Consider the following 53,349-nt stretch of genomic DNA (forward strand, 5'->3'; position numbering starts at 1 on the left):
CCCCGCGGACGCAGCCGGCGCGTCGTCTGGCCGAGCTCCCCGTCGGCCGCCGCCGCGCCACCCGCGCGTCTCCTCGCCGGCCATGGCCCGGCGCGCGCCCCACCCCCTCCTCGCAGCCTTGCTTTGCGTCTCGGGCCCCCTCCACCCGGCGCGATCCCCGCGTCGGAGGCAATAGGCAGCGCGCACTCGGAGTTTTCAGGGCCACGCGGGTCCGGGTCCCTGTCGGGGTCGGGGGCTGCTGCTTTGGAGGGCGCGGTTGGTGTGGCGTTGGGTCGGGTCGGGCACGTGCCGGGCGCCCGTGGTGGGCAGGGGGCCGGAGGGCAGGGGGAGGCGTCGGCAGGCAGCCCGAGAGCGGCCGGGCGCGGGGGCGGTGGCCGCCGTCCTCGTTAGTATAGTGGTGAGTATCCCCGCCTGTCACGCGGGAGACCGGGGTTCGATTCCCCGACGGGGAGGCAACACGCCCTCTTTTGGTGGCTGGCGCCGCTCTCTGTCCTGCCGCCTGGCTCCCAAGGGCCCTTCTTCTCCTCCCTCCGCCCTCCGCCCTCCGCCCTCCAGCGAGGCGCAGGGCGCCAGCGCGTGCCCAGCCTGCCCACCCTCGCCCCCCTCCAGCCGCCCAGCCCTTCCTCCTCGCCGGGCGCTCAGTCGCCAGGGCCGAGCGAGGGCCTCCTCTGGACCCCACAAGCGCCCGATGACATTGCGGCCCGCCCAAAGTGGCTGTCTCAGTGGGCTCCTTGCGTCGCGACGCACAGCTGCGCAGCTATCCACAGCGGCATAGGTGCACAGCTGCCGGGACGGGTGGGAGGCGGATGAGTGGCGTGCCCTGTCGGTGCGGGAAGTGGCCTGGCCCAGCGCCCGGTGGAGAAGGGCTTTGGCCAGCCGGGGGCTGGAAGACGCGTGCCCCGGGAGCGGGGCGGGGCGGGGCGGGGGCGGGGGCGGGCCGCGGCGTGGAGCGGAGGGCCCTGGAGCAGCAAGGCAGCGAGAGCGCCCCCCTGAGGCGGTCGGGCCGGCGGCCTAGGGCAGCTTCGTAGGGCTGGCGCGGGTGGGGCGCCGGGGGGCCTTGGTGGCGCCTGTGACGTCACAGAGCTGCCGGCCGGCGGGGCGTCGGGGCAGGGCTGCTCCAAGCGGCGGCGGCTGAGGAGGAGGAGGAGGAGGAGGAGGAGGAGGAGGAGGAGGAGGACGGGGAAGAGAAAGGGGAGTAGGAGGAGGAAGAGAAGGAGGAGGAGTCGAAGAGAAGGAGGAGCAGGAGGAGGAGGAGGAGGAGGAGGAGGAGGAGAAGGCGGCGGCGACGAGAGTGCGCTCGGGCGAGCCCGGTGCCGGCGTCTCGGGGCGGCCCGGGCTGTGCAGCGTTGGTGGTATAGTGGTGAGCATAGCTGCCTTCCAAGCAGTTGACCCGGGTTCGATTCCCGGCCAACGCAGCGGGCTGACCTTTTACCGAGCTCCACGGGCGGCCGGCCGGCCGGGGGCCTGTGAGGGAGAGCTGGGAGCAGGGAGCTAGCTGGCCCCAGCGGCTTTTCTCGTGTGTGCGAGAAGCAGGCGCGCAGTGTTCTGAGGGCGCTGCAAGCAGGAAGGACGGTAGGACACGTGGATTGCCAGGGGCGGCGCGTGGCTGGACTTGGAAAGGCCGGGTCTTGGCGCCAAGGTGGCGCCGAGCGGGTGCTATGGGTCCAGAAGGAGCAGTGGTAGAGCCTGACGCTCCCTGGTGGGTCTAGTGGTTAGGATTCGGCGCTCTCACCGCCGCGGCCCGGGTTCGATTCCCGGTCAGGGAAGCCTCTCTACCTCCCACCGTCCACATCCCACTTTTAGGCCACGCTTGCTCCGCGGCCTCGGCGCCCCGACAAGAGCCGCCCGGTGCCCTGCACCTCCAGCCCAAGCCCTGCCAGGCAACCTCCACCCTGCCTCCCCGGCCAAACCTTTTGGCCGCACTGGCGCGCGCCCACTCGAGGCCTTCGACGTCCCGTGTCTTCCTTTCCGGACGCTTGCCTCAGCCCCAAACACGAGTGGCCGGGGCCGCGCCTCTCCCCGCCGTGGCCGTGGCCACGAGCAAACGCCCCCGCCTGTGTTTGGACTCTCCATCAGCACTGCTTTTCCCCCACGGCGACAGCGGCGGCAGCGCCGACGGCGACGGCGGTGTCACAGGCGGTGCCTTCTAACAAAGCCGGATCCCCTGTGGAACGGAGCACCGGTGGGCAGACGGGTGCTTCGCACCACCGCAGCAGGTTTCCTGAACGCCCTTGCCGGTGCCGTGGGGGTGGCTGACAGTGTGGGATGAAGGTGTTTGTGGCCGTGGTCGGTGGCCACCCCACGCGGGTTAGGGAACGGAGCAGAACGACCCCATGGAGAGAGGGCGGCGGTGGGCCGCGTGCTGGGAGGTGCGAGGAAGGGCCTGGGGTGTCTGGGTGGAGCGCGGGCAGGAGCGGAGGTGTTGGGCTGGCGGGGACCTGGCCCGGGAGAGCGGCTGGCCCCTCAGGCAGGGGCTCAGCAGAAGCTTGGGGTGGTGGCAGCACCTGGCCCGGCACGTGTGTACGGGTGGGTCAGATCAGGGGGCGGGGTGGGCCTGGAGTAGGAGTGCGTCTGAGGAGCACTGGCGGAAGTGAGACTTCCGGGCAGGACATGTGACAGTCGGGCCTGGGATACAAGGGGAAGGTGGCGGGGAGAGGGGTCCGAGCCTGCAGGCTGGGGGGAAGGGCGGGGTGTGTGAGTGGGCTGTGGGGCGAGGAAGATGGTGGGAGAGGACCCCTTCGCGGTGGGGTGGCGGGTGAGGGCGCCAGACTGCTGTGCTGCGCGGCAAGGTGGTCAGGCTAACCAGTGGGTTGGGACTGGGGGCGGTGGGTAGGAGGCAGGCAAGAGAACAACAGAAACGGAGCGCGCCACAGGGGCTAGGCGGGGTCCGAATGGGGTGGGGGCATTCTACTGCCCCAGAGACATACATCGCCTCTCGTCGGGAGAAACCATCCGGTCTCAGGTGTGTGTGGCGGCGGGGGTGGGGGGAGGAGGGGTTGAGGTTGAAAGAGGCCAAAGGAGAGGTCCCCTATGATCCAGCAATCCCACTCCTGGGTACGTACCCGGAAATGACGAAACAAGAGTGCAAAAAGGCACAAGCACCTCCATGTTCACAGCGGCACTATTTGCAGTAGCCAAGACATGGAAAAATACCCAAGTGCCCATCAACGGGTGGCTAGTACAAGAAGAGGTGGTATATATGTACTATGGGATATTACACAGCCATTAATAAGAAAGAATGAAATATCGCCATTTGCCGCAACAAGAATGCTCCCAGGGAGTATTACACTTAGTGAAGTAGGTCCGACAGAGAAGCACAAAGATATGTGGAATCTAAAACGTACTACCAATGAATCTCTGTGCAAAACGGAAACAGACTCACAGACCTAGAAAACACAGTGATGGTTACCCGAGTTAAAAAGGAGGGGTGGAGGGATAAGTTAGGAGCTCGATGAACAGATACACAGTGGTTCATATAAAGGAGATAAGCAACAAGGATTTCCAGAATAACACAGGGAGTGATAGTCAATATCCTGCAATAACCTGTAATGGAAATCACTCTGAAACGATATTAGACATGGAAAACAGTATCCCCTTTGCTGTACACCTGAAACGAACTCAATATCGTTAATCAACTCTTCTTCTTCAACCACAAGTACTAGTACTTATAAGTAAGTAAGTAAATAAATAAATAAAAACAACGAACAAAATAAACAGGAGAAACATGAGCCATCAGATGATCCAGCAATCCCCGTCGTGGGTACACATCCGCCAAAGAGAAAAACTGTTGTTTGAAGAGATCCACGCACCCCCGTCTTTGTAGCAGCACTGTGTGCCGCAGCCAAGACATGGAAAAAACCCATGTGCCCATCAACGGTTGGCTGACAGAAAAAGATGCGGTGTAAATGTACTGTGGAATATTACTCAGCCATTTCCGAAAATGAAATATTGCCATTTGCCACAATAAGGATGGTCCTAGAGAATATTACACTTAGTGAAGTTAAGTCTGACAGAGAAGCACAAAGATACGTGGAATTAAAACATAATAGACAAGAATGTATGTGCCAAAGCGAAACAGACTCACAGACATAGAAAACACACTGGTGGTTCCCCGAGGAGAAAGGGAGGGGTGGAGACATAAAGTAGGAGCTGCGATGAACAGATACACCGTACTTCATATAAAAGACATACGCAACAAGGATTTCCAGAATAACACAGGGAATGATGTTCAATATCCTGTAGTAAACTGTGATGGAAAGCAACCTGAAACAATATTAGACATGGAAGACAGTATCCGCTTTGCTGTGCACCTGAAACTAACTCAATACTGTTAATCAACTTTTCTTCCAAAATTGCAGCTACTAGTTCTTATAAGTAAACGAATAAATAAATATTAAATGCATAAATAAAAACAACACACTAAATAAATAGGTGAAATATGAGCTCTCATATGATCCAGCAATCCCCATCGTGGGTACACATCGGCAAAGGAGAGAAACTGTCATTTGAAGAGATCCATGCACCCCCCCATGTTCACAGCAGCACTACGGGCCACAGCCAAGACATGGACAAAACCCAAGTGCCCATCAACCGATGGCTGGCACAGGAAGACGTGGTACGTACGTACTGTGGAATATTCCTCAGCCATACAAAAGAGTGAGATATTGCCATTTGCACCAGTAAGGATGGACCTAGAGTATATTACACTTCGCGACGTAAGTCAGGCAGAGGAGCACAAAGATATGTGGAATCTAAACCGTACTACAAACGAATGTATGTGCCAAAGAGAAACAGACCCACAGACATAGAAAACACACTGTTCGTTACCCAAGGGGAAAGTGTAGGGCAGGGAAAAATCCGGAGCTGCGATTAACAGAGAGGAAATACTGGACATAAAGCACAGAAGCAACAAGGATTTACTGTACAGCACAGGGAACTGTATTCATATGTCGTGATAACGTATAACGGAAAATAACCTGGAAAAGGACATATAACTGAATCACTTGGCTGTACACCTGAAAGTCACACAGTATTGTAAGTCAACCGTACTGCTGCGAAAAGGAGAAGACGACGAAGGGGAAAAAAAGGAGGGCAACGGGACAGAGGCAAGGGCAGGATCCTTGACAACGTAGGATTTGGAAAGGATCGGGGGAAAAAGCGGGGAGATAGGGGGTGGGATGGGGGTGTCTGTGGGAGTAGGGTGGAGGCTGAGGTGGTGGTGCCGGTGGTGCTGTCCCGAGGGCTGATGCTGTTGGTGGGAGCAGAGGTTCAGGGGAGGGGCTGGTGTTTGTCGTGCTGATGGTGGTGGTGGCAGTAGTGGTGGAGGAGCGGGCCGGTGTTGGAAACGTATTTCTGTCGAGGGTCAGAACATGAATCTAGAGTGCAGTCTGCGATGATGGTGTGGACTTCTTTTGAACTCCTCGTGCAAGTGAACGCTTTGGGGACTGTCCAGGAAAGTGGGATGTATCACTCCCAGAGGTGGCAACTTCCTTGCTCCTGGTTGTGCAAACATAGTATAACTCTCGAAGTGCGGGCAGAGTGAGGCAGAGAGCTTGGAAACGTGGCGAAAGGTGAAGAGGTTGGGCTGTGCGGGTGCCAGTGTGGGGTGTTCCTCACAGTGAAAAGCGTGACACAAGCGGGGTCGGGGTAAGGACGAGAACAAGGACAAGGAAGGGGTCTGGGCGTAAGAGTGGCTGAGCCCGCAAGGTGTCAGGTCCCGGAGGCCTGGCTCCCGGGTGTGTGTGGGGTGGGGGCGTCTGCGTGGGAAGGACAGGGGCCGGAAGGTGCGGTGGTGAGCGAGCTGTTGCACGACCGGTGCCTTGAGTGTGGCAGCGGGGAAGCCCAGCTCCGCTGTGGGGCTGCGGGAACCAAAAGGGGACGCTGCGGCTGCATGGGCCGGGAATCGAACCCGGGCCTCCCGCGTGGCAGGCGAGAATTCTACCACTGAACCACCCATGCACCGGTGGCCGCCGGCCCCCGGCGCTGCCCCAGCGGCGCTCGCCGCCAACCGCCGGACCCTGGTCACTGCTCGCCCCGTGGGCATGTGCTCCATTTGAGCAGGAGGCCGACGGGCCACCTGAATGAGAGGCTCCGGGCACGCTGGCGACCCCAGGGCGCGAGGCGGTCGGAAGCACCGAGGGACGGAGGGACGCAGGCGTGCTCGGCCCGTCCTGCGCTTTCTCTGCCGTCCACGGCCGCCGCGAGACTGTCGGTGTCGCCAGAGGAAGCCAGGAGCCCAAGCGGCCTGGCCCGCGCCCGAATCCCAGTCAGGGCAGGCGAGGCGTGGCCGCTGCGGCCGAGCGCCGACGTTCCTCTCAGCAGCCGCCCGGCCCCGACGCACAGTCCCTCTGGCGGCTGGCTTTCTTGCTGGTGCGGGGCGTGCGAGGGCGGGCGGGGGCAGGGGTCGGAGCTCGGGGCTGTGCAGGGACCGCGAGCGTGGGAGATGGACGCCGGGCACCGCCGCCGCCGCCGCCGCCGCCGTCGCCGAGCGGCGCTCAGGCCACAAGACCAAAGGTGTCTGAGCCTCGCTTCTGCGCTCTGGCCCACCCCTCTCCCGCGGGGTCCCGCTCTGCTGCGTTGGTTGTGAGGAGAAGCACTGTGGCAGACTGGCTGCTGGCTCGCGGACAGCCCGGTGAGGGAGGGAGCGCGCCAGGGTGTGGTTGGGTCCGGCCGGAGCAGCGGCTTCCCCGAGGGACTTGCGCTGTGGCGCCGAGGTGGGTGGCCCGGGCTGGGGGCCGGACGTCTGTGGTGGGTGACAGGGCATCCAGGGCTTCGGCTCACTACTCACTGGAGCACCGTTCCCGGGAGCGACTCCTGCGCCAGGCCCCGTGCAGGGAGGGCCCCCTGTTGGCTGGCCAGCAGGAGGCTGGGCTGCACGCGGCCCAGCAGGCAGGCAGGCAGGCAGGCAGGCAGGCAGGCAGGGAGGCAGGCAGGCAGGCAGGCAGGCAGGCAGGCAGGCAGGCAGGCAGGCAGGTGTGGTCCGGCCAAGGTCCCAAGGCGAAAAAGCACCGAGGGCACGCACCACAGGCCGGCAAGACGGTGTGGCTGTGGAGGGAATGGAATGGGCAGGCGGGCCGTTGGGGCTGGCGGGAAGGACAGGATGTTGGAAAGAGGGAGAGCTGCTGGTGGCGGAAGTGGAAGAAAGGCTGTGAGAGCGAGTCCGCTGTTCACCAGGCCGAAGTCGGAGGGCGGGCCAGGCGTGGAGGGCTTTCCACACGCGGCCGTTCTGCGTGTGGCGGTGGGGGCGGGGTGGAGCGTGGGAGTGGGAGTGGGAGGGAGGGACGAAGGCAGGCAGGCAGGCAGGCAGGAAAAGCACCAGCAGCAGCAGCCGCAAGCAGGTGAGGGAAGATGGGCTGCGAAGGACTGAAGGTTTTTCTGGTGTGGGTGCAGGTAGGAGGGGGCTTAGGAGCTGGCGGGGAGGGCGTTTGTCCGGAAAGCCAGTCGCCGGAGGGTTCCTAGTGCGCCGTTTCTGCCAGGCCCGCGGCCGTGGCTGAGAAGGTCCCGCGTCTGAGAGGCGTGGATGTCCGGGCCGGAGTTCGGAGAGGCCGCAAGAGTGCAAGGCGCGAACGGACTGGAAGGCAGTAAAGCGCTGCCGTAGGGCCGGGTGCGTTTGTCGGGCGGGCCAAAAGGCTGGCTTGTCAGGAGTGGGATTCGAACCCACGCCTCCAGGGGAGACTGCGACCTGAACGCAGCGCCTTAGACCGCTCGGCCATCCTGACGGCGGGCCTGGGCGTGCGCGTGGCCGCTCGGCTGGCTGGGACCCGAGGCGACGCGAACCCCGGTGCCCTTGGCGGGACGCGGTGCTCCGCGCCAGGCGCGCGGCCGTCTGGGTGAGCGACGGAGCGGGCGCGCGGCGGCCGACGGGGAGCACGGCCAGACGACGCGCCTGGCTGCGCCGCGGTGGCGCCCTCGCCCAGCCCTGGCCCCGGACGCAGCCGGGCCGCGTCGGGCCAGCCCCCTGCCGCCGGCCCCCACCCGCGCGTCTCCTCGCCGGCCATGGCCCGGCGCGCGCCCACCCCCTCCTCGCAGCCTTGCTTTGCGTCTCGGGCCCCCTCCACCCGGCGCGATCCCCGCGTCGGAGGCAATAGGCAGCGCGCACTCGGAGTTTTCAGGGCCACGCGGGTCCGGGTCCCTGTCGGGGTCGGGGGCTGCTGCTTTGGAGGGCGCGGTTGGTGTGGCGTTGGGTCGGGTCGGGCACGTGCCGGGCGCCCGTGGTGGGCAGGGGGCCGGAGGGCAGGGGGAGGCGTCGGCAGGCAGCCCGAGAGCGGCCGGGCGCGGGGGCGGTGGCCGCCGTCCTCGTTAGTATAGTGGTGAGTATCCCCGCCTGTCACGCGGGAGACCGGGGTTCGATTCCCCGACGGGGAGGCAACACGCCCTCTTTTGGTGGCTGGCGCCGCTCTCTGTCCTGCCGCCTGGCTCCCAAGGGCCCTTCTTCTCCTCCCTCCGCCCTCCGCCCTCCGCCCTCCAGCGAGGCGCAGGGCGCCAGCGCGTGCCCAGCCTGCCCACCCTCGCCCCCCTCCAGCCGCCCAGCCCTTCCTCCTCGCCGGGCGCTCAGTCGCCAGGGCCGAGCGAGGGCCTCCTCTGGACCCCACAAGCGCCCGATGACATTGCGGCCCGCCCAAAGTGGCTGTCTCAGTGGGCTCCTTGCGTCGCGACGCACAGCTGCGCAGCTATCCACAGCGGCATAGGTGCACAGCTGCCGGGACGGGTGGGAGGCGGATGAGTGGCGTGCCCTGTCGGTGCGGGAAGTGGCCTGGCCCAGCGCCCGGTGGAGAAGGGCTTTGGCCAGCCGGGGGCTGGAAGACGCGTGCCCCGGGAGCGGGGCGGGGCGGGGCGGGGGCGGGGGCGGGCCGCGGCGTGGAGCGGAGGGCCCTGGAGCAGCAAGGCAGCGAGAGCGCCCCCCTGAGGCGGTCGGGCCGGCGGCCTAGGGCAGCTTCGTAGGGCTGGCGCGGGTGGGGCGCCGGGGGGCCTTGGTGGCGCCTGTGACGTCACAGAGCTGCCGGCCGGCGGGGCGTCGGGGCAGGGCTGCTCCAAGCGGCGGCGGCTGAGGAGGAGGAGGAGGAGGAGGAGGAGGAGGAGGAGGACGGGGAAGAGAAAGGGGAGTAGGAGGAGGAAGAGAAGGAGGAGGAGTCGAAGAGAAGGAGGAGCAGGAGGAGGAGGAGGAGGAGGAGGAGGAGGAGAAGGCGGCGGCGACGAGAGTGCGCTCGGGCGAGCCCGGTGCCGGCGTCTCGGGGCGGCCCGGGCTGTGCAGCGTTGGTGGTATAGTGGTGAGCATAGCTGCCTTCCAAGCAGTTGACCCGGGTTCGATTCCCGGCCAACGCAGCGGGCTGACCTTTTACCGAGCTCCACGGGCGGCCGGCCGGCCGGGGGCCTGTGAGGGAGAGCTGGGAGCAGGGAGCTAGCTGGCCCCAGCGGCTTTTCTCGTGTGTGCGAGAAGCAGGCGCGCAGTGTTCTGAGGGCGCTGCAAGCAGGAAGGACGGTAGGACACGTGGATTGCCAGGGGCGGCGCGTGGCTGGACTTGGAAAGGCCGGGTCTTGGCGCCAAGGTGGCGCCGAGCGGGTGCTATGGGTCCAGAAGGAGCAGTGGTAGAGCCTGACGCTCCCTGGTGGTCTAGTGGTTAGGATTCGGCGCTCTCACCGCCGCGGCCCGGGTTCGATTCCCGGTCAGGGAAGCCTCTCTACCTCCCACCGTCCACATCCCACTTTTAGGCCACGCTTGCTCCGCGGCCTCGGCGCCCCGACAAGAGCCGCCCGGTGCCCTGCACCTCCAGCCCAAGCCCTGCCAGGCAACCTCCACCCTGCCTCCCCGGCCAAACCTTTTGGCCGCACTGGCGCGCGCCCACTCGAGGCCTTCGACGTCCCGTGTCTTCCTTTCCGGACGCTTGCCTCAGCCCCAAACACGAGTGGCCGGGGCCGCGCCTCTCCCCGCCGTGGCCGTGGCCACGAGCAAACGCCCCCGCCTGTGTTTGGACTCTCCATCAGCACTGCTTTTCCCCCACGGCGACAGCGGCGGCAGCGCCGACGGCGACGGCGGTGTCACAGGCGGTGCCTTCTAACAAAGCCGGATCCCCTGTGGAACGGAGCACCGGTGGGCAGACGGGTGCTTCGCACCACCGCAGCAGGTTTCCTGAACGCCCTTGCCGGTGCCGTGGGGGTGGCTGACAGTGTGGGATGAAGGTGTTTGTGGCCGTGGTCGGTGGCCACCCCACGCGGGTTAGGGAACGGAGCAGAACGACCCCATGGAGAGAGGGCGGCGGTGGGCCGCGTGCTGGGAGGTGCGAGGAAGGGCCTGGGGTGTCTGGGTGGAGCGCGGGCAGGAGCGGGAGGTGTTGGGCTGGCGGGGACCTGGCCCGGGAGAGCGGCTGGCCCCTCAGGCAGGGGCTCAGCAGAAGCTTGGGGTGGTGGCAGCACCTGGCCCGGCACGTGTGTACGGGTGGGTCAGATCAGGGGGCGGGGTGGGCCTGGAGTAGGAGTGCGTCTGAGGAGCACTGGCGGAAGTGAGACTTCCGGGCAGGACATGTGACAGTCGGGCCTGGGATACAAGGGGAAGGTGGCGGGGAGAGGGGTCCGAGCCTGCAGGCTGGGGGGAAGGGCGGGGTGTGTGAGTGGGCTGTGGGGCGAGGAAGATGGTGGGAGAGGACCCCTTCGCGGTGGGGTGGCGGGTGAGGGCGCCAGACTGCTGTGCTGCGCGGCAAGGTGGTCAGGCTAACCAGTGGGTTGGGACTGGGGGCGGTGGGTAGGAGGCAGGCAAGAGAACAACAGAAACGGAGCGCGCCACAGGGGCTAGGCGGGGTCCGAATGGGGTGGGGGCATTCTACTGCCCCAGAGACATACATCGCCTCTCGTCGGGAGAAACCATCCGGTCTCAGGTGTGTGTGGCGGCGGGGGTGGGGGGAGGAGGGGTTGAGGTTGAAAGAGGCCAAAGGAGAGGTCCCCTATGATCCAGCAATCCCACTCCTGGGTACGTACCCGGAAATGACGAAACAAGAGTGCAAAAAGGCACAAGCACCTCCATGTTCACAGCGGCACTATTTGCAGTAGCCAAGACATGGAAAAATACCCAAGTGCCCATCAACGGGTGGCTAGTACAAGAAGAGGTGGTATATATGTACTATGGGATATTACACAGCCATTAATAAGAAAGAATGAAATATCGCCATTTGCCGCAACAAGAATGCTCCCAGGGAGTATTACACTTAGTGAAGTAGGTCCGACAGAGAAGCACAAAGATATGTGGAATCTAAAACGTACTACCAATGAATCTCTGTGCAAAACGGAAACAGACTCACAGACCTAGAAAACACAGTGATGGTTACCCGAGTTAAAAAGGAGGGGTGGAGGGATAAATTAGGAGCTCGATGAACAGATACACAGTGGTTCATATAAAGGAGATAAGCAACAAGGATTTCCAGAATAACACAGGGAGTGATAGTCAATATCCTGCAATAACCTGTAATGGAAATCACTCTGAAACGATATTAGACATGGAAAACAGTATCCCCTTTGCTGTACACCTGAAACGAACTCAATATCGTTAATCAACTCTTCTTCTTCAACCACAAGTACTAGTACTTATAAGTAAGTAAGTAAATAAATAAATAAAAACAACGAACAAAATAAACAGGAGAAACATGAGCCATCAGATGATCCAGCAATCCCCGTCGTGGGTACACATCCGCCAAAGAGAAAAACTGTTGTTTGAAGAGATCCACGCACCCCCGTCTTTGTAGCAGCACTGTGTGCCGCAGCCAAGACATGGAAAAAACCCATGTGCCCATCAACGGTTGGCTGACAGAAAAAGATGCGGTGTAAATGTACTGTGGAATATTACTCAGCCATTTCCGAAAATGAAATATTGCCATTTGCCACAATAAGGATGGTCCTAGAGAATATTACACTTAGTGAAGTTAAGTCTGACAGAGAAGCACAAAGATACGTGGAATCTAAAACATAATAGACAAGAATGTATGTGCCAAAGCGAAACAGACTCACAGACATAGAAAACACACTGGTGGTTCCCCGAGGAGAAAGGGAGGGGTGGAGACATAAAGTAGGAGCTGCGATGAACAGATACACCGTACTTCATATAAAAGACATACGCAACAAGGATTTCCAGAATAACACAGGGAATGATGTTCAATATCCTGTAGTAAACTGTGATGGAAAGCAACCTGAAACAATATTAGACATGGAAGACAGTATCCGCTTTGCTGTGCACCTGAAACTAACTCAATACTGTTAATCAACTTTTCTTCCAAAATTGCAGCTACTAGTTCTTATAAGTAAACGAATAAATAAATATTAAATGCATAAATAAAAACAACACACTAAATAAATAGGTGAAATATGAGCTCTCATATGATCCAGCAATCCCCATCGTGGGTACACATCGGCAAAGGAGAGAAACTGTCATTTGAAGAGATCCATGCACCCCCCCATGTTCACAGCAGCACTACGGGCCACAGCCAAGACATGGACAAAACCCAAGTGCCCATCAACCGATGGCTGGCACAGGAAGACGTGGTACGTACGTACTGTGGAATATTCCTCAGCCATACAAAAGAGTGAGATATTGCCATTTGCACCAGTAAGGATGGACCTAGAGTATATTACACTTCGCGACGTAAGTCAGGCAGAGGAGCACAAAGATATGTGGAATCTAAACCGTACTACAAACGAATGTATGTGCCAAAGAGAAACAGACCCACAGACATAGAAAACACACTGTTCGTTACCCAAGGGGAAAGTGTAGGGCAGGGAAAAATCCGGAGCTGCGATTAACAGAGAGGAAATACTGGACATAAAGCACAGAAGCAACAAGGATTTACTGTACAGCACAGGGAACTGTATTCATATGTCGTGATAACGTATAACGGAAAATAACCTGGAAAAGGACATATAACTGAATCACTTGGCTGTACACCTGAAAGTCACACAGTATTGTAAGTCAACCGTACTGCTGCGAAAAGGAGAAGACGACGAAGGGGAAAAAAAGGAGGGCAACGGGACAGAGGCAAGGGCAGGATCCTTGACAACGTAGGATTTGGAAAGGATCGGGGGAAAAAGCGGGGAGATAGGGGGTGGGATGGGGGTGTCTGTGGGAGTAGGGTGGAGGCTGAGGTGGTGGTGCCGGTGGTGCTGTCCCGAGGGCTGATGCTGTTGGTGGGAGCAGAGGTTCAGGGGAGGGGCTGGTGTTTGTCGTGCTGATGGTGGTGGTGGCAGTAGTGGTGGAGGAGCGGGCCGGTGTTGGAAACGTATTTCTGTCGAGGGTCAGAACATGAATCTAGAGTGCAGTCTGCGATGATGGTGTGGACTTCTTTTGAACTCCTCGTGCAAGTGAACGCTTTGGGGACTGTCCAGGAAAGTGGGATGTATCACTCCCAGAGGTGGCAACTTCCTTGCTCCTGGTTGTGCAAACATAGTATAACTCTCGAAGTGCGGGCAGAGTGAGGCAGAGAGCTTGGAAACGTGGCGAAAGGTGAAGAGGTTGGGCTGTGCGGGTGCCAGTGTGGGGTGTTCCTCACAGTGAAAAGCGTGACACAAGCGGGGTCGGGGTAAGGACGAGAACAAGGACAAGGAAGGGGTCTGGGCGTAAGAGTGGCTGAGCCCGCAAGGTGTCAGGTCCCGGAGGCCTGGCTCCCGGGTGTGTGTGGGGTGGGGGCGTCTGCGTGGGAAGGACAGGGGCCGGAAGGTGCGGTGGTGAGCGAGCTGTTGCACGACCGGTGCCTTGAGTGTGGCAGCGGGGAAGCCCAGCTCCGCTGTGGGGCTGCGGGAACCAAAAGGGGACGCTGCGGCTGCATGGGCCGGGAATCGAACCCGGGCCTCCCGCGTGGCAGGCGAGAATTCTACCACTGAACCACCCATGCACCGGTGGCCGCCGGCCCCCGGCGCTGCCCCAGCGGCGCTCGCCGCCAACCGCCGGACCCTGGTCACTGCTCGCCCCGTGGGCATGTGCTCCATTTGAGCAGGAGGCCGACGGGCCACCTGAATGAGAGGCTCCGGGCACGCTGGCGACCCCAGGGCGCGAGGCGGTCGGAAGCACCGAGGGACGGAGGGACGCAGGCGTGCTCGGCCCGTCCTGCGCTTTCTCTGCCGTCCACGGCCGCCGCGAGACTGTCGGTGTCGCCAGAGGAAGCCAGGAGCCCAAGCGGCCTGGCCCGCGCCCGAATCCCAGTCAGGGCAGGCGAGGCGTGGCCGCTGCGGCCGAGCGCCGACGTTCCTCTCAGCAGCCGCCCGGCCCCGACGCACAGTCCCTCTGGCGGCTGGCTTTCTTGCTGGTGCGGGGCGTGCGAGGGCGGGCGGGGGCAGGGGTCGGAGCTCGGGGCTGTGCAGGGACCGCGAGCGTGGGAGATGGACGCCGGGCACCGCCGCCGCCGCCGCCGCCGCCGTCGCCGAGCGGCGCTCAGGCCACAAGACCAAAGGTGTCTGAGCCTCGCTTCTGCGCTCTGGCCCACCCCTCTCCCGCGGGGTCCCGCTCTGCTGCGTTGGTTGTGAGGAGAAGCACTGTGGCAGACTGGCTGCTGGCTCGCGGACAGCCCGGTGAGGGAGGGAGCGCGCCAGGGTGTGGTTGGGTCCGGCCGGAGCAGCGGCTTCCCCGAGGGACTTGCGCTGTGGCGCCGAGGTGGGTGGCCCGGGCTGGGGGCCGGACGTCTGTGGTGGGTGACAGGGCATCCAGGGCTTCCGCTCACTACTCACTGGAGCACCGTTCCCGGGAGCGACTCCTGCGCCAGGCCCCGTGCAGGGAGGGCCCCCTGTTGGCTGGCCAGCAGGAGGCTGGGCTGCACGCGGCCCAGCAGGCAGGCAGGCAGGCAGGCAGGCAGGCAGGCAGGCAGGCAGGCAGGCAGGCAGGCAGGCAGGCAGGCAGGCAGGCAGGTGTGGTCCGGCCAAGGTCCCAAGGCGAAAAAGCACCGAGGGCACGCACCACAGGCCAGCAAGACGGTGTGGCTGTGGAGGGAATGGAATGGGCAGGCGGGCCGTTGGGGCTGGCGGGAAGGACAGGATGTTGGAAAGAGGGAGAGCTGCTGGTGGCGGAAGTGGAAGAAAGGCTGTGAGAGCGAGTCCGCTGTTCACCAGGCCGAAGTCGGAGGGCGGGCCAGGCGTGGAGGGCTTTCCACACGCGGCCGTTCTGCGTGTGGCGGTGGGGGCGGGGTGGAGCGTGGGAGTGGGAGTGGGAGGGAGGGACGAAGGCAGGCAGGCAGGCAGGCAGGAAAAGCACCAGCAGCAGCAGCCGCAAGCAGGTGAGGGAAGATGGGCTGCGAAGGACTGAAGGTTTTTCTGGTGTGGGTGCAGGTAGGAGGGGGCTTAGGAGCTGGCGGGGAGGGCGTTTGTCCGGAAAGCCAGTCGCCGGAGGGTTCCTAGTGCGCCGTTTCTGCCAGGCCCGCGGCCGTGGCTGAGAAGGTCCCGCGTCTGAGAGGCGTGGATGTCCGGGCCGGAGTTCGGAGAGGCCGCAAGAGTGCAAGGCGCGAACGGACTGGAAGGCAGTAAAGCGCTGCCGTAGGGCCGGGTGCGTTTGTCGGGCGGGCCAAAAGGCTGGCTTGTCAGGAGTGGGATTCGAACCCACGCCTCCAGGGGAGACTGCGACCTGAACGCAGCGCCTTAGACCGCTCGGCCATCCTGACGGCGGGCCTGGGCGTGCGCGTGGCCGCTCGGCTGGCTGGGACCCGAGGCGACGCGAACCCCGGTGCCCTTGGCGGGACGCGGTGCTCCGCGCCAGGCGCGCGGCCGTCTGGGTGAGCGACGGAGCGGGCGCGCGGCGGCCGACGGGGAGCACGGCCAGACGACGCGCCTGGCTGCGCCGCGGTGGCGCCCTCGCCCAGCCCTGGCCCCGGACGCAGCCGGGCCGCGTCGGGCCAGCCCCCTGCCGCCGGCCCCCACCCGCGCGTCTCCTCGCCGGCCATGGCCCGGCGCGCGCCCACCCCCTCCTCGCAGCCTTGCTTTGCGTCTCGGGCCCCCTCCACCCGGCGCGATCCCCGCGTCGGAGGCAATAGGCAGCGCGCACTCGGAGTTTTCAGGGCCACGCGGGTCCGGGTCCCTGTCGGGGTCGGGGGCTGCTGCTTTGGAGGGCGCGGTTGGTGTGGCGTTGGGTCGGGTCGGGCACGTGCCGGGCGCCCGTGGTGGGCAGGGGGCCGGAGGGCAGGGGGAGGCGTCGGCAGGCAGCCCGAGAGCGGCCGGGCGCGGGGGCGGTGGCCGCCGTCCTCGTTAGTATAGTGGTGAGTATCCCCGCCTGTCACGCGGGAGACCGGGGTTCGATTCCCCGACGGGGAGGCAACACGCCCTCTTTTGGTGGCTGGCGCCGCTCTCTGTCCTGCCGCCTGGCTCCCAAGGGCCCTTCTTCTCCTCCCTCCGCCCTCCGCCCTCCGCCCTCCAGCGAGGCGCAGGGCGCCAGCGCGTGCCCAGCCTGCCCACCCTCGCCCCCCTCCAGCCGCCCAGCCCTTCCTCCTCGCCGGGCGCTCAGTCGCCAGGGCCGAGCGAGGGCCTCCTCTGGACCCCACAAGCGCCCGATGACATTGCGGCCCGCCCAAAGTGGCTGTCTCAGTGGGCTCCTTGCGTCGCGACGCACAGCTGCGCAGCTATCCACAGCGGCATAGGTGCACAGCTGCCGGGACGGGTGGGAGGCGGATGAGTGGCGTGCCCTGTCGGTGCGGGAAGTGGCCTGGCCCAGCGCCCGGTGGAGAAGGGCTTTGGCCAGCCGGGGGCTGGAAGACGCGTGCCCCGGGAGCGGGGCGGGGCGGGGCGGGGGCGGGGGCGGGCCGCGGCGTGGAGCGGAGGGCCCTGGAGCAGCAAGGCAGCGAGAGCGCCCCCCTGAGGCGGTCGGGCCGGCGGCCTAGGGCAGCTTCGTAGGGCTGGCGCGGGTGGGGCGCCGGGGGGCCTTGGTGGCGCCTGTGACGTCACAGAGCTGCCGGCCGGCGGGGCGTCGGGGCAGGGCTGCTCCAAGCGGCGGCGGCTGAGGAGGAGGAGGAGGAGGAGGAGGAGGAGGAGGAGGAGGAGGAGGAGGAGGACGGGGAAGAGAAAGGGGAGTAGGAGGAGGAAGAGAAGGAGGAGGAGTCGAAGAGAAGGAGGAGCAGGAGGAGGAGGAGGAGGAGGAGGAGGAGGAGAAGGCGGCGGCGACGAGAGTGCGCTCGGGCGAGCCCGGTGCCGGCGTCTCGGGGCGGCCCGGGCTGTGCAGCGTTGGTGGTATAGTGGTGAGCATAGCTGCCTTCCAAGCAGTTGACCCGGGTTCGATTCCCGGCCAACGCAGCGGGCTGACCTTTTACCGAGCTCCACGGGCGGCCGGCCGGCCGGGGGCCTGTGAGGGAGAGCTGGGAGCAGGGAGCTAGCTGGCCCCAGCGGCTTTTCTCGTGTGTGCGAGAAGCAGGCGCGCAGTGTTCTGAGGGCGCTGCAAGCAGGAAGGACGGTAGGACACGTGGATTGCCAGGGGCGGCGCGTGGCTGGACTTGGAAAGGCCGGGTCTTGGCGCCAAGGTGGCGCCGAGCGGGTGCTATGGGTCCAGAAGGAGCAGTGGTAGAGCCTGACGCTCCCTGGTGGTCTAGTGGTTAGGATTCGGCGCTCTCACCGCCGCGGCCCGGGTTCGATTCCCGGTCAGGGAAGCCTCTCTACCTCCCACCGTCCACATCCCACTTTTAGGCCACGCTTGCTCCGCGGCCTCGGCGCCCCGACAAGAGCCGCCCGGTGCCCTGCACCTCCAGCCCAAGCCCTGCCAGGCAACCTCCACCCTGCCTCCCCGGCCAAACCTTTTGGCCGCACTGGCGCGCGCCCACTCGAGGCCTTCGACGTCCCGTGTCTTCCTTTCCGGACGCTTGCCTCAGCCCCAAACACGAGTGGCCGGGGCCGCGCCTCTCCCCGCCGTGGCCGTGGCCACGAGCAAACGCCCCCGCCTGTGTTTGGACTCTCCATCAGCACTGCTTTTCCCCCACGGCGACAGCGGCGGCAGCGCCGACGGCGACGGCGGTGTCACAGGCGGTGCCTTCTAACAAAGCCGGATCCCCTGTGGAACGGAGCACCGGTGGGCAGACGGGTGCTTCGCACCACCGCAGCAGGTTTCCTGAACGCCCTTGCCGGTGCCGTGGGGGTGGCTGACAGTGTGGGATGAAGGTGTTTGTGGCCGTGGTCGGTGGCCACCCCACGCGGGTTAGGGAACGGAGCAGAACGACCCCATGGAGAGAGGGCGGCGGTGGGCCGCGTGCTGGGAGGTGCGAGGAAGGGCCTGGGGTGTCTGGGTGGAGCGCGGGCAGGAGCGGGAGGTGTTGGGCTGGCGGGGACCTGGCCCGGGAGAGCGGCTGGCCCCTCAGGCAGGGGCTCAGCAGAAGCTTGGGGTGGTGGCAGCACCTGGCCCGGCACGTGTGTACGGGTGGGTCAGATCAGGGGGCGGGGTGGGCCTGGAGTAGGAGTGCGTCTGAGGAGCACTGGCGGAAGTGAGACTTCCGGGCAGGACATGTGACAGTCGGGCCTGGGATACAAGGGGAAGGTGGCGGGGAGAGGGGTCCGAGCCTGCAGGCTGGGGGGAAGGGCGGGGTGTGTGAGTGGGCTGTGGGGCGAGGAAGATGGTGGGAGAGGACCCCTTCGCGGTGGGGTGGCGGGTGAGGGCGCCAGACTGCTGTGCTGCGCGGCAAGGTGGTCAGGCTAACCAGTGGGTTGGGACTGGGGGCGGTGGGTAGGAGGCAGGCAAGAGAACAACAGAAACGGAGCGCGCCACAGGGGCTAGGCGGGGTCCGAATGGGGTGGGGGCATTCTACTGCCCCAGAGACATACATCGCCTCTCGTCGGGAGAAACCATCCGGTCTCAGGTGTGTGTGGCGGCGGGGGTGGGGGGAGGAGGGGTTGAGGTTGAAAGAGGCCAAAGGAGAGGTCCCCTATGATCCAGCAATCCCACTCCTGGGTACGTACCCGGAAATGACGAAACAAGAGTGCAAAAAGGCACAAGCACCTCCATGTTCACAGCGGCACTATTTGCAGTAGCCAAGACATGGAAAAATACCCAAGTGCCCATCAACGGGTGGCTAGTACAAGAAGAGGTGGTATATATGTACTATGGGATATTACACAGCCATTAATAAGAAAGAATGAAATATCGCCATTTGCCGCAACAAGAATGCTCCCAGGGAGTATTACACTTAGTGAAGTAGGTCCGACAGAGAAGCACAAAGATATGTGGAATCTAAAACGTACTACCAATGAATCTCTGTGCAAAACGGAAACAGACTCACAGACCTAGAAAACACAGTGATGGTTACCCGAGTTAAAAAGGAGGGGTGGAGGGATAAATTAGGAGCTCGATGAACAGATACACAGTGGTTCATATAAAGGAGATAAGCAACAAGGATTTCCAGAATAACACAGGGAGTGATAGTCAATATCCTGCAATAACCTGTAATGGAAATCACTCTGAAACGATATTAGACATGGAAAACAGTATCCCCTTTGCTGTACACCTGAAACGAACTCAATATCGTTAATCAACTCTTCTTCTTCAACCACAAGTACTAGTACTTATAAGTAAGTAAGTAAATAAATAAATAAAAACAACGAACAAAATAAACAGGAGAAACATGAGCCATCAGATGATCCAGCAATCCCCGTCGTGGGTACACATCCGCCAAAGAGAAAAACTGTTGTTTGAAGAGATCCACGCACCCCCGTCTTTGTAGCAGCACTGTGTGCCGCAGCCAAGACATGGAAAAAACCCATGTGCCCATCAACGGTTGGCTGACAGAAAAAGATGCGGTATAAATGTACTGTGGAATATTACTCAGCCATTTCCGAAAATGAAATATTGCCATTTGCCACAATAAGGATGGTCCTAGAGAATATTACACTTAGTGAAGTTAAGTCTGACAGAGAAGCACAAAGATACGTGGAATCTAAAACATAATAGACAAGAATGTATGTGCCAAAGCGAAACAGACTCACAGACATAGAAAACACACTGGTGGTTCCCCGAGGAGAAAGGGAAGGGTGGAGACATAAAGTAGGAGCTGCGATGAACAGATACACCGTACTTCATATAAAAGACATACGCAACAAGGATTTCCAGAATAACACAGGGAATGATGTTCAATATCCTGTAGTAAACTGTGATGGAAAGCAACCTGAAACAATATTAGACATGGAAGACAGTATCCGCTTTGCTGTGCACCTGAAACTAACTCAATACTGTTAATCAACTTTTCTTCCAAAATTGCAGCTACTAGTTCTTATAAGTAAACGAATAAATAAATATTAAATGCATAAATAAAAACAACACACTAAATAAATAGGTGAAATATGAGCTCTCATATGATCCAGCAATCCCCATCGTGGGTACACATCGGCAAAGGAGAGAAACTGTCATTTGAAGAGATCCATGCACCCCCCCATGTTCACAGCAGCACTACGGGCCACAGCCAAGACATGGACAAAACCCAAGTGCCCATCAACCGATGGCTGGCACAGGAAGACGTGGTACGTACGTACTGTGGAATATTCCTCAGCCATACAAAAGAGTGAGATATTGCCATTTGCACCAGTAAGGATGGACCTAGAGTATATTACACTTCGCGACGTAAGTCAGGCAGAGGAGCACAAAGATATGTGGAATCTAAACCGTACTACAAACGAATGTATGTGCCAAAGAGAAACAGACCCACAGACATAGAAAACACACTGTTCGTTACCCAAGGGGAAAGTGTAGGGCAGGGAAAAATCCGGAGCTGCGATTAACAGAGAGGAAATACTGGACATAAAGCACAGAAGCAACAAGGATTTACTGTACAGCACAGGGAACTGTATTCATATGTCGTGATAACGTATAACGGAAAATAACCTGGAAAAGGACATATAACTGAATCACTTGGCTGTACACCTGAAAGTCACACAGTATTGTAAGTCAACCGTACTGCTGCGAAAAGGAGAAGACGACGAAGGGGAAAAAAAGGAGGGCAACGGGACAGAGGCAAGGGCAGGATCCTTGACAACGTAGGATTTGGAAAGGATCGGGGGAAAAAGCGGGGAGATAGGGGGTGGGATGGGGGTGTCTGTGGGAGTAGGGTGGAGGCTGAGGTGGTGGTGCCGGTGGTGCTGTCCCGAGGGCTGATGCTGTTGGTGGGAGCAGAGGTTCAGGGGAGGGGCTGGTGTTTGTCGTGCTGATGGTGGTGGTGGCAGTAGTGGTGGAGGAGCGGGCCGGTGTTGGAAACGTATTTCTGTCGAGGGTCAGAACATGAATCTAGAGTGCAGTCTGCGATGATGGTGTGGACTTCTTTTGAACTCCTCGTGCAAGTGAACGCTTTGGGGACTGTCCAGGAAAGTGGGATGTATCACTCCCAGAGGTGGCAACTTCCTTGCTCCTGGTTGTGCAAACATAGTATAACTCTCGAAGTGCGGGCAGAGTGAGGCAGAGAGCTTGGAAACGTGGCGAAAGGTGAAGAGGTTGGGCTGTGCGGGTGCCAGTGTGGGGTGTTCCTCACAGTGAAAAGCGTGACACAAGCGGGGTCGGGGTAAGGACGAGAACAAGGACAAGGAAGGGGTCTGGGCGTAAGAGTGGCTGAGCCCGCAAGGTGTCAGGTCCCGGAGGCCTGGCTCCCGGGTGTGTGTGGGGTGGGGGCGTCTGCGTGGGAAGGACAGGGGCCGGAAGGTGCGGTGGTGAGCGAGCTGTTGCACGACCGGTGCCTTGAGTGTGGCAGCGGGGAAGCCCAGCTCCGCTGTGGGGCTGCGGGAACCAAAAGGGGACGCTGCGGCTGCATGGGCCGGGAATCGAACCCGGGCCTCCCGCGTGGCAGGCGAGAATTCTACCACTGAACCACCCATGCACCGGTGGCCGCCGGCCCCCGGCGCTGCCCCAGCGGCGCTCGCCGCCAACCGCCGGACCCTGGTCACTGCTCGCCCCGTGGGCATGTGCTCCATTTGAGCAGGAGGCCGACGGGCCACCTGAATGAGAGGCTCCGGGCACGCTGGCGACCCCAGGGCGCGAGGCGGTCGGAAGCACCGAGGGACGGAGGGACGCAGGCGTGCTCGGCCCGTCCTGCGCTTTCTCTGCCGTCCACGGCCGCCGCGAGACTGTCGGTGTCGCCAGAGGAAGCCAGGAGCCCAAGCGGCCTGGCCCGCGCCCGAATCCCAGTCAGGGCAGGCGAGGCGTGGCCGCTGCGGCCGAGCGCCGACGTTCCTCTCAGCAGCCGCCCAGCCCCGACGCACAGTCCCTCTGGCGGCTGGCTTTCTTGCTGGTGCGGGGCGTGCGAGGGCGGGCGGGGGCAGGGGTCGGAGCTCGGGGCTGTGCAGGGACCGCGAGCGTGGGAGATGGACGCCGGGCACCGCCGCCGCCGCCGCCGCCGCCGTCGCCGAGCGGCGCTCAGGCCACAAGACCAAAGGTGTCTGAGCCTCGCTTCTGCGCTCTGGCCCACCCCTCTCCCGCGGGGTCCCGCTCTGCTGCGTTGGTTGTGAGGAGAAGCACTGTGGCAGACTGGCTGCTGGCTCGCGGACAGCCCGGTGAGGGAGGGAGCGCGCCAGGGTGTGGTTGGGTCCGGCCGGAGCAGCGGCTTCCCCGAGGGACTTGCGCTGTGGCGCCGAGGTGGGTGGCCCGGGCTGGGGGCCGGACGTCTGTGGTGGGTGACAGGGCATCCAGGGCTTCCGCTCACTACTCACTGGAGCACCGTTCCCGGGAGCGACTCCTGCGCCAGGCCCCGTGCAGGGAGGGCCCCCTGTTGGCTGGCCAGCAGGAGGCTGGGCTGCACGCGGCCCAGCAGGCAGGCAGGCAGGCAGGCAGGCAGGCAGGCAGGCAGGCAGGCAGGCAGGCAGGCAGGTGTGGTCCGGCCAAGGTCCCAAGGCGAAAAAGCACCGAGGGCACGCACCACAGGCCGGCAAGACGGTGTGGCTGTGGAGGGAATGGAATGGGCAGGCGGGCCGTTGGGGCTGGCGGGAAGGACAGGATGTTGGAAAGAGGGAGAGCTGCTGGTGGCGGAAGTGGAAGAAAGGCTGTGAGAGCGAGTCCGCTGTTCACCAGGCCGAAGTCGGAGGGCGGGCCAGGCGTGGAGGGCTTTCCACACGCGGCCGTTCTGCGTGTGGCGGTGGGGGCGGGGTGGAGCGTGGGAGTGGGAGTGGGAGGGAGGGACGAAGGCAGGCAGGCAGGCAGGCAGGAAAAGCACCAGCAGCAGCAGCCGCAAGCAGGTGAGGGAAGATGGGCTGCGAAGGACTGAAGGTTTTTCTGGTGTGGGTGCAGGTAGGAGGGGGCTTAGGAGCTGGCGGGGAGGGCGTTTGTCCGGAAAGCCAGTCGCCGGAGGGTTCCTAGTGCGCCGTTTCTGCCAGGCCCGCGGCCGTGGCTGAGAAGGTCCCGCGTCTGAGAGGCGTGGATGTCCGGGCCGGAGTTCGGAGAGGCCGCAAGAGTGCAAGGCGCGAACGGACTGGAAGGCAGTAAAGCGCTGCCGTAGGGCCGGGTGCGTTTGTCGGGCGGGCCAAAAGGCTGGCTTGTCAGGAGTGGGATTCGAACCCACGCCTCCAGGGGAGACTGCGACCTGAACGCAGCGCCTTAGACCGCTCGGCCATCCTGACGGCGGGCCTGGGCGTGCGCGTGGCCGCTCGGCTGGCTGGGACCCGACGCGACGCGAACCCCGGTGCCCTTGGCGGGACGCGGTGCTCCGCGCCAGGCGCGCGGCCGTCTGGGTGAGCGACGGAGCGGGCGCGCGGCGGCCGACGGGGAGCACGGCCAGACGACGCGCCTGGCTGCGCCGCGGTGGCGCCCTCGCCCAGCCCTGGCCCCGGACGCAGCCGGGCCGCGTCGGGCCAGCCCCCTGCCGCCGGCCCCCACCCGCGCGTCTCCTCGCCGGCCATGGCCCGGCGCGCGCCCACCCCCTCCTCGCAGCCTTGCTTTGCGTCTCGGGCCCCCTCCACCCGGCGCGATCCCCGCGTCGGAGGCAATAGGCAGCGCGCACTCGGAGTTTTCAGGGCCACGCGGGTCCGGGTCCCTGTCGGGGTCGGGGGCTGCTGCTTTGGAGGGCGCGGTTGGTGTGGCGTTGGGTCGGGTCGGGCACGTGCCGGGCGCCCGTGGTGGGCAGGGGGCCGGAGGGCAGGGGGAGGCGTCGGCAGGCAGCCCGAGAGCGGCCGGGCGCGGGGGCGGTGGCCGCCGTCCTCGTTAGTATAGTGGTGAGTATCCCCGCCTGTCACGCGGGAGACCGGGGTTCGATTCCCCGACGGGGAGGCAACACGCCCTCTTTTGGTGGCTGGCGCCGCTCTCTGTCCTGCCGCCTGGCTCCCAAGGGCCCTTCTTCTCCTCCCTCCGCCCTCCGCCCTCCGCCCTCCAGCGAGGCGCAGGGCGCCAGCGCGTGCCCAGCCTGCCCACCCTCGCCCCCCTCCAGCCGCCCAGCCCTTCCTCCTCGCCGGGCGCTCAGTCGCCAGGGCCGAGCGAGGGCCTCCTCTGGACCCCACAAGCGCCCGATGACATTGCGGCCCGCCCAAAGTGGCTGTCTCAGTGGGCTCCTTGCGTCGCGACGCACAGCTGCGCAGCTATCCACAGCGGCATAGGTGCACAGCTGCCGGGACGGGTGGGAGGCGGATGAGTGGCGTGCCCTGTCGGTGCGGGAAGTGGCCTGGCCCAGCGCCCGGTGGAGAAGGGCTTTGGCCAGCCGGGGGCTGGAAGACGCGTGCCCCGGGAGCGGGGCGGGGCGGGGCGGGGGCGGGGGCGGGCCGCGGCGTGGAGCGGAGGGCCCTGGAGCAGCAAGGCAGCGAGAGCGCCCCCCTGAGGCGGTCGGGCCGGCGGCCTAGGGCAGCTTCGTAGGGCTGGCGCGGGTGGGGCGCCGGGGGGCCTTGGTGGCGCCTGTGACGTCACAGAGCTGCCGGCCGGCGGGGCGTCGGGGCAGGGCTGCTCCAAGCGGCGGCGGCTGAGGAGGAGGAGGAGGAGGAGGAGGAGGAGGACGGGGAAGAGAAAGGGGAGTAGGAGGAGGAAGAGAAGGAGGAGGAGTCGAAGAGAAGGAGGAGCAGGAGGAGGAGGAGGAGGAGGAGGAGAAGGCGGCGGCGACGAGAGTGCGCTCGGGCGAGCCCGGTGCCGGCGTCTCGGGGCGGCCCGGGCTGTGCAGCGTTGGTGGTATAGTGGTGAGCATAGCTGCCTTCCAAGCAGTTGACCCGGGTTCGATTCCCGGCCAACGCAGCGGGCTGACCTTTTACCGAGCTCCACGGGCGGCCGGCCGGCCGGGGGCCTGTGAGGGAGAGCTGGGAGCAGGGAGCTAGCTGGCCCCAGCGGCTTTTCTCGTGTGTGCGAGAAGCAGGCGCGCAGTGTTCTGAGGGCGCTGCAAGCAGGAAGGACGGTAGGACACGTGGATTGCCAGGGGCGGCGCGTGGCTGGACTTGGAAAGGCCGGGTCTTGGCGCCAAGGTGGCGCCGAGCGGGTGCTATGGGTCCAGCAGGAGCAGTGGTAGAGCCTGACGCTCCCTGGTGGTCTAGTGGTTAGGATTCGGCGCTCTCACCGCCGCGGCCCGGGTTCGATTCCCGGTCAGGGAAGCCTCTCTACCTCCCACCGTCCACATCCCACTTTTAGGCCACGCTTGCTCCGCGGCCTCGGCGCCCCGACAAGAGCCGCCCGGTGCCCTGCACCTCCAGCCCAAGCCCTGCCAGGCAACCTCCACCCTGCCTCCCCGGCCAAACCTTTTGGCCGCACTGGCGCGCGCCCACTCGAGGCCTTCGACGTCCCGTGTCTTCCTTTCCGGACGCTTGCCTCAGCCCCAAACACGAGTGGCCGGGGCCGCGCCTCTCCCCGCCGTGGCCGTGGCCACGAGCAAACGCCCCCGCCTGTGTTTGGACTCTCCATCAGCACTGCTTTTCCCCCACGGCGACAGCGGCGGCAGCGCCGACGGCGACGGCGGTGTCACAGGCGGTGCCTTCTAACAAAGCCGGATCCCCTGTGGAACGGAGCACCGGTGGGCAGACGGGTGCTTCGCACCACCGCAGCAGGTTTCCTGAACGCCCTTGCCGGTGCCGTGGGGGTGGCTGACAGTGTGGGATGAAGGTGTTTGTGGCCGTGGTCGGTGGCCACCCCACGCGGGTTAGGGAACGGAGCAGAACGACCCCATGGAGAGAGGGCGGCGGTGGGCCGCGTGCTGGGAGGTGCGAGGAAGGGCCTGGGGTGTCTGGGTGGAGCGCGGGCAGGAGCGGGAGGTGTTGGGCTGGCGGGGACCTGGCCCGGGAGAGCGGCTGGCCCCTCAGGCAGGGGCTCAGCAGAAGCTTGGGGTGGTGGCAGCACCTGGCCCGGCACGTGTGTACGGGTGGGTCAGATCAGGGGGCGGGGTGGGCCTGGAGTAGGAGTGCGTCTGAGGAGCACTGGCGGAAGTGAGACTTCCGGGCAGGACATGTGACAGTCGGGCCTGGGATACAAGGGGAAGGTGGCGGGGAGAGGGGCCCGAGCCTGCAGGCTGGGGGGAAGGGCGGGGTGTGTGAGTGGGCTGTGGGGCGAGGAAGATGGTGGGAGAGGACCCCTTCGCGGTGGGGTGGCGGGTGAGGGCGCCAGACTGCTGTGCTGCGCGGCAAGGTGGTCAGGCTAACCAGTGGGTTGGGACTGGGGGCGGTGGGTAGGAGGCAGGCAAGAGAACAACAGAAACGGAGCGCGCCACAGGGGCTAGGCGGGGTCCGAATGGGGTGGGGGCATTCTACTGCCCCAGAGACATACATCGCCTCTCGTCGGGAGAAACCATCCGGTCTCAGGTGTGTGTGGCGGCGGGGGTGGGGGGAGGAGGGGTTGAGGTTGAAAGAGGCCAAAGGAGAGGTCCCCTATGATCCAGCAATCCCACTCCTGGGTACGTACCCGGAAATGACGAAACAAGAGTGCAAAAAGGCACAAGCACCTCCATGTTCACAGCGGCACTATTTGCAGTAGCCAAGACATGGAAAAATACCCAAGTGCCCATCAACGGGTGGCTAGTACAAGAAGAGGTGGTATATATGTACTATGGGATATTACACAGCCATTAATAAGAAAGAATGAAATATCGCCATTTGCCGCAACAAGAATGCTCCCAGGGAGTATTACACTTAGTGAAGTAGGTCCGACAGAGAAGCACAAAGATATGTGGAATCTAAAACGTACTACCAATGAATCTCTGTGCAAAACGGAAACAGACTCACAGACCTAGAAAACACAGTGATGGTTACCCGAGTTAAAAAGGAGGGGTGGAGGGATAAATTAGGAGCTCGATGAACAGATACACAGTGGTTCATATAAAGGAGATAAGCAACAAGGATTTCCAGAATAACACAGGGAGTGATAGTCAATATCCTGCAATAACCTGTAATGGAAATCACTCTGAAACGATATTAGACATGGAAAACAGTATCCCCTTTGCTGTACACCTGAAACGAACTCAATATCGTTAATCAACTCTTCTTATTCAACCACAAGTACTAGTACTTATAAGTAAGTAAGTAAATAAATAAATAAAAACAACGAACAAAATAAACAGGAGAAACATGAGCCATCAGATGATCCAGCAATCCCCGTCGTGGGTACACATCCGCCAAAGAGAAAAACTGTTGTTTGAAGAGATCCACGCACCCCCGTCTTTGTAGCAGCACTGTGTGCCGCAGCCAAGACATGGAAAAAACCCATGTGCCCATCAACGGTTGGCTGACAGAAAAAGATGCGGTGTAAATGTACTGTGGAATATTACTCAGCCATTTCCGAAAATGAAATATTGCCATTTGCCACAATAAGGATGGTCCTAGAGAATATTACACTTAGTGAAGTTAAGTCTGACAGAGAAGCACAAAGATACGTGGAATCTAAAACATAATAGACAAGAATGTATGTGCCAAAGCGAAACAGACTCACAGACATAGAAAACACACTGGTGGTTCCCCGAGGAGAAAGGGAGGGGTGGAGACATAAAGTAGGAGCTGCGATGAACAGATACACCGTACTTCATATAAAAGACATACGCAACAAGGATTTCCAGAATAACACAGGGAATGATGTTCAATATCCTGTAGTAAACTGTGATGGAAAGCAACCTGAAACAATATTAGACATGGAAGACAGTATCCGCTTTGCTGTGCACCTGAAACTAACTCAATACTGTTAATCAACTTTTCTTCCAAAATTGCAGCTACTAGTTCTTATAAGTAAACGAATAAATAAATATTAAATGCATAAATAAAAACAACACACTAAATAAATAGGTGAAATATGAGCTCTCATATGATCCAGCAATCCCCATCGTGGGTACACATCGGCAAAGGAGAGAAACTGTCATTTGAAGAGATCCATGCACCCCCCCATGTTCACAGCAGCACTACGGGCCACAGCCAAGACATGGACAAAACCCAAGTGCCCATCAACCGATGGCTGGCACAGGAAGACGTGGTACGTACGTACTGTGGAATATTCCTCAGCCATACAAAAGAGTGAGATATTGCCATTTGCACCAGTAAGGATGGACCTAGAGTATATTACACTTCGCGACGTAAGTCAGGCAGAGGAGCACAAAGATATGTGGAATCTAAACCGTACTACAAACGAATGTATGTGCCAAAGAGAAACAGACCCACAGACATAGAAAACACACTGTTCGTTACCCAAGGGGAAAGTGTAGGGCAGGGAAAAATCCGGAGCTGCGATTAACAGAGAGGAAATACTGGACATAAAGCACAGAAGCAACAAGGATTTACTGTACAGCACAGGGAACTGTATTCATATGTCGTGATAACGTATAACGGAAAATAACCTGGAAAAGGACATATAACTGAATCACTTGGCTGTACACCTGAAAGTCACACAGTATTGTAAGTCAACCGTACTGCTGCGAAAAGGAGAAGACGACGAAGGGGAAAAAAAGGAGGGCAACGGGACAGAGGCAAGGGCAGGATCCTTGACAACGTAGGATTTGGAAAGGATCGGGGGAAAAAGCGGGGAGATAGGGGGTGGGATGGGGGTGTCTGTGGGAGTAGGGTGGAGGCTGAGGTGGTGGTGCCGGTGGTGCTGTCCCGAGGGCTGATGCTGTTGGTGGGAGCAGAGGTTCAGGGGAGGGGCTGGTGTTTGTCGTGCTGATGGTGGTGGTGGCAGTAGTGGTGGAGGAGCGGGCCGGTGTTGGAAACGTATTTCTGTCGAGGGTCAGAACATGAATCTAGAGTGCAGTCTGCGATGATGGTGTGGACTTCTTTTGAACTCCTCGTGCAAGTGAACGCTTTGGGGACTGTCCAGGAAAGTGGGATGTATCACTCCCAGAGGTGGCAACTTCCTTGCTCCTGGTTGTGCAAACATAGTATAACTCTCGAAGTGCGGGCAGAGTGAGGCAGAGAGCTTGGAAACGTGGCGAAAGGTGAAGAGGTTGGGCTGTGCGGGTGCCAGTGTGGGGTGTTCCTCACAGTGAAAAGCGTGACACAAGCGGGGTCGGGGTAAGGACGAGAACAAGGACAAGGAAGGGGTCTGGGCGTAAGAGTGGCTGAGCCCGCAAGGTGTCAGGTCCCGGAGGCCTGGCTCCCGGGTGTGTGTGGGGTGGGGGCGTCTGCGTGGGAAGGACAGGGGCCGGAAGGTGCGGTGGTGAGCGAGCTGTTGCACGACCGGTGCCTTGAGTGTGGCAGCGGGGAAGCCCAGCTCCGCTGTGGGGCTGCGGGAACCAAAAGGGGACGCTGCGGCTGCATGGGCCGGGAATCGAACCCGGGCCTCCCGCGTGGCAGGCGAGAATTCTACCACTGAACCACCCATGCACCGGTGGCCGCCGGCCCCCGGCGCTGCCCCAGCGGCGCTCGCCGCCAACCGCCGGACCCTGGTCACTGCTCGCCCCGTGGGCATGTGCTCCATTTGAGCAGGAGGCCGACGGGCCACCTGAATGAGAGGCTCCGGGCACGCTGGCGACCCCAGGGCGCGAGGCGGTCGGAAGCACCGAGGGACGGAGGGACGCAGGCGTGCTCGGCCCGTCCTGCGCTTTCTCTGCCGTCCACGGCCGCCGCGAGACTGTCGGTGTCGCCAGAGGAAGCCAGGAGCCCAAGCGGCCTGGCCCGCGCCCGAATCCCAGTCAGGGCAGGCGAGGCGTGGCCGCTGCGGCCGAGCGCCGACGTTCCTCTCAGCAGCCGCCCGGCCCCGACGCACAGTCCCTCTGGCGGCTGGCTTTCTTGCTGGTGCGGGGCGTGCGAGGGCGGGCGGGGGCAGGGGTCGGAGCTCGGGGCTGTGCAGGGACCGCGAGCGTGGGAGATGGACGCCGGGCACCGCCGCCGCCGCCGCCGCCGCCGCCGTCGCCGAGCGGCGCTCAGGCCACAAGACCAAAGGTGTCTGAGCCTCGCTTCTGCGCTCTGGCCCACCCCTCTCCCGCGGGGTCCCGCTCTGCTGCGTTGGTTGTGAGGAGAAGCACTGTGGCAGACTGGCTGCTGGCTCGCGGACAGCCCGGTGAGGGAGGGAGCGCGCCAGGGTGTGGTTGGGTCCGGCCGGAGCAGCGGCTTCCCCGAGGGACTTGCGCTGTGGCGCCGAGGTGGGTGGCCCGGGCTGGGGGCCGGACGTCTGTGGTGGGTGACAGGGCATCCAGGGCTTCCGCTCACTACTCACTGGAGCACCGTTCCCGGGAGCGACTCCTGCGCCAGGCCCCGTGCAGGGAGGGCCCCCTGTTGGCTGGCCAGCAGGAGGCTGGGCTGCACGCGGCCCAGCAGGCAGGCAGGCAGGCAGGCAGGCAGGCAGGCAGGTGTGGTCCGGCCAAGGTCCCAAGGCGAAAAAGCACCGAGGGCACGCACCACAGGCCGGCAAGACGGTGTGGCTGTGGAGGGAATGGAATGGGCAGGCGGGCCGTTGGGGCTGGCGGGAAGGACAGGATGTTGGAAAGAGGGAGAGCTGCTGGTGGCGGAAGTGGAAGAAAGGCTGTGAGAGCGAGTCCGCTGTTCACCAGGCCGAAGTCGGAGGGCGGGCCAGGCGTGGAGGGCTTTCCACACGCGGCCGTTCTGCGTGTGGCGGTGGGGGCGGGGTGGAGCGTGGGAGTGGGAGTGGGAGGGAGGGACGAAGGCAGGCAGGCAGGCAGGCAGGAAAAGCACCAGCAGCAGCAGCCGCAAGCAGGTGAGGGAAGATGGGCTGCGAAGGACTGAAGGTTTTTCTGGTGTGGGTGCAGGTAGGAGGGGGCTTAGGAGCTGGCGGGGAGGGCGTTTGTCCGGAAAGCCAGTCGCCGGAGGGTTCCTAGTGCGCCGTTTCTGCCAGGCCCGCGGCCGTGGCTGAGAAGGTCCCGCGTCTGAGAGGCGTGGATGTCCGGGCCGGAGTTCGGAGAGGCCGCAAGAGTGCAAGGCGCGAACGGACTGGAAGGCAGTAAAGCGCTGCCGTAGGGCCGGGTGCGTTTGTCGGGCGGGCCAAAAGGCTGGCTTGTCAGGAGTGGGATTCGAACCCACGCCTCCAGGGGAGACTGCGACCTGAACGCAGCGCCTTAGACCGCTCGGCCATCCTGACGGCGGGCCTGGGCGTGCGCGTGGCCGCTCGGCTGGCTGGGACCCGAGGCGACGCGAACCCCGGTGCCCTTGGCGGGACGCGGTGCTCCGCGCCAGGCGCGCGGCCGTCTGGGTGAGCGACGGAGCGGGCGCGCGGCGGCCGACGGGGAGCACGGCCAGACGACGCGCCTGGCTGCGCCGCGGTGGCGCCCTCGCCCAGCCCTGGCCCCGGACGCAGCCGGGCCGCGTCGGGCCAGCCCCCTGCCGCCGGCCCCCACCCGCGCGTCTCCTCGCCGGCCATGGCCCGGCGCGCGCCCACCCCCTCCTCGCAGCCTTGCTTTGCGTCTCGGGCCCCCTCCACCCGGCGCGATCCCCGCGTCGGAGGCAATAGGCAGCGCGCACTCGGAGTTTTCAGGGCCACGCGGGTCCGGGTCCCTGTCGGGGTCGGGGGCTGCTGCTTTGGAGGGCGCGGTTGGTGTGGCGTTGGGTCGGGTCGGGCACGTGCCGGGCGCCCGTGGTGGGCAGGGGGCCGGAGGGCAGGGGGAGGCGTCGGCAGGCAGCCCGAGAGCGGCCGGGCGCGGGGGCGGTGGCCGCCGTCCTCGTTAGTATAGTGGTGAGTATCCCCGCCTGTCACGCGGGAGACCGGGGTTCGATTCCCCGACGGGGAGGCAACACGCCCTCTTTTGGTGGCTGGCGCCGCTCTCTGTCCTGCCGCCTGGCTCCCAAGGGCCCTTCTTCTCCTCCCTCCGCCCTCCGCCCTCCGCCCTCCAGCGAGGCGCAGGGCGCCAGCGCGTGCCCAGCCTGCCCACCCTCGCCCCCCTCCAGCCGCCCAGCCCTTCCTCCTCGCCGGGCGCTCAGTCGCCAGGGCCGAGCGAGGGCCTCCTCTGGACCCCACAAGCGCCCGATGACATTGCGGCCCGCCCAAAGTGGCTGTCTCAGTGGGCTCCTTGCGTCGCGACGCACAGCTGCGCAGCTATCCACAGCGGCATAGGTGCACAGCTGCCGGGACGGGTGGGAGGCGGATGAGTGGCGTGCCCTGTCGGTGCGGGAAGTGGCCTGGCCCAGCGCCCGGTGGAGAAGGGCTTTGGCCAGCCGGGGGCTGGAAGACGCGTGCCCCGGGAGCGGGGCGGGGCGGGGCGGGGGCGGGGGCGGGCCGCGGCGTGGAGCGGAGGGCCCTGGAGCAGCAAGGCAGCGAGAGCGCCCCCCTGAGGCGGTCGGGCCGGCGGCCTAGGGCAGCTTCGTAGGGCTGGCGCGGGTGGGGCGCCGGGGGGCCTTGGTGGCGCCTGTGACGTCACAGAGCTGCCGGCCGGCGGGGCGTCGGGGCAGGGCTGCTCCAAGCGGCGGCGGCTGAGGAGGAGGAGGAGGAGGAGGAGGAGGAGGAGGAGGAGGACGGGGAAGAGAAAGGGGAGTAGGAGGAGGAAGAGAAGGAGGAGGAGTCGAAGAGAAGGAGGAGCAGGAGGAGGAGGAGGAGGAGGAGGAGGAGGAGAAGGCGGCGGCGACGAGAGTGCGCTCGGGCGAGCCCGGTGCCGGCGTCTCGGGGCGGCCCGGGCTGTGCAGCGTTGGTGGTATAGTGGTGAGCATAGCTGCCTTCCAAGCAGTTGACCCGGGTTCGATTCCCGGCCAACGCAGCGGGCTGACCTTTTACCGAGCTCCACGGGCGGCCGGCCGGCCGGGGGCCTGTGAGGGAGAGCTGGGAGCAGGGAGCTAGCTGGCCCCAGCGGCTTTTCTCGTGTGTGCGAGAAGCAGGCGCGCAGTGTTCTGAGGGCGCTGCAAGCAGGAAGGACGGTAGGACACGTGGATTGCCAGGGGCGGCGCGTGGCTGGACTTGGAAAGGCCGGGTCTTGGCGCCAAGGTGGCGCCGAGCGGGTGCTATGGGTCCAGAAGGAGCAGTGGTAGAGCCTGACGCTCCCTGGTGGTCTAGTGGTTAGGATTCGGCGCTCTCACCGCCGCGGCCCGGGTTCGATTCCCGGTCAGGGAAGCCTCTCTACCTCCCACCGTCCACATCCCACTTTTAGGCCACGCTTGCTCCGCGGCCTCGGCGCCCCGACAAGAGCCGCCCGGTGCCCTGCACCTCCAGCCCAAGCCCTGCCAGGCAACCTCCACCCTGCCTCCCCGGCCAAACCTTTTGGCCGCACTGGCGCGCGCCCACTCGAGGCCTTCGACGTCCCGTGTCTTCCTTTCCGGACGCTTGCCTCAGCCCCAAACACGAGTGGCCGGGGCCGCGCCTCTCCCCGCCGTGGCCGTGGCCACGAGCAAACGCCCCCGCCTGTGTTTGGACTCTCCATCAGCACTGCTTTTCCCCCACGGCGACAGCGGCGGCAGCGCCGACGGCGACGGCGGTGTCACAGGCGGTGCCTTCTAACAAAGCCGGATCCCCTGTGGAACGGAGCACCGGTGGGCAGACGGGTGCTTCGCACCACCGCAGCAGGTTTCCTGAACGCCCTTGCCGGTGCCGTGGGGGTGGCTGACAGTGTGGGATGAAGGTGTTTGTGGCCGTGGTCGGTGGCCACCCCACGCGGGTTAGGGAACGGAGCAGAACGACCCCATGGAGAGAGGGCGGCGGTGGGCCGCGTGCTGGGAGGTGCGAGGAAGGGCCTGGGGTGTCTGGGTGGAGCGCGGGCAGGAGCGGGAGGTGTTGGGCTGGCGGGGACCTGGCCCGGGAGAGCGGCTGGCCCCTCAGGCAGGGGCTCAGCAGAAGCTTGGGGTGGTGGCAGCACCTGGCCCGGCACGTGTGTACGGGTGGGTCAGATCAGGGGGCGGGGTGGGCCTGGAGTAGGAGTGCGTCTGAGGAGCACTGGCGGAAGTGAGACTTCCGGGCAGGACATGTGACAGTCGGGCCTGGGATACAAGGGGAAGGTGGCGGGGAGAGGGGCCCGAGCCTGCAGGCTGGGGGGAAGGGCGGGGTGTGTGAGTGGGCTGTGGGGCGAGGAAGATGGTGGGAGAGGACCCCTTCGCGGTGGGGTGGCGGGTGAGGGCGCCAGACTGCTGTGCTGCGCGGCAAGGTGGTCAGGCTAACCAGTGGGTTGGGACTGGGGGCGGTGGGTAGGAGGCAGGCAAGAGAACAACAGAAACGGAGCGCGCCACAGGGGCTAGGCGGGGTCCGAATGGGGTGGGGGCATTCTACTGCCCCAGAGACATACATCGCCTCTCGTCGGGAGAAACCATCCGGTCTCAGGTGTGTGTGGCGGCGGGGGTGGGGGGAGGAGGGGTTGAGGTTGAAAGAGGCCAAAGGAGAGGTCCCCTATGATCCAGCAATCCCACTCCTGGGTACGTACCCGGAAATGACGAAACAAGAGTGCAAAAAGGCACAAGCACCTCCATGTTCACAGCGGCACTATTTGCAGTAGCCAAGACATGGAAAAATACCCAAGTGCCCATCAACGGGTGGCTAGTACAAGAAGAGGTGGTATATATGTACTATGGGATATTACACAGCCATTAATAAGAAAGAATGAAATATCGCCATTTGCCGCAACAAGAATGCTCCCAGGGAGTATTACACTTAGTGAAGTAGGTCCGACAGAGAAGCACAAAGATATGTGGAATCTAAAACGTACTACCAATGAATCTCTGTGCAAAACGGAAACAGACTCACAGACCTAGAAAACACAGTGATGGTTACCCGAGTTAAAAAGGAGGGGTGGAGGGATAAATTAGGAGCTCGATGAACAGATACACAGTGGTTCATATAAAGGAGATAAGCAACAAGGATTTCCAGAATAACACAGGGAGTGATAGTCAATATCCTGCAATAACCTGTAATGGAAATCACTCTGAAACGATATTAGACATGGAAAACAGTATCCCCTTTGCTGTACACCTGAAACGAACTCAATATCGTTAATCAACTCTTCTTCTTCAACCACAAGTACTAGTACTTATAAGTAAGTAAGTAAATAAATAAATAAAAACAACGAACAAAATAAACAGGAGAAACATGAGCCATCAGATGATCCAGCAATCCCCGTCGTGGGTACACATCCGCCAAAGAGAAAAACTGTTGTTTGAAGAGATCCACGCACCCCCGTCTTTGTAGCAGCACTGTGTGCCGCAGCCAAGACATGGAAAAAACCCATGTGCCCATCAACGGTTGGCTGACAGAAAAAGATGCGGTGTAAATGTACTGTGGAATATTACTCAGCCATTTCCGAAAATGAAATATTGCCATTTGCCACAATAAGGATGGTCCTAGAGAATATTACACTTAGTGAAGTTAAGTCTGACAGAGAAGCACAAAGATACGTGGAATCTAAAACATAATAGACAAGAATGTATGTGCCAAAGCGAAACAGACTCACAGACATAGAAAACACACTGGTGGTTCCCCGAGGAGAAAGGGAGGGGCGGAGACATAAAGTAGGAGCTGCGATGAACAGATACACCGTACTTCATATAAAAGACATACGCAACAAGGATTTCCAGAATAACACAGGGAATGATGTTCAATATCCTGTAGTAAACTGTGATGGAAAGCAACCTGAAACAATATTAGACATGGAAGACAGTATCCGCTTTGCTGTGCACCTGAAACTAACTCAATACTGTTAATCAACTTTTCTTCCAAAATTGCAGCTACTAGTTCTTATAAGTAAACGAATAAATAAATATTAAATGCATAAATAAAAACAACACACTAAATAAATAGGTGAAATATGAGCTCTCATATGATCCAGCAATCCCCATCGTGGGTACACATCGGCAAAGGAGAGAAACTGTCATTTGAAGAGATCCATGCACCCCCCCACGTTCACAGCAGCACTACGGGCCACAGCCAAGACATGGACAAAACCCAAGTGCCCATCAACCGATGGCTGGCACAGGAAGACGTGGTACGTACGTACTGTGGAATATTCCTCAGCCATACAAAAGAGTGAGATATTGCCATTTGCACCAGTAAGGATGGACCTAGAGTATATTACACTTCGCGACGTAAGTCAGGCAGAGGAGCACAAAGATATGTGGAATCTAAACCGTACTACAAACGAATGTATGTGCCAAAGAGAAACAGACCCACAGACATAGAAAACACACTGTTCGTTACCCAAGGGGAAAGTGTAGGGCAGGGAAAAATCCGGAGCTGCGATTAACAGAGAGGAAATACTGGACATAAAGCACAGAAGCAACAAGGATTTACTGTACAGCACAGGGAACTGTATTCATATGTCGTGATAACGTATAACGGAAAATAACCTGGAAAAGGACATATAACTGAATCACTTGGCTGTACACCTGAAAGTCACACAGTATTGTAAGTCAACCGTACTGCTGCGAAAAGGAGAAGACGACGAAGGGGAAAAAAAGGAGGGCAACGGGACAGAGGCAAGGGCAGGATCCTTGACAACGTAGGATTTGGAAAGGATCGGGGGAAAAAGCGGGGAGATGGGGGTGGGATGGGGGTGTCTGTGGGAGTAGGGTGGAGGCTGAGGTGGTGGTGCCGGTGGTGCTGTCCCGAGGGCTGATGCTGTTGGTGGGAGCAGAGGTTCAGGGGAGGGGCTGGTGTTTGTCGTGCTGATGGTGGTGGTGGCAGTAGTGGTGGAGGAGCGGGCCGGTGTTGGAAACGTATTTCTGTCGAGGGTCAGAACATGAATCTAGAGTGCAGTCTGCGATGATGGTGTGGACTTCTTTTGAACTCCTCGTGCAAGTGAACGCTTTGGGGACTGTCCAGGAAAGTGGGATGTATCACTCCCAGAGGTGGCAACTTCCTTGCTCCTGGTTGTGCAAACATAGTATAACTCTCGAAGTGCGGGCAGAGTGAGGCAGAGAGCTTGGAAACGTGGCGAAAGGTGAAGAGGTTGGGCTGTGCGGGTGCCAGTGTGGGGTGTTCCTCACAGTGAAAAGCGTGACACAAGCGGGGTCGGGGTAAGGACGAGAACAAGGACAAGGAAGGGGTCTGGGCGTAAGAGTGGCTGAGCCCGCAAGGTGTCAGGTCCCGGAGGCCTGGCTCCCGGGTGTGTGTGGGGTGGGGGCGTCTGCGTGGGAAGGACAGGGGCCGGAAGGTGCGGTGGTGAGCGAGCTGTTGCACGACCGGTGCCTTGAGTGTGGCAGCGGGGAAGCCCAGCTCCGCTGTGGGGCTGCGGGAACCAAAAGGGGACGCTGCGGCTGCATGGGCCGGGAATCGAACCCGGGCCTCCCGCGTGGCAGGCGAGAATTCTACCACTGAACCACCCATGCACCGGTGGCCGCCGGCCCCCGGCGCTGCCCCAGCGGCGCTCGCCGCCAACCGCCGGACCCTGGTCACTGCTCGCCCCGTGGGCATGTGCTCCATTTGAGCAGGAGGCCGACGGGCCACCTGAATGAGAGGCTCCGGGCACGCTGGCGACCCCAGGGCGCGAGGCGGTCGGAAGCACCGAGGGACGGAGGGACGCAGGCGTGCTCGGCCCGTCCTGCGCTTTCTCTGCCGTCCACGGCCGCCGCGAGACTGTCGGTGTCGCCAGAGGAAGCCAGGAGCCCAAGCGGCCTGGCCCGCGCCCGAATCCCAGTCAGGGCAGGCGAGGCGTGGCCGCTGCGGCCGAGCGCCGACGTTCCTCTCAGCAGCCGCCCGGCCCCGACGCACAGTCCCTCTGGCGGCTGGCTTTCTTGCTGGTGCGGGGCGTGCGAGGGCGGGCGGGGGCAGGGGTCGGAGCTCGGGGCTGTGCAGGGACCGCGAGCGTGGGAGATGGACGCCGGGCACCGCCGCCGCCGCCGCCGCCGTCGCCGAGCGGCGCTCAGGCCACAAGACCAAAGGTGTCTGAGCCTCGCTTCTGCGCTCTGGCCCACCCCTCTCCCGCGGGGTCCCGCTCTGCTGCGTTGGTTGTGAGGAGAAGCACTGTGGCAGACTGGCTGCTGGCTCGCGGACAGCCCGGTGAGGGAGGGAGCGCGCCAGGGTGTGGTTGGGTCCGGCCGGAGCAGCGGCTTCCCCGAGGGACTTGCGCTGTGGCGCCGAGGTGGGTGGCCCGGGCTGGGGGCCGGACGTCTGTGGTGGGTGACAGGGCATCCAGGGCTTCCGCTCACTACTCACTGGAGCACCGTTCCCGGGAGCGACTCCTGCGCCAGGCCCCGTGCAGGGAGGGCCCCCTGTTGGCTGGCCAGCAGGAGGCTGGGCTGCACGCGGCCCAGCAGGCAGGCAGGCAGGCAGGCAGGCAGGCAGGCAGGCAGGTGTGGTCCGGCCAAGGTCCCAAGGCGAAAAAGCACCGAGGGCACGCACCACAGGCCGGCAAGACGGTGTGGCTGTGGAGGGAATGGAATGGGCAGGCGGGCCGTTGGGGCTGGCGGGAAGGACAGGATGTTGGAAAGAGGGAGAGCTGCTGGTGGCGGAAGTGGAAGAAAGGCTGTGAGAGCGAGTCCGCTGTTCACCAGGCCGAAGTCGGAGGGCGGGCCAGGCGTGGAGGGCTTTCCACACGCGGCCGTTCTGCGTGTGGCGGTGGGGGCGGGGTGGAGCGTGGGAGTGGGAGTGGGAGGGAGGGACGAAGGCAGGCAGGCAGGCAGGCAGGAAAAGCACCAGCAGCAGCAGCCGCAAGCAGGTGAGGGAAGATGGGCTGCGAAGGACTGAAGGTTTTTCTGGTGTGGGTGCAGGTAGGAGGGGGCTTAGGAGCTGGCGGGGAGGGCGTTTGTCCGGAAAGCCAGTCGCCGGAGGGTTCCTAGTGCGCCGTTTCTGCCAGGCCCGCGGCCGTGGCTGAGAAGGTCCCGCGTCTGAGAGGCGTGGATGTCCGGGCCGGAGTTCGGAGAGGCCGCAAGAGTGCAAGGCGCGAACGGACTGGAAGGCAGTAAAGCGCTGCCGTAGGGCCGGGTGCGTTTGTCGGGCGGGCCAAAAGGCTGGCTTGTCAGGAGTGGGATTCGAACCCACGCCTCCAGGGGAGACTGCGACCTGAACGCAGCGCCTTAGACCGCTCGGCCATCCTGACGGCGGGCCTGGGCGTGCGCGTGGCCGCTCGGCTGGCTGGGACCCGAGGCGACGCGAACCCCGGTGCCCTTGGCGGGACGCGGTGCTCCGCGCCAGGCGCGCGGCCGTCTGGGTGAGCGACGGAGCGGGCGCGCGGCGGCCGACGGGGAGCACGGCCAGACGACGCGCCTGGCTGCGCCGCGGTGGCGCCCTCGCCCAGCCCTGGCCCCGGACGCAGCCGGGCCGCGTCGGGCCAGCCCCCTGCCGCCGGCCCCCACCCGCGCGTCTCCTCGCCGGCCATGGCCCGGCGCGCGCCCACCCCCTCCTCGCAGCCTTGCTTTGCGTCTCGGGCCCCCTCCACCCGGCGCGATCCCCGCGTCGGAGGCAATAGGCAGCGCGCACTCGGAGTTTTCAGGGCCACGCGGGTCCGGGTCCCTGTCGGGGTCGGGGGCTGCTGCTTTGGAGGGCGCGGTTGGTGTGGCGTTGGGTCGGGTCGGGCACGTGCCGGGCGCCCGTGGTGGGCAGGGGGCCGGAGGGCAGGGGGAGGCGTCGGCAGGCAGCCCGAGAGCGGCCGGGCGCGGGGGCGGTGGCCGCCGTCCTCGTTAGTATAGTGGTGAGTATCCCCGCCTGTCACGCGGGAGACCGGGGTTCGATTCCCCGACGGGGAGGCAACACGCCCTCTTTTGGTGGCTGGCGCCGCTCTCTGTCCTGCCGCCTGGCTCCCAAGGGCCCTTCTTCTCCTCCCTCCGCCCTCCGCCCTCCGCCCTCCAGCGAGGCGCAGGGCGCCAGCGCGTGCCCAGCCTGCCCACCCTCGCCCCCCTCCAGCCGCCCAGCCCTTCCTCCTCGCCGGGCGCTCAGTCGCCAGGGCCGAGCGAGGGCCTCCTCTGGACCCCACAAGCGCCCGATGACATTGCGGCCCGCCCAAAGTGGCTGTCTCAGTGGGCTCCTTGCGTCGCGACGCACAGCTGCGCAGCTATCCACAGCGGCATAGGTGCACAGCTGCCGGGACGGGTGGGAGGCGGATGAGTGGCGTGCCCTGTCGGTGCGGGAAGTGGCCTGGCCCAGCGCCCGGTGGAGAAGGGCTTTGGCCAGCCGGGGGCTGGAAGACGCGTGCCCCGGGAGCGGGGCGGGGCGGGGCGGGGGCGGGGGCGGGCCGCGGCGTGGAGCGGAGGGCCCTGGAGCAGCAAGGCAGCGAGAGCGCCCCCCTGAGGCGGTCGGGCCGGCGGCCTAGGGCAGCTTCGTAGGGCTGGCGCGGGTGGGGCGCCGGGGGGCCTTGGTGGCGCCTGTGACGTCACAGAGCTGCCGGCCGGCGGGGCGTCGGGGCAGGGCTGCTCCAAGCGGCGGCGGCTGAGGAGGAGGAGGAGGAGGAGGAGGAGGAGGACGGGGAAGAGAAAGGGGAGTAGGAGGAGGAAGAGAAGGAGGAGGAGTCGAAGAGAAGGAGGAGCAGGAGGAGGAGGAGGAGGAGGAGGAGAAGGCGGCGGCGACGAGAGTGCGCTCGGGCGAGCCCGGTGCCGGCGTCTCGGGGCGGCCCGGGCTGTGCAGCGTTGGTGGTATAGTGGTGAGCATAGCTGCCTTCCAAGCAGTTGACCCGGGTTCGATTCCCGGCCAACGCAGCGGGCTGACCTTTTACCGAGCTCCACGGGCGGCCGGCCGGCCGGGGGCCTGTGAGGGAGAGCTGGGAGCAGGGAGCTAGCTGGCCCCAGCGGCTTTTCTCGTGTGTGCGAGAAGCAGGCGCGCAGTGTTCTGAGGGCGCTGCAAGCAGGAAGGACGGTAGGACACGTGGATTGCCAGGGGCGGCGCGTGGCTGGACTTGGAAAGGCCGGGTCTTGGCGCCAAGGTGGCGCCGAGCGGGTGCTATGGGTCCAGCAGGAGCAGTGGTAGAGCCTGACGCTCCCTGGTGGTCTAGTGGTTAGGATTCGGCGCTCTCACCGCCGCGGCCCGGGTTCGATTCCCGGTCAGGGAAGCCTCTCTACCTCCCACCGTCCACATCCCACTTTTAGGCCACGCTTGCTCCGCGGCCTCGGCGCCCCGACAAGAGCCGCCCGGTGCCCTGCACCTCCAGCCCAAGCCCTGCCAGGCAACCTCCACCCTGCCTCCCCGGCCAAACCTTTTGGCCGCACTGGCGCGCGCCCACTCGAGGCCTTCGACGTCCCGTGTCTTCCTTTCCGGACGCTTGCCTCAGCCCCAAACACGAGTGGCCGGGGCCGCGCCTCTCCCCGCCGTGGCCGTGGCCACGAGCAAACGCCCCCGCCTGTGTTTGGACTCTCCATCAGCACTGCTTTTCCCCCACGGCGACAGCGGCGGCAGCGCCGACGGCGACGGCGGTGTCACAGGCGGTGCCTTCTAACAAAGCCGGATCCCCTGTGGAACGGAGCACCGGTGGGCAGACGGGTGCTTCGCACCACCGCAGCAGGTTTCCTGAACGCCCTTGCCGGTGCCGTGGGGGTGGCTGACAGTGTGGGATGAAGGTGTTTGTGGCCGTGGTCGGTGGCCACCCCACGCGGGTTAGGGAACGGAGCAGAACGACCCCATGGAGAGAGGGCGGCGGTGGGCCGCGTGCTGGGAGGTGCGAGGAAGGGCCTGGGGTGTCTGGGTGGAGCGCGGGCAGGAGCGGGAGGTGTTGGGCTGGCGGGGACCTGGCCCGGGAGAGCGGCTGGCCCCTCAGGCAGGGGCTCAGCAGAAGCTTGGGGTGGTGGCAGCACCTGGCCCGGCACGTGTGTACGGGTGGGTCAGATCAGGGGGCGGGGTGGGCCTGGAGTAGGAGTGCGTCTGAGGAGCACTGGCGGAAGTGAGACTTCCGGGCAGGACATGTGACAGTCGGGCCGGGGATACAAGGGGAAGGTGGCGGGGAGAGGGGCCCGAGCCTGCAGGCTGGGGGGAAGGGCGGGGTGTGTGAGTGGGCTGTGGGGCGAGGAAGATGGTGGGAGAGGACCCCTTCGCGGTGGGGTGGCGGGTGAGGGCGCCAGACTGCTGTGCTGCGCGGCAAGGTGGTCAGGCTAACCAGTGGGTTGGGACTGGGGGCGGTGGGTAGGAGGCAGGCAAGAGAACAACAGAAACGGAGCGCGCCACAGGGGCTAGGCGGGGTCCGAATGGGGTGGGGGCATTCTACTGCCCCAGAGACATACATCGCCTCTCGTCGGGAGAAACCATCCGGTCTCAGGTGTGTGTGGCGGCGGGGGTGGGGGGAGGAGGGGTTGAGGTTGAAAGAGGCCAAAGGAGAGGTCCCCTATGATCCAGCAATCCCACTCCTGGGTACGTACCCGGAAATGACGAAACAAGAGTGCAAAAAGGCACAAGCACCTCCATGTTCACAGCGGCACTATTTGCAGTAGCCAAGACATGGAAAAATACCCAAGTGCCCATCAACGGGTGGCTAGTACAAGAAGAGGTGGTATATATGTACTATGGGATATTACACAGCCATTAATAAGAAAGAATGAAATATCGCCATTTGCCGCAACAAGAATGCTCCCAGGGAGTATTACACTTAGTGAAGTAGGTCCGACAGAGAAGCACAAAGATATGTGGAATCTAAAACGTACTACCAATGAATCTCTGTGCAAAACGGAAACAGACTCACAGACCTAGAAAACACAGTGATGGTTACCCGAGTTAAAAAGGAGGGGTGGAGGGATAAATTAGGAGCTCGATGAACAGATACACAGTGGTTCATATAAAGGAGATAAGCAACAAGGATTTCCAGAATAACACAGGGAGTGATAGTCAATATCCTGCAATAACCTGTAATGGAAATCACTCTGAAACGATATTAGACATGGAAAACAGTATCCCCTTTGCTGTACACCTGAAACGAACTCAATATCGTTAATCAACTCTTCTTCTTCAACCACAAGTACTAGTACTTATAAGTAAGTAAGTAAATAAATAAATAAAAACAACGAACAAAATAAACAGGAGAAACATGAGCCATCAGATGATCCAGCAATCCCCGTCGTGGGTACACATCCGCCAAAGAGAAAAACTGTTGTTTGAAGAGATCCACGCACCCCCGTCTTTGTAGCAGCACTGTGTGCCGCAGCCAAGACATGGAAAAAACCCATGTGCCCATCAACGGTTGGCTGACAGAAAAAGATGCGGTGTAAATGTACTGTGGAATATTACTCAGCCATTTCCGAAAATGAAATATTGCCATTTGCCACAATAAGGATGGTCCTAGAGAATATTACACTTAGTGAAGTTAAGTCTGACAGAGAAGCACAAAGATACGTGGAATCTAAAACATAATAGACAAGAATGTATGTGCCAAAGCGAAACAGACTCACAGACATAGAAAACACACTGGTGGTTCCCCGAGGAGAAAGGGAGGGGCGGAGACATAAAGTAGGAGCTGCGATGAACAGATACACCGTACTTCATATAAAAGACATACGCAACAAGGATTTCCAGAATAACACAGGGAATGATGTTCAATATCCTGTAGTAAACTGTGATGGAAAGCAACCTGAAACAATATTAGACATGGAAGACAGTATCCGCTTTGCTGTGCACCTGAAACTAACTCAATACTGTTAATCAACTTTTCTTCCAAAATTGCAGCTACTAGTTCTTATAAGTAAACGAATAAATAAATATTAAATGCATAAATAAAAACAACACACTAAATAAATAGGTGAAATATGAGCTCTCATATGATCCAGCAATCCCCATCGTGGGTACACATCGGCAAAGGAGAGAAACTGTCATTTGAAGAGATCCATGCACCCCCCCACGTTCACAGCAGCACTACGGGCCACAGCCAAGACATGGACAAAACCCAAGTGCCCATCAACCGATGGCTGGCACAGGAAGACGTGGTACGTACGTACTGTGGAATATTCCTCAGCCATACAAAAGAGTGAGATATTGCCATTTGCACCAGTAAGGATGGACCTAGAGTATATTACACTTCGCGACGTAAGTCAGGCAGAGGAGCACAAAGATATGTGGAATCTAAACCGTACTACAAACGAATGTATGTGCCAAAGAGAAACAGACCCACAGACATAGAAAACACACTGTTCGTTACCCAAGGGGAAAGTGTAGGGCAGGGAAAAATCCGGAGCTGCGATTAACAGAGAGGAAATACTGGACATAAAGCACAGAAGCAACAAGGATTTACTGTACAGCACAGGGAACTGTATTCATATGTCGTGATAACGTATAACGGAAAATAACCTGGAAAAGGACATATAACTGAATCACTTGGCTGTACACCTGAAAGTCACACAGTATTGTAAGTCAACCGTACTGCTGCGAAAAGGAGAAGACGACGAAGGGGAAAAAAAGGAGGGCAACGGGACAGAGGCAAGGGCAGGATCCTTGACAACGTAGGATTTGGAAAGGATCGGGGGAAAAAGCGGGGAGATAGGGGGTGGGATGGGGGTGTCTGTGGGAGTAGGGTGGAGGCTGAGGTGGTGGTGCCGGTGGTGCTGTCCCGAGGGCTGATGCTGTTGGTGGGAGCAGAGGTTCAGGGGAGGGGCTGGTGTTTGTCGTGCTGATGGTGGTGGTGGCAGTAGTGGTGGAGGAGCGGGCCGGTGTTGGAAACGTATTTCTGTCGAGGGTCAGAACATGAATCTAGAGTGCAGTCTGCGATGATGGTGTGGACTTCTTTTGAACTCCTCGTGCAAGTGAACGCTTTGGGGACTGTCCAGGAAAGTGGGATGTATCACTCCCAGAGGTGGCAACTTCCTTGCTCCTGGTTGTGCAAACATAGTATAACTCTCGAAGTGCGGGCAGAGTGAGGCAGAGAGCTTGGAAACGTGGCGAAAGGTGAAGAGGTTGGGCTGTGCGGGTGCCAGTGTGGGGTGTTCCTCACAGTGAAAAGCGTGACACAAGCGGGGTCGGGGTAAGGACGAGAACAAGGACAAGGAAGGGGTCTGGGCGTAAGAGTGGCTGAGCCCGCAAGGTGTCAGGTCCCGGAGGCCTGGCTCCCGGGTGTGTGTGGGGTGGGGGCGTCTGCGTGGGAAGGACAGGGGCCGGAAGGTGCGGTGGTGAGCGAGCTGTTGCACGACCGGTGCCTTGAGTGTGGCAGCGGGGAAGCCCAGCTCCGCTGTGGGGCTGCGGGAACCAAAAGGGGACGCTGCGGCTGCATGGGCCGGGAATCGAACCCGGGCCTCCCGCGTGGCAGGCGAGAATTCTACCACTGAACCACCCATGCACCGGTGGCCGCCGGCCCCCGGCGCTGCCCCAGCGGCGCTCGCCGCCAACCGCCGGACCCTGGTCACTGCTCGCCCCGTGGGCATGTGCTCCATTTGAGCAGGAGGCCGACGGGCCACCTGAATGAGAGGCTCCGGGCACGCTGGCGACCCCAGGGCGCGAGGCGGTCGGAAGCACCGAGGGACGGAGGGACGCAGGCGTGCTCGGCCCGTCCTGCGCTTTCTCTGCCGTCCACGGCCGCCGCGAGACTGTCGGTGTCGCCAGAGGAAGCCAGGAGCCCAAGCGGCCTGGCCCGCGCCCGAATCCCAGTCAGGGCAGGCGAGGCGTGGCCGCTGCGGCCGAGCGCCGACGTTCCTCTCAGCAGCCGCCCGGCCCCGACGCACAGTCCCTCTGGCGGCTGGCTTTCTTGCTGGTGCGGGGCGTGCGAGGGCGGGCGGGGGCAGGGGTCGGAGCTCGGGGCTGTGCAGGGACCGCGAGCGTGGGAGATGGACGCCGGGCACCGCCGCCGCCGCCGCCGCCGTCGCCGAGCGGCGCTCAGGCCACAAGACCAAAGGTGTCTGAGCCTCGCTTCTGCGCTCTGGCCCACCCCTCTCCCGCGGGGTCCCGCTCTGCTGCGTTGGTTGTGAGGAGAAGCACTGTGGCAGACTGGCTGCTGGCTCGCGGACAGCCCGGTGAGGGAGGGAGCGCGCCAGGGTGTGGTTGGGTCCGGCCGGAGCAGCGGCTTCCCCGAGGGACTTGCGCTGTGGCGCCGAGGTGGGTGGCCCGGGCTGGGGGCCGGACGTCTGTGGTGGGTGACAGGGCATCCAGGGCTTCGGCTCACTACTCACTGGAGCACCGTTCCCGGGAGCGACTCCTGCGCCAGGCCCCGTGCAGGGAGGGCTCCCTGTTGGCTGGCCAGCAGGAGGCTGGGCTGCACGCGGCCCAGCAGGCAGGCAGGCAGGCAGGCAGGCAGGCAGGTGTGGTCCGGCCAAGGTCCCAAGGCGAAAAAGCACCGAGGGCACGCACCACAGGCCGGCAAGACGGTGTGGCTGTGGAGGGAATGGAATGGGCAGGCGGGCCGTTGGGGCTGGCGGGAAGGACAGGATGTTGGAAAGAGGGAGAGCTGCTGGTGGCGGAAGTGGAAGAAAGGCTGTGAGAGCGAGTCCGCTGTTCACCAGGCCGAAGTCGGAGGGCGGGCCAGGCGTGGAGGGCTTTCCACACGCGGCCGTTCTGCGTGTGGCGGTGGGGGCGGGGTGGAGCGTGGGAGTGGGAGTGGGAGGGAGGGACGAAGGCAGGCAGGCAGGCAGGCAGGAAAAGCACCAGCAGCAGCAGCCGCAAGCAGGTGAGGGAAGATGGGCTGCGAAGGACTGAAGGTTTTTCTGGTGTGGGTGCAGGTAGGAGGGGGCTTAGGAGCTGGCGGGGAGGGCGTTTGTCCGGAAAGCCAGTCGCCGGAGGGTTCCTAGTGCGCCGTTTCTGCCAGGCCCGCGGCCGTGGCTGAGAAGGTCCCGCGTCTGAGAGGCGTGGATGTCCGGGCCGGAGTTCGGAGAGGCCGCAAGAGTGCAAGGCGCGAACGGACTGGAAGGCAGTAAAGCGCTGCCGTAGGGCCGGGTGCGTTTGTCGGGCGGGCCAAAAGGCTGGCTTGTCAGGAGTGGGATTCGAACCCACGCCTCCAGGGGAGACTGCGACCTGAACGCAGCGCCTTAGACCGCTCGGCCATCCTGACGGCGGGCCTGGGCGTGCGCGTGGCCGCTCGGCTGGCTGGGACCCGACGCGACGCGAACCCCGGTGCCCTTGGCGGGACGCGGTGCTCCGCGCCAGGCGCGCGGCCGTCTGGGTGAGCGACGGAGCGGGCGCGCGGCGGCCGACGGGGAGCACGGCCAGACGACGCGCCTGGCTGCGCCGCGGTGGCGCCCTCGCCCAGCCCTGGCCCCGGACGCAGCCGGGCCGCGTCGGGCCAGCCCCCTGCCGCCGGCCCCCACCCGCGCGTCTCCTCGCCGGCCATGGCCCGGCGCGCGCCCACCCCCTCCTCGCAGCCTTGCTTTGCGTCTCGGGCCCCCTCCACCCGGCGCGATCCCCGCGTCGGAGGCAATAGGCAGCGCGCACTCGGAGTTTTCAGGGCCACGCGGGTCCGGGTCCCTGTCGGGGTCGGGGGCTGCTGCTTTGGAGGGCGCGGTTGGTGTGGCGTTGGGTCGGGTCGGGCACGTGCCGGGCGCCCGTGGTGGGCAGGGGGCCGGAGGGCAGGGGGAGGCGTCGGCAGGCAGCCCGAGAGCGGCCGGGCGCGGGGGCGGTGGCCGCCGTCCTCGTTAGTATAGTGGTGAGTATCCCCGCCTGTCACGCGGGAGACCGGGGTTCGATTCCCCGACGGGGAGGCAACACGCCCTCTTTTGGTGGCTGGCGCCGCTCTCTGTCCTGCCGCCTGGCTCCCAAGGGCCCTTCTTCTCCTCCCTCCGCCCTCCGCCCTCCGCCCTCCAGCGAGGCGCAGGGCGCCAGCGCGTGCCCAGCCTGCCCACCCTCGCCCCCCTCCAGCCGCCCAGCCCTTCCTCCTCGCCGGGCGCTCAGTCGCCAGGGCCGAGCGAGGGCCTCCTCTGGACCCCACAAGCGCCCGATGACATTGCGGCCCGCCCAAAGTGGCTGTCTCAGTGGGCTCCTTGCGTCGCGACGCACAGCTGCGCAGCTATCCACAGCGGCATAGGTGCACAGCTGCCGGGACGGGTGGGAGGCGGATGAGTGGCGTGCCCTGTCGGTGCGGGAAGTGGCCTGGCCCAGCGCCCGGTGGAGAAGGGCTTTGGCCAGCCGGGGGCTGGAAGACGCGTGCCCCGGGAGCGGGGCGGGGCGGGGCGGGGCGGGGGCGGGGGCGGGCCGCGGCGTGGAGCGGAGGGCCCTGGAGCAGCAAGGCAGCGAGAGCGCCCCCCTGAGGCGGTCGGGCCGGCGGCCTAGGGCAGCTTCGTAGGGCTGGCGCGGGTGGGGCGCCGGGGGGCCTTGGTGGCGCCTGTGACGTCACAGAGCTGCCGGCCGGCGGGGCGTCGGGGCAGGGCTGCTCCAAGCGGCGGCGGCTGAGGAGGAGGAGGAGGAGGAGGAGGAGGAGGAGGAGGAGGAGGACGGGGAAGAGAAAGGGGAGTAGGAGGAGGAAGAGAAGGAGGAGGAGTCGAAGAGAAGGAGGAGCAGGAGGAGGAGGAGGAGGAGGAGGAGAAGGCGGCGGCGACGAGAGTGCGCTCGGGCGAGCCCGGTGCCGGCGTCTCGGGGCGGCCCGGGCTGTGCAGCGTTGGTGGTATAGTGGTGAGCATAGCTGCCTTCCAAGCAGTTGACCCGGGTTCGATTCCCGGCCAACGCAGCGGGCTGACCTTTTACCGAGCTCCACGGGCGGCCGGCCGGCCGGGGGCCTGTGAGGGAGAGCTGGGAGCAGGGAGCTAGCTGGCCCCAGCGGCTTTTCTCGTGTGTGCGAGAAGCAGGCGCGCAGTGTTCTGAGGGCGCTGCAAGCAGGAAGGACGGTAGGACACGTGGATTGCCAGGGGCGGCGCGTGGCTGGACTTGGAAAGGCCGGGTCTTGGTGCCAAGGTGGCGCCGAGCGGGTGCTATGGGTCCAGCAGGAGCAGTGGTAGAGCCTGACGCTCCCTGGTGGTCTAGTGGTTAGGATTCGGCGCTCTCACCGCCGCGGCCCGGGTTCGATTCCCGGTCAGGGAAGCCTCTCTACCTCCCACCGTCCACATCCCACTTTTAGGCCACGCTTGCTCCGCGGCCTCGGCGCCCCGACAAGAGCCGCCCGGTGCCCTGCACCTCCAGCCCAAGCCCTGCCAGGCAACCTCCACCCTGCCTCCCCGGCCAAACCTTTTGGCCGCACTGGCGCGCGCCCACTCGAGGCCTTCGACGTCCCGTGTCTTCCTTTCCGGACGCTTGCCTCAGCCCCAAACACGAGTGGCCGGGGCCGCGCCTCTCCCCGCCGTGGCCGTGGCCACGAGCAAACGCCCCCGCCTGTGTTTGGACTCTCCATCAGCACTGCTTTTCCCCCACGGCGACAGCGGCGGCAGCGCCGACGGCGACGGCGGTGTCACAGGCGGTGCCTTCTAACAAAGCCGGATCCCCTGTGGAACGGAGCACCGGTGGGCAGACGGGTGCTTCGCACCACCGCAGCAGGTTTCCTGAACGCCCTTGCCGGTGCCGTGGGGGTGGCTGACAGTGTGGGATGAAGGTGTTTGTGGCCGTGGTCGGTGGCCACCCCACGCGGGTTAGGGAACGGAGCAGAACGACCCCATGGAGAGAGGGCGGCGGTGGGCCGCGTGCTGGGAGGTGCGAGGAAGGGCCTGGGGTGTCTGGGTGGAGCGCGGGCAGGAGCGGGAGGTGTTGGGCTGGCGGGGACCTGGCCCGGGAGAGGGGCTGGCCCCTCAGGCAGGGGCTCAGCAGAAGCTTGGGGTGGTGGCAGCACCTGGCCCGGCACGTGTGTACGGGTGGGTCAGATCAGGGGGCGGGGTGGGCCTGGAGTAGGAGTGCGTCTGAGGAGCACTGGCGGAAGTGAGACTTCCGGGCAGGACATGTGACAGTCGGGCCTGGGATACAAGGGGAAGGTGGCGGGGAGAGGGGCCCGAGCCTGCAGGCTGGGGGGAAGGGCGGGGTGTGTGAGTGGGCTGTGGGGCGAGGAAGATGGTGGGAGAGGACCCCTTCGCGGTGGGGTGGCGGGTGAGGGCGCCAGACTGCTGTGCTGCGCGGCAAGGTGGTCAGGCTAACCAGTGGGTTGGGACTGGGGGCGGTGGGTAGGAGGCAGGCAAGAGAACAACAGAAACGGAGCGCGCCACAGGGGCTAGGCGGGGTCCGAATGGGGTGGGGGCATTCTACTGCCCCAGAGACATACATCGCCTCTCGTCGGGAGAAACCATCCGGTCTCAGGTGTGTGTGGCGGCGGGGGTGGGGGGAGGAGGGGTTGAGGTTGAAAGAGGCCAAAGGAGAGGTCCCCTATGATCCAGCAATCCCACTCCTGGGTACGTACCCGGAAATGACGAAACAAGAGTGCAAAAAGGCACAAGCACCTCCATGTTCACAGCGGCACTATTTGCAGTAGCCAAGACATGGAAAAATACCCAAGTGCCCATCAACGGGTGGCTAGTACAAGAAGAGGTGGTATATATGTACTATGGGATATTACACAGCCATTAATAAGAAAGAATGAAATATCGCCATTTGCCGCAACAAGAATGCTCCCAGGGAGTATTACACTTAGTGAAGTAGGTCCGACAGAGAAGCACAAAGATATGTGGAATCTAAAACGTACTACCAATGAATCTCTGTGCAAAACGGAAACAGACTCACAGACCTAGAAAACACAGTGATGGTTACCCGAGTTAAAAAGGAGGGGTGGAGGGATAAATTAGGAGCTCGATGAACAGATACACAGTGGTTCATATAAAGGAGATAAGCAACAAGGATTTCCAGAATAACACAGGGAGTGATAGTCAATATCCTGCAATAACCTGTAATGGAAATCACTCTGAAACGATATTAGACATGGAAAACAGTATCCCCTTTGCTGTACACCTGAAACGAACTCAATATCGTTAATCAACTCTTCTTATTCAACCACAAGTACTAGTACTTATAAGTAAGTAAGTAAATAAATAAATAAAAACAACGAACAAAATAAACAGGAGAAACATGAGCCATCAGATGATCCAGCAATCCCCGTCGTGGGTACACATCCGCCAAAGAGAAAAACTGTTGTTTGAAGAGATCCACGCACCCCCGTCTTTGTAGCAGCACTGTGTGCCGCAGCCAAGACATGGAAAAAACCCATGTGCCCATCAACGGTTGGCTGACAGAAAAAGATGCGGTGTAAATGTACTGTGGAATATTACTCAGCCATTTCCGAAAATGAAATATTGCCATTTGCCACAATAAGGATGGTCCTAGAGAATATTACACTTAGTGAAGTTAAGTCTGACAGAGAAGCACAAAGATACGTGGAATCTAAAACATAATAGACAAGAATGTATGTGCCAAAGCGAAACAGACTCACAGACATAGAAAACACACTGGTGGTTCCCCGAGGAGAAAGGGAGGGGTGGAGACATAAAGTAGGAGCTGCGATGAACAGATACACCGTACTTCATATAAAAGACATACGCAACAAGGATTTCCAGAATAACACAGGGAATGATGTTCAATATCCTGTAGTAAACTGTGATGGAAAGCAACCTGAAACAATATTAGACATGGAAGACAGTATCCGCTTTGCTGTGCACCTGAAACTAACTCAATACTGTTAATCAACTTTTCTTCCAAAATTGCAGCTACTAGTTCTTATAAGTAAACGAATAAATAAATATTAAATGCATAAATAAAAACAACACACTAAATAAATAGGTGAAATATGAGCTCTCATATGATCCAGCAATCCCCATCGTGGGTACACATCGGCAAAGGAGAGAAACTGTCATTTGAAGAGATCCATGCACCCCCCCATGTTCACAGCAGCACTACGGGCCACAGCCAAGACATGGACAAAACCCAAGTGCCCATCAACCGATGGCTGGCACAGGAAGACGTGGTACGTACGTACTGTGGAATATTCCTCAGCCATACAAAAGAGTGAGATATTGCCATTTGCACCAGTAAGGATGGACCTAGAGTATATTACACTTCGCGACGTAAGTCAGGCAGAGGAGCACAAAGATATGTGGAATCTAAACCGTACTACAAACGAATGTATGTGCCAAAGAGAAACAGACCCACAGACATAGAAAACACACTGTTCGTTACCCAAGGGGAAAGTGTAGGGCAGGGAAAAATCCGGAGCTGCGATTAACAGAGAGGAAATACTGGACATAAAGCACAGAAGCAACAAGGATTTACTGTACAGCACAGGGAACTGTATTCATATGTCGTGATAACGTATAACGGAAAATAACCTGGAAAAGGACATATAACTGAATCACTTGGCTGTACACCTGAAAGTCACACAGTATTGTAAGTCAACCGTACTGCTGCGAAAAGGAGAAGACGACGAAGGGGAAAAAAAGGAGGGCAACGGGACAGAGGCAAGGGCAGGATCCTTGACAACGTAGGATTTGGAAAGGATCGGGGGAAAAAGCGGGGAGATAGGGGGTGGGATGGGGGTGTCTGTGGGAGTAGGGTGGAGGCTGAGGTGGTGGTGCCGGTGGTGCTGTCCCGAGGGCTGATGCTGTTGGTGGGAGCAGAGGTTCAGGGGAGGGGCTGGTGTTTGTCGTGCTGATGGTGGTGGTGGCAGTAGTGGTGGAGGAGCGGGCCGGTGTTGGAAACGTATTTCTGTCGAGGGTCAGAACATGAATCTAGAGTGCAGTCTGCGATGATGGTGTGGACTTCTTTTGAACTCCTCGTGCAAGTGAACGCTTTGGGGACTGTCCAGGAAAGTGGGATGTATCACTCCCAGAGGTGGCAACTTCCTTGCTCCTGGTTGTGCAAACATAGTATAACTCTCGAAGTGCGGGCAGAGTGAGGCAGAGAGCTTGGAAACGTGGCGAAAGGTGAAGAGGTTGGGCTGTGCGGGTGCCAGTGTGGGGTGTTCCTCACAGTGAAAAGCGTGACACAAGCGGGGTCGGGGTAAGGACGAGAACAAGGACAAGGAAGGGGTCTGGGCGTAAGAGTGGCTGAGCCCGCAAGGTGTCAGGTCCCGGAGGCCTGGCTCCCGGGTGTGTGTGGGGTGGGGGCGTCTGCGTGGGAAGGACAGGGGCCGGAAGGTGCGGTGGTGAGCGAGCTGTTGCACGACCGGTGCCTTGAGTGTGGCAGCGGGGAAGCCCAGCTCCGCTGTGGGGCTGCGGGAACCAAAAGGGGACGCTGCGGCTGCATGGGCCGGGAATCGAACCCGGGCCTCCCGCGTGGCAGGCGAGAATTCTACCACTGAACCACCCATGCACCGGTGGCCGCCGGCCCCCGGCGCTGCCCCAGCGGCGCTCGCCGCCAACCGCCGGACCCTGGTCACTGCTCGCCCCGTGGGCATGTGCTCCATTTGAGCAGGAGGCCGACGGGCCACCTGAATGAGAGGCTCCGGGCACGCTGGC

General features: G+C 62.2%; 34 non-coding genes across 34 annotated transcripts; 21 read left to right on the forward strand and 13 right to left on the reverse strand.

The window, feature by feature from the left end:
- Nucleotides 1–380: 380 nt before the first annotated feature.
- On the forward strand, nt 381–452 carry TRNAD-GUC (transfer RNA aspartic acid (anticodon GUC)). Its single transcript has one exon. It is a non-coding gene; the product is annotated as a tRNA-Asp (tRNA).
- Nucleotides 453–1,343: 891 nt separating this feature from the next.
- TRNAG-UCC (transfer RNA glycine (anticodon UCC)) lies at nt 1,344–1,415 on the forward strand. Its single transcript has one exon. It is a non-coding gene; the product is annotated as a tRNA-Gly (tRNA).
- A 278-nt stretch (nt 1,416–1,693) lies between these two features.
- TRNAE-CUC (transfer RNA glutamic acid (anticodon CUC)) lies at nt 1,694–1,766 on the forward strand. Its single transcript has one exon. It is a non-coding gene; the product is annotated as a tRNA-Glu (tRNA).
- Nucleotides 1,767–5,887: 4,121 nt separating this feature from the next.
- On the reverse strand, nt 5,888–5,958 carry TRNAG-GCC (transfer RNA glycine (anticodon GCC)). The gene has a single exon. It is a non-coding gene; the product is annotated as a tRNA-Gly (tRNA).
- Nucleotides 5,959–7,635: 1,677 nt separating this feature from the next.
- Nucleotides 7,636–7,718, reverse strand: TRNAL-CAG (transfer RNA leucine (anticodon CAG)). The gene has a single exon. It is a non-coding gene; the product is annotated as a tRNA-Leu (tRNA).
- Nucleotides 7,719–8,292: 574 nt separating this feature from the next.
- TRNAD-GUC (transfer RNA aspartic acid (anticodon GUC)) lies at nt 8,293–8,364 on the forward strand. The gene has a single exon. It is a non-coding gene; the product is annotated as a tRNA-Asp (tRNA).
- An 885-nt stretch (nt 8,365–9,249) lies between these two features.
- Nucleotides 9,250–9,321, forward strand: TRNAG-UCC (transfer RNA glycine (anticodon UCC)). The gene has a single exon. It is a non-coding gene; the product is annotated as a tRNA-Gly (tRNA).
- A 278-nt stretch (nt 9,322–9,599) lies between these two features.
- On the forward strand, nt 9,600–9,671 carry TRNAE-CUC (transfer RNA glutamic acid (anticodon CUC)). Its single transcript has one exon. It is a non-coding gene; the product is annotated as a tRNA-Glu (tRNA).
- A 4,123-nt stretch (nt 9,672–13,794) lies between these two features.
- On the reverse strand, nt 13,795–13,865 carry TRNAG-GCC (transfer RNA glycine (anticodon GCC)). The gene has a single exon. It is a non-coding gene; the product is annotated as a tRNA-Gly (tRNA).
- Nucleotides 13,866–15,534: 1,669 nt separating this feature from the next.
- On the reverse strand, nt 15,535–15,617 carry TRNAL-CAG (transfer RNA leucine (anticodon CAG)). Its single transcript has one exon. It is a non-coding gene; the product is annotated as a tRNA-Leu (tRNA).
- Nucleotides 15,618–16,191: 574 nt separating this feature from the next.
- TRNAD-GUC (transfer RNA aspartic acid (anticodon GUC)) lies at nt 16,192–16,263 on the forward strand. Its single transcript has one exon. It is a non-coding gene; the product is annotated as a tRNA-Asp (tRNA).
- A 900-nt stretch (nt 16,264–17,163) lies between these two features.
- Nucleotides 17,164–17,235, forward strand: TRNAG-UCC (transfer RNA glycine (anticodon UCC)). The gene has a single exon. It is a non-coding gene; the product is annotated as a tRNA-Gly (tRNA).
- Nucleotides 17,236–17,513: 278 nt separating this feature from the next.
- TRNAE-CUC (transfer RNA glutamic acid (anticodon CUC)) lies at nt 17,514–17,585 on the forward strand. Its single transcript has one exon. It is a non-coding gene; the product is annotated as a tRNA-Glu (tRNA).
- Nucleotides 17,586–21,708: 4,123 nt separating this feature from the next.
- On the reverse strand, nt 21,709–21,779 carry TRNAG-GCC (transfer RNA glycine (anticodon GCC)). Its single transcript has one exon. It is a non-coding gene; the product is annotated as a tRNA-Gly (tRNA).
- Nucleotides 21,780–23,428: 1,649 nt separating this feature from the next.
- On the reverse strand, nt 23,429–23,511 carry TRNAL-CAG (transfer RNA leucine (anticodon CAG)). Its single transcript has one exon. It is a non-coding gene; the product is annotated as a tRNA-Leu (tRNA).
- A 574-nt stretch (nt 23,512–24,085) lies between these two features.
- On the forward strand, nt 24,086–24,157 carry TRNAD-GUC (transfer RNA aspartic acid (anticodon GUC)). The gene has a single exon. It is a non-coding gene; the product is annotated as a tRNA-Asp (tRNA).
- Nucleotides 24,158–25,030: 873 nt separating this feature from the next.
- TRNAG-UCC (transfer RNA glycine (anticodon UCC)) lies at nt 25,031–25,102 on the forward strand. Its single transcript has one exon. It is a non-coding gene; the product is annotated as a tRNA-Gly (tRNA).
- Nucleotides 25,103–25,380: 278 nt separating this feature from the next.
- Nucleotides 25,381–25,452, forward strand: TRNAE-CUC (transfer RNA glutamic acid (anticodon CUC)). Its single transcript has one exon. It is a non-coding gene; the product is annotated as a tRNA-Glu (tRNA).
- A 4,123-nt stretch (nt 25,453–29,575) lies between these two features.
- TRNAG-GCC (transfer RNA glycine (anticodon GCC)) lies at nt 29,576–29,646 on the reverse strand. Its single transcript has one exon. It is a non-coding gene; the product is annotated as a tRNA-Gly (tRNA).
- A 1,628-nt stretch (nt 29,647–31,274) lies between these two features.
- On the reverse strand, nt 31,275–31,357 carry TRNAL-CAG (transfer RNA leucine (anticodon CAG)). The gene has a single exon. It is a non-coding gene; the product is annotated as a tRNA-Leu (tRNA).
- Nucleotides 31,358–31,931: 574 nt separating this feature from the next.
- TRNAD-GUC (transfer RNA aspartic acid (anticodon GUC)) lies at nt 31,932–32,003 on the forward strand. Its single transcript has one exon. It is a non-coding gene; the product is annotated as a tRNA-Asp (tRNA).
- An 888-nt stretch (nt 32,004–32,891) lies between these two features.
- Nucleotides 32,892–32,963, forward strand: TRNAG-UCC (transfer RNA glycine (anticodon UCC)). Its single transcript has one exon. It is a non-coding gene; the product is annotated as a tRNA-Gly (tRNA).
- Nucleotides 32,964–33,241: 278 nt separating this feature from the next.
- On the forward strand, nt 33,242–33,313 carry TRNAE-CUC (transfer RNA glutamic acid (anticodon CUC)). The gene has a single exon. It is a non-coding gene; the product is annotated as a tRNA-Glu (tRNA).
- A 4,122-nt stretch (nt 33,314–37,435) lies between these two features.
- Nucleotides 37,436–37,506, reverse strand: TRNAG-GCC (transfer RNA glycine (anticodon GCC)). The gene has a single exon. It is a non-coding gene; the product is annotated as a tRNA-Gly (tRNA).
- A 1,626-nt stretch (nt 37,507–39,132) lies between these two features.
- TRNAL-CAG (transfer RNA leucine (anticodon CAG)) lies at nt 39,133–39,215 on the reverse strand. Its single transcript has one exon. It is a non-coding gene; the product is annotated as a tRNA-Leu (tRNA).
- Nucleotides 39,216–39,789: 574 nt separating this feature from the next.
- Nucleotides 39,790–39,861, forward strand: TRNAD-GUC (transfer RNA aspartic acid (anticodon GUC)). Its single transcript has one exon. It is a non-coding gene; the product is annotated as a tRNA-Asp (tRNA).
- An 873-nt stretch (nt 39,862–40,734) lies between these two features.
- Nucleotides 40,735–40,806, forward strand: TRNAG-UCC (transfer RNA glycine (anticodon UCC)). The gene has a single exon. It is a non-coding gene; the product is annotated as a tRNA-Gly (tRNA).
- A 278-nt stretch (nt 40,807–41,084) lies between these two features.
- TRNAE-CUC (transfer RNA glutamic acid (anticodon CUC)) lies at nt 41,085–41,156 on the forward strand. Its single transcript has one exon. It is a non-coding gene; the product is annotated as a tRNA-Glu (tRNA).
- Nucleotides 41,157–45,279: 4,123 nt separating this feature from the next.
- Nucleotides 45,280–45,350, reverse strand: TRNAG-GCC (transfer RNA glycine (anticodon GCC)). Its single transcript has one exon. It is a non-coding gene; the product is annotated as a tRNA-Gly (tRNA).
- A 1,618-nt stretch (nt 45,351–46,968) lies between these two features.
- On the reverse strand, nt 46,969–47,051 carry TRNAL-CAG (transfer RNA leucine (anticodon CAG)). Its single transcript has one exon. It is a non-coding gene; the product is annotated as a tRNA-Leu (tRNA).
- A 574-nt stretch (nt 47,052–47,625) lies between these two features.
- Nucleotides 47,626–47,697, forward strand: TRNAD-GUC (transfer RNA aspartic acid (anticodon GUC)). The gene has a single exon. It is a non-coding gene; the product is annotated as a tRNA-Asp (tRNA).
- An 890-nt stretch (nt 47,698–48,587) lies between these two features.
- TRNAG-UCC (transfer RNA glycine (anticodon UCC)) lies at nt 48,588–48,659 on the forward strand. The gene has a single exon. It is a non-coding gene; the product is annotated as a tRNA-Gly (tRNA).
- Nucleotides 48,660–48,937: 278 nt separating this feature from the next.
- On the forward strand, nt 48,938–49,009 carry TRNAE-CUC (transfer RNA glutamic acid (anticodon CUC)). The gene has a single exon. It is a non-coding gene; the product is annotated as a tRNA-Glu (tRNA).
- A 4,123-nt stretch (nt 49,010–53,132) lies between these two features.
- TRNAG-GCC (transfer RNA glycine (anticodon GCC)) lies at nt 53,133–53,203 on the reverse strand. The gene has a single exon. It is a non-coding gene; the product is annotated as a tRNA-Gly (tRNA).
- Nucleotides 53,204–53,349: the final 146 nt, after the last annotated feature.

This window comes from Eschrichtius robustus, unplaced genomic scaffold (genome assembly GCF_028021215.1).
Source record: "Eschrichtius robustus isolate mEscRob2 unplaced genomic scaffold, mEscRob2.pri scaffold_814, whole genome shotgun sequence".
NCBI classification, from domain to species: domain Eukaryota; kingdom Metazoa; phylum Chordata; class Mammalia; order Artiodactyla; family Eschrichtiidae; genus Eschrichtius; species Eschrichtius robustus.